Here is a 71,777-nt window from a genome sequence, read left to right as displayed (position 1 = left end):
CTCTTCTGCTCGAGCTGCAAATACTGTTGATTCCCTTTGGAAAGAATCCGGGCGTCCCGTGCCTCCAGCTCCCCTAAGCCAAGCCCCAGATCTTTTGCAAGGTTGGCCACAAAAGAGCCGCTTTCCCTCTCTTCTAGAACCGAATATTTAATGGTCATACCGTCCACCTCCCACAGAATTAATAGTATTAATACAATAATAATGGCGGTCACTTGCCTTTTCTGTGGCGCTTTGGGTAGCGGTGTTTCCATCGTTCCTTAGGGTCCAAAAGATGCAGTTATTTAATCACAAAATAATTGCTGTGCAGCCAACTCCGCTATCTCGGTTCAATAATCTTGAGTTAGTTCTTAACACTGATTGATATGGCGATAGCTGCCTCTCAGAAACCTACTATCCCCCTAATGGTGTAAAACATTTCCTTTTTGAGCAGCTAGAAACTGCTCAGCTATTATGGTGCCTGAAGAGATAGTTTTTTACTTTCTTAGCCTGCAGCGCCACCAAGCGTCTTGCCTTACAACTTCAGGGTTTTTTGTTTGTTTTTTTCCTTTTTAAAGCATCATGCAACAGTTAAAACAAATAGAAAGCCTTTTGGGTTATAAACTCTCTTCCACCCAATTGCAGGTAACAGGTAACTAACAATATTTGTGAGAGCAAAAGTAATACCTATATATATATGTCTATACTCATCTTCGTTAAAGGTACAAGGTACAAGTTCAGTAACACAAAACTCTGCTCAAGACAAATTCACTTACCCATTTAACCAGTATTTCTCCATGCAGGCATTTTTCCAGCTTCTGGAGATTAAGTGGTAAAATAAACACAAAAGTTCTTCCTCATGGGTGCTTACATTCAATTACAAAAATACTAATTTGTTGTATTGTTGGAAGAAGTTACAAATTTTAAAATTTACTTTCCACTCCCAAAGTGAAATGTGCCTGTAACCCCTGAAAAAAATTAAAATGTGATTTCGTGTCAGTCTCCTGGACTACATAGCCTTTGGAATTTTTTTTTTCCTTCATAAAATCACTCCATGCAATGCCCAATAAGACTAAGAGGAAATGGCTGTTTGATTTGTTAGAAATCAATATAAGTTCAGGATTCAGGCAGTGTCTTTTCTACAAAGATGAAAAAGGAAAAAAAAGTCATTGGAGTTAAAGATACACTTTCTGGGGAAGTGTTTTAACCTGTCAACATTGGACAGGGGTCCATCCCAGTGTATATCCCCTGGGACTATGGAAATGAGTATACCGAAAAATACCACAGCACCAACGAAAGCCAAGTGGTTGCAGTGACCTAGCAGGAAAAGTAGTTTCCCCCAAAGAAGAATGCTATTCCGAGGAGCATGGGATAAATATCTAAGAATGCAAAACAGTAAGTGTTCCCTACACTCATTGAACCACCTAGTAATAATCCATGACAGTTCACTTATTTGGACACAAATCACAGCCAAATATAATTTAGTTAAGGCTAGTTCCATTTTAATTAAGTATAAAAATAAAATATTCACTCAGCTGTCACTTTAGTATAAATTGCCTGACTTTGATGGGAAGATGAAATGAGAAATTTTTCTTAAAATACTACAAATAAAACCAGCACAAGACAAATACCGGCTAAACTGTGAAAGTAAATGATTTTATGGTTAATAAAGATAAATGACAGGGTGGCTGGCTGGCTCAGCTGGTTGAGCAACTGACTTGATCTCAGCTCAGGTTTTAATCACAGGGTTGTGAGTTCAGAACCTGCACTGGGCTCCACACTGAGCGTGGAGCCTACTTAAAAAACAAAGATAAATGATACTTACACAGCACTAGAACAGAAAATCTGACATTACCTAATAACCTGACACTAACAGCTTACTTAGGTCTTGGCAGGTATCACATATAAAAAAGCTTTAGAAGCTAGGAGGAAGGTATTTTTCAATATAATTTGGATTTTACTAAATAATACATTTGAACTTTCAGATTGTTAGACAAAGACAAGGAGATGAAATATACTCTGAACATTTTATATTCTGTAATAGAGTTTAGGGTGCATGGAGGGTGTTTTCTGTTTAGAAAGAAAATAAAACAATGATGTGTAGTTTCACTTACTGACAAAGGTACTTCATTAGCATTTTTCTGTATTCCTTGAAAATTAATTTTTAAAATTCACTATTGGAATGTTAATAACTTTCAACAAATATTTATTATGCACTTATAATTGGGTTGGTATTATTAAAAAAGACTATCATAGGCTTACATGAAGCTCACAAATTGGAGTTTAATGTACTGATACTTTTGTAAAGTTTATATGCATAGAAAAATGTATTGATTATTATGGTATGTTGAATTACCCATAAATATGAATGGCTATCCTCGCATTTAGCCATCTTTAGTATTTATCTTTAGTTATTCACACTGTGGCAGTCACCCCAAAATGAAACTTAAACAAGCAGATTAAATATCAAACATTCACATTTTCTTCTTCTTTTTTTTTTAAGTAGGCTCTATAACCAACATGGGACTTGAACTCACCACCCAGGTCAAGAGTCGAATGCTCTACCAACTGAGTCAGCCAAATGCCCCAAACACTCACATTTAAAAAATTTCCTTACATAGCTATAGTGATGACCATTGTCACTAATAGATATACAATCCTACTTAAGGACTTTGCATTACAATTTTTGTAAAATGAATAGATGATTGAGTTTCAAAAATTTTAAAGTATTCAAATAAAAATTTACTTTTTATTCAGACTGTCAAATATAGTTGAGAGTAACAAAAATCTACTAACCATAGCATAGGGAAAATACTATGTATACTCAGTATCTGATTTTTTCTCAATCTAAGGACGTGTCGTAAATAATTAAAATCGGACCATCAGTAACATGTAACTTTGAGTTAAAAGAGATTTTCAAAAGAGCTGAATAGAATACTTAACTGAATAAGAAACTATCCAGAACCGTGGGGCTTTCCTCCATTTCCTTTCCAATGCCCTGGGGAGGGAAGTTCGGGATAATCGGCCTCAAGAACTTGAACTCACTAGTCCCCGAGCCTCCCCGAAGACACACCTCATACTGGTAGCTCTGGGACAGCGTCCCCGCGCCGCTGACGTCCACCAGGTGGCCCGGAAAGTGGCCCTCAGGCCCCGAGCAGCGACCCGCAGACGCCGCCCGGCTCCGCCTGCACAGCCGCACCGCCACGAACACCAGCACCGAGAACATGAAGAGCGACGACACGGATGCCAAGGCGACGACCAAGTAGACGGTGAGCGGGTCTGCCCGCGCCTCGGCCGCCGCCACCTCCGGGAGCGGCAGGTAGGGCTGCGAGAAGCCGTCCACCAGCAGCACGTGCAGCGTGACGCTGGCCGAGCGCGGCGGCTCGCCATTGTCCCTGACCAGCACCACCAGCCTGTGCTTGACGGCGTCGCGCTCGCTCAGCAGCCGGGCCGTGCGCACCTCGCCGTTGTGCGCCCACACGCCGAACAGCCCGGGCTCCGTGGCCTTGAGCAGCTGGTACGACAGCCAGGCGTTCTGGCCCGAGTCGCCGTCCACCGCCACCACCTTGGTCACCAGGTAGCCCGCCTCGGCCGCCCTGGGCACCAGCTCGGTGCAGGGCGCAGAGCCGTTCTGCGGCGGGTACAGCACGAAGGGCGCGTTGTCGTTGTCGTCCAGCACCAGCACGCGCACCCGCGCCTGGCTGCTGAGCGCGGGCGAGCCGCGGTCGGCCGCGCGCACGCCGAACTCGAACGCCTGCAGCGCCTCGTAATCCAGGGACCTGAGCGCGAACAGCTGCCCGTTGTCCGCGTTGATGGACACCAGGGAGGCCAGGGGCAGCTGCGGGTCCGCGGGCGGCAGCAGCGAGTAGGTGACCTGGGCGTTGGCGCCCGAGTCCCTGTCCGTGGCGCTCACGCTGCCGATGTGCAGGGCGGGGCTGTTGTTCTCGCGGACGCGCAGGGTGTAGGTGGTTTGGCTGAAGGCGGGGGCGTTGTCGTTGACGTCGGAGACCGTCACGGTTATGTTGTGCTGCGTTTTCAGCCTGGGGGTCCCCAAGTCGGTGACGGTGATGGTGATGTTGTACTCGGCCTGGCTCTCTCTATCCAGCGCTCCTTCAGTTACCAATGTGTAGAAATTCTCCACTGATGGTTTTAGAAGAAAGGGGAGATTGTCATCTATAGAGCAAACAATCTGTTGATTTTGTCCAGAATCTGCATCTGATACACTGAAAACTGCCACTATGATGTCTGGCAGGTTTTCGGGAATGGGACTGGTGAGTGAGGACATGGTCAATTCAGGAGTGTTGTCATTTACGTCCAGAACCTTGATGACCAAAGAGCATTTTCCTGATAGTCCCCCACCATCTGTAGCCTCAATATCCACATGGTAAGATTGAAATTCCTCAAAATCCAAAGTCTTTCTCAGTCGAATTTCGCCTGTAATTGCGTTTATTTCGAAGGGCTGATTAATGTCATCTACCTGAAATAGGGCGTAAGATACTTCCCCAAAAGATCCAGCATCTAAATCCCTCGCTGAGACGGTGATAATCAGAGAGCCCAGGGAATTGTTTTCAGGGATTTGCGCCTCATATTGCTCCTGAGCAAACTCGGGGGCGTTGTCATTGATGTCCAAGACCACTATCTGAATCTCCGTGGTTCCAGAACGCGGCGGAGACCCACCATCCAGTGCTGTGAGGGTAAGCCTAAGCTCGGGCTGCTCCTCCCGGTCCAAGGCTTTGTCTAGCACCAGCTCCGGGAACTTCCTGCCGTCTCTGCGATTGCGAGTGAGAACGTGGAAATGAGGATTGGAGCTGATTATGTAGCTCTGAAGACCGTTGCTACCAGCGTCTAAATCCTGTGCCATTTTCAAAGGAAATAGCTTTCCTGGTGTAGTAATTTCTGATATTTTTAGTAGCATTTCTCTGGTTGGGAACTCTGGGGCGTGGTCATTTATGTCTCTGACTCGTAAAGCAGCCTGAAAAAACTGCAAGGGATTTTCCAGTAATACTTGGAAAGGTAGCACACAGGGCTCAGTGGAACCGCACAGCTCTTCCCGGTCCAGTTTCTCATTTAGCAGCAAATCATAAGTCTGTGAGTCAAGCTGCAAATGCTGTCTGTTCCCCTTGAAAACGACCTGAGCACCCCGCTCAGCCAGCTCTCCTCTCTTGAGTCCCAGATCCTTTGTCAAATTGGCCACAAACGTGCCACTTTCTGTCTCCTCCAGGACAGAATATTGAATCGATTCTGAACCCACTTCCCACAAAATCATCCATATAATGAGGATAGTCACTTGCCTTTTCTTGCGATGTACTTTTGTTTGCGCCATTTCTATTAGGTCTGATTCCAGAGGAAAAAATCCTTTTCCAGCCCCAATCACCACGTCCATCATCTACCCTCCGTAATCTCTTTGCTGTTGAATTTCGAATTTGTCTTATAACTTCTCTGGTGACGACTGCCTTCCTGAATACTTCTAACTTTGCTCTAGCTGTAAATGTGTCCTGTATTTGAGGGGAGAGAGGGTCTCTGAATAAAATGGAGTCCACCGAATCTGCAGAGCTTTATTCACTCTCTTAGCCTGCACTGCCACCACGCGTTCAAATTGATAACTTCAATATAACATACAGGCAATACTATTCCCCAAATCTGAGCGTTATAAAGACTTTGAGGTGGAGTCAGTGTTTCTCAAACCATAGTGTGTGAACCATATGCATAAATAATTACTTGGGAGTCTTGGGTTGCTTTTTTTTCAAAGTCAACTCCTGGTCTTCCCTCTAGATCTTGAATCAAATTCTCTGGGGGTGCTAACTGAAATCTGCACTTCAATCTTTGTCTTTAAGTGATTCTCATGCATACTAACGTTTAAAAATCACTACCCCAAGTAATGTAAATTTACTATAATCATCTTGTATTCTTTGGCAATGAAATTTATCTCTGACGAATAGTGTGATTTGTGAATTCAAAATGTACATTATTTGTCCCAACAAATCAATAAACTACAAAATGTAAATGTTGGTTAGCAACACCAATTATAAAATAAAAAAACTATTTCTCTAAGTTATATGGCTCATAAAATGACATAAACAACAGACCTACTTTATTTTGTGCTTATACCTGCAAAATAAAGGAAAGAATTAGGCTATTAGAAGGAAAACTGAGGCCAAGAAATACTTTAGAAGTATCTAATCAATTCAATTATTTAAAAGAGGAACTAGCAACAATCAATAGTCTGTCATGAGTACACATCTTGGGATTTTACTTCATTTTGTACAGGTAGGATTGGTCATGATTTTTATTAGGATTGTTTATATTATTGTAATTTTTAAATCAAATTTAACTCCTATAGTAATTAATCGAGGCCCAAATATATTATCCTGTTGTAAGGACATAATGCAATGCAGAAAATAAACATTCACCTCTGCCACCCTCCCACAACAAAGATGACATGAGTTTCTATAAATAAATATCAAATAAGGTAATGTGAAAGGTGAATTACACTTGAGTGGATTCCACAGAATTCAATGATGGTTCATCATGGCTTTATCCATTTCTATCTCCTCAGTTTCTGTTCAGATTAATAGGAAAACATGTCTTTAAACATCCTGAAAATACATGAACTGGGTCAGTGCACATATAACAACACAAAATACGCCAAGTATAATTTCATTTCAGATTGGTTTCATACATATTGAGAGATTAAATCAACTGAGTTCAACCAAACTTCACTTCAGGTAAGAGCCAAAATGATGAAAGATTAAAACTGAGGATCTTTTTCAAAATGTTTCAACTCTAGGTAAAATAAGTAAAGCTAAATAACATCTAAACTCTGGCCATATGAAATAATTTTGTACTTAAAAAGCACTCTATCTATCCAGAAGGATAAAAAAATAAGATTATGGTGACCAGTCTCTATGGTTCACTTGATAAATGTTACTGAGAATAGATTTCCTTGAGGGTATGAATAACAAAATAAACTGATGAAGTAAAACCAACAACCATAAACACATTAGATGGGTGTAGTTTCTTCTTTGAAACAGAGCTATTTCTAGCCCAACCCTAAAGATTTCCTTCCTTCAGTGGATATTCTGATTCCAGCTTAATGGCATCCCTGACATCTGTGCAGTCCTTTATTTACTCTCTTGACCTGCAGCACCACCACACATCTTCACAGATAGCTTACTGAATAATTTTTCATTTTAAAGCAAATTTTACTAGCAGTACAGCATTTGTAGAACTCAGTTTAGATCACTGAAATATCTTGGAGAACATTGCTTTTTATTATAGAAAGAAGAACAGAATACCTTAATGTATCCTCCAAGGGTGTCAGTTGGTATGTGAAGAAACTGCCTCTTTATGGAAATGGATTACTTTAGATTCTTTCAGGAGAATGCATCTCTGTTTTACTCTCTTTTGTTTTGCTTTACTAGAGTAGAATTGAATTGACATTTGTCAACTTGTCTCACAAGTAATAACTCATTAGCACTTATTGTGAAACAAGTTCAGTACATACAAGGCAAACAGCATAACTTCCATGTACACATCACCCAGCTTCAAAACATCTTGTCTTGCTTCATCTATACCTTTCCCTCCACCCTCCGCCTCCCAGTCAATGTTTATTTTTGTATAGTTGTTTTAAGGTAACATTTACACAAATTGAAATGCACCAATCTTAACTGTGCCATTTTAACAATGGATCCATCCATGTAACCCACAACTCTTTCAAGATATAGAACGTTTCCTTCATTCATTGGGAACCTTCTTACTCATATTCCAGCTTAATTTTAATAATTAGGTGGCAAAACCTTTGTTTCCTCTAGACACAACATGTAAAGGGAAACAATGTAAAAAAACACCATTTCCAATATTCATACCAATACTTATTATGTTCGTGTATGCTTATGTGAAGTGACAGATCATTAAGATTAACTGATTATTATCAAAGAGCTGAAATACTTTGATGAAACATTATAAAGTATATTAAACTTAATTTTATTTAGTTAGCTTATAATTATTGCATAGCTGATCAAGCTGATTTCCATTTTTATGCTACAAATGTTTGTTTTCCTTTCATTCCATTATACATTTTAAAAATTCTTCAAGTTTACTAAAAATGAAAGATAAAGACTAACCCTCATGGTTCATCTTAGAACTCTTTAATTTTGTTATAAATCTCTTAAAATCTCATTTAACTATATGCAAGAAAAAACAATGACTCAGGGCAAAGATGGAGATATGTAAGCAATCACTTAAAGAACCCTCTCAATTGATGGGAGAAAGAAATGATGCATAAAAGCCTGAAAGTATAAAGGAATTGATGCTAAACACATTTGAAATCTCAAATGTTTGGGGAAGAAGACTTCCTTGTTAGATATCTGTCAGTTTTATTTTTTCAAAGAATCAACTTTTTACTTCATTGATTTTCTCTATTATTTTTATTTGGAATTTAATTGATTTCTTCTATTATTTATACTATTTCCTTCCTCCTGCTTCTCCTGCTTGCTTTGGGTTATTTTTCTCTTATTTTTCTAGATTCTGGAGGTGGGAGATTAGATGATTGGGACTTTTCCTCTTTTCTTTAAAAAAATTTTTTAAGTTTGAGAGACAGAGAGAAACATCACATGTGCACAGAGGCAGGGCAGAAAGAGAAGGAGAGAAAAAGGATCCCAGACAGGCTCCACACCATCAGTGATGAGTCCCACGCAGGGCTGGAACTCAATAAACGAACTGTGAGATCATGATCTAAGCTGAAATCAAGAGTCAAGACGCTTAACCGAGTGAGCCACCCAGGAGCCCCTTCCTCTTTTCTAATATGCATTTAGTGCTATAAATGTCCCTCTGCACTGCTTTAGCTGTGTCTTATAAATTTTAATTTGTTGTCTTTTCATTTTTAGTTCAGCTTGATGTATTTTTTATATTCCTTGAGACTTTGCCTTTGATCCATGGATTAATTAGAAATGTTTCGTTTTCAAGCATTTGAAGATTTTCCTGTTACTTTATGTTTGATTTTTTAGTTTGATTCTATTGTGAATGGAGAACCCACACTGTATGATTTCAGTTCTTTTAAATTGATTGAAATTTGTGTATGGCCTTGTTTACACAGTCTATCTTGCATATTTTTGGGAAGCATTTGAAAAGAATGTGTATTCTGGTATTTTTGGCTAGGTGTTCTGTAAATATGGATTAGATCCATCCTGTTGAGGGTGTTGTTCGGTTCTGTGTTCTTGCTGATTTTCTGTATTGAAGTATCCAACTTTTATTGTAGATCTATTTCTCCTTTCAGTTTTGTCAGTTTTTGCTTCACGTATTTTGTACCTTTGTTGTTTGTAAATATGTATACTTATTTAGGAATGCTGTGTCCTCTTTTATCATTACCTAATGTCCTACTCTGTCTCTGGTCATTTTCTTTCCTCTGATGTCACTTTATCTGATATTAGTATGGCCACTCCTAATACATTTTTATCAACATTTGCATAATATGTTTTCCATCTTTTTACATTCAACCTGCCTATATCATATTTGAAGTGAAGTTTCTTGTAGACAGCATACAGTTGGTCATTTTTAAACACATTATATCAATCTCTTTGTATTGATTGGTGTGTTCAGACCATTTACATTAAATGTAATTACTGATATAGTAGAGCCTAAGCCTGACATTTTATTTTTTCTTTTATATTTGTTCTGATTTTTGTTTCTGTTTTCTTTTTCCTGCCTTTCTTGTAGTTTATTAGAACACTTTTTTAGAATTCCACTTTGATTTATCTATAGCGTTTTTTGGTGTATCACACTGTATAGCTTTTATAGTAGTTGCTCCATACTTAACTTATTACAGTTTACTGGTATGTCATTTTACCAGTTCAAGAGAAGGATAGAAAACTTACCTCCCTTTAACCTCCCCCATTTAAAGCTGTCTTAAGTATTTCCTCAATATATACTTAGAACTAATCAGACATAATCATATATAATTTGGGATTCAACCATCAAACATAATTTAGAAAACTCAAGAGGAGAAGGAATGTCTATGGCATTTAACCATATTTTTATTTACTGTGTTCTTCTTTCCTGATGTTCCAAGATTCTTTTTTTAATTGATTCCTTTCTGTTTGGATAACTTCCGTCAGCCAGTCTTTTAGGGTAGGTCTACTGGCAACAAATTCTCTTCCTGAAAGATATTTTCACTGGATATATGATTCTTTTAACATTTCTTTTCTTTCAGCACTTGAAAAATATGTGTCACTTGTTTCTGACTCCCATGGTTTTTGGTGAGAAATCTACTGTCACTGCCATCAAGATTTTTTCCTTTTCTTTAGTTTTCAGAAATTTGGTGTGGATTTCTAGATTTGACGTCATGAGGTTTTTCCCCTGTTTTCAGCATGTCACTCTTCTGCTGTGAAGTTGCCAGGATATCCCTGCATCCTGTAGCAACAAATATCAACACTTCTCCTAGGGGAAGAAACAGAAATGCTCAAAATAAAGTGAGGGACTCACTTTAAAAGAGGATGGAGAGGAAAAACCAAAGATGTAAAATAAAGGAGAAATAAAAGAAACTAGAGATATTACTGAGAATGTTCAATATCTGACAAAACACAAGGCTCAGAAAAAAATAAAGTTAGGAATACAGTTATTAAGGAAATAATAGTAGAGATGAAATGATCCCAGATATGAAAAGGCAGGAATTTTTAGAATTTTTCGGACATTAAATGACATATATACTATATAGCACATCAATGAAGTGTAAAAGAAAACTAAATGCATTCTCAGACATGCAGAGACAGAGTTTATTTTTCATGTGCCCTCTCTTAGGAATCCACTTGAGGATATACTGTAGCACAGCGAGGGCTTTAAAAATAGGAGATAAGTAATCTATCAAACAATGGGCTTAACTAGGAGAGGTATAAAAACAAAATGATAGTTTTGTACACATTTAGAGATCATTTAGTCCAGACAGAAGCAGAAAGAGAGTTTCAGGTAAGAGTTATAGGAACCTGAATTATTTAGAAATATTTGAAGATATGGTAAAGCCAACTGATGGAGTCGAAAATGGTGAATCTGTAGCACCTGGGTGGCTCAGTTGGCTAAATCTGACTCTTGATTTCTGTTCAGGTCATGATCCCAGGGTTGTGGGATCGAGCCCCACATCAGGCTCTGTGCTAAGCATGGAGCCTGCTTGGGATCCCCCCCTCTCTCTCCCTGTGCCTCTGTCCCCCACTTGTGTGCTCTCTCTCTAAAAAAGAAAAAGTAACCTAAAGTAAAGTAAAATAAAATAAAATGGTGAATTTATTTTATCTTGATTCTAGGAACACTGTATTTTCAATGGCACAGGAAACACAACAGTAGATTAAAGGAGCAGAAAATACAGTCCTTAAGTAATATGGCTCTGCAATGAGCAATGTATTTTACTGCGGTTAAAAAATGTAACACAAAATTTACCATCATAACCATTTTTAGGTATACAGTTCCATAGTGTTAAGTACATTCACATTGTTGGGAAGCAGATCTCCAGAACGTTTCCATTTCGCAGATCTGAACTCTATACCCACCAAACAAAAACTCTCCTTTTCCTCCTCCCCCAGTCCCTGGAAGGCACCATTCTACTTTCTGTTTGTATGAATTTAACAACCTTGGATACATCATATAAGTGGAATCATACTGTATTTGCCTTTTTGTGACTATCTTCTTTCACTTAGAAGAATGCCCTCAAAGTTCATCCATGTTGTAGCATGTGATAGGCTTCCCTTCCTTTTTTAAGATTCCATACATGGGTATTTGGGTTGGTTCCACCTCTGGCCAGTTGTGAATACTGCTGCTATGAACATGGGTGCACAAGTATCTTTGAGACCCTGCTTTCAATTCCTTTAGGTATATACCCAGATATGGGATTGCCAGATCATATAGAAGTTCTCTTTTACACTTTTTTGAGAAGACTTCATACTGTTTTTATAGCAGTTGCACCATTCTACAATCTCACCAACAGTGCACGGAGGGAATAGTTTCTCCACATCCTTTTGAACACTTGCTATTTTCTGTTTGTTTGTTTGTTTGTTTGTTTGTTTGTTTGTTTTGATAGCAGTCATTCTAATGTGTGTAGGGTGACACTACATTGTGGTTTGGATTTCCATTTCTCTGATGATTAGTGATGTTGAACATTTTTTCGTATGTTTGTTGGCCATCTGCATATCATCTCTGGAGAAATATCTAAGTCCTTTGCTCATTTTTTAATCAGGTTATTTGATTTTTTTGTTTTTGTTGGGTTGTAGGAGTTCTTAAATATTATGGACATTAACCCCATATCAGATATAGTATTTGCAAATATTTTCTCCCATTCCATAGGTTGCCTTTTCACTGTTGATGGTGTTCTTTGGTGCACAAAATTTTTTAAGTTTGATGTAGTCTCATTGGTCTATTTTCGCTTTGTTCCATGTGCTTTTGGTGTGAAAGCCAAGAAATCACCACCAAATTCAATGCCATGAAGCTTTTCTCCTATGCTTTCTTCTAGGAATTTTATAGTGCAATGAATATTTTGAGAAAATCAGTCTCTTATACATAGGAATTGGCGTGGCACTCACAAATAGGCCATGATCTCCTGTTGAATATAAACAACTTCACAGAACATCATTAAAGAGGGATTGTGATCAGATGGAACAAAACTGCAATGAGATGACATCATGATCATGCTTGAGCACAGTCAAAAACAAGAACATTGTATAAACCAAAACAATGCCCAGAGTACTCTGTCCTGGCTGATTATGATTGAATGCTGGTTTTTAAAAAAACAATTACATTTTAACCTCCCTTTGTTCTTCTCATTTCCTGAATACAATTCAATAAGATACCCTATAATAGAATTACTCCCATTCACTGGAAGCATCCAGTCCAGGGCTACTTCCTTGAGCGCTATGCAAAACTACCAAACACAAGCCTTATACTTTTTTAAGGAGCTATTACTAAGGTGACCAAAGCTTTCCCAGAATGTGCAGTCTCCCTTGTTACAACAAGTCAATAAACCCAGCTTTGTTCTGATCCAGTGTGTCCTTGTGATCTTTGGTTACAGGGCATTCATAATATAATGGTCATTAAAAGTGAATTTTTAATAGTGATTTCAGATTCTACAACAGATATACAGACAAAAGGGGGAATTCTATTCTTAGCTATGGTTATAGAGTAAAAATGTCATCAATCTGGACTATATAAAAGTGTAAGTCAATTTGATAGAGGTTGTAAAGTGTAAGGGAGAAAGAAGTAAGAGAAAAAAATAAGAATTGTATTTTTTCTGTCAGACAAGTAAATGAAAGGAACTGTTGTTATGAACAATAAATGGAGGGTTTCAGCTTGTTCAGGGAAGTACTGGAAAATAGTGACAGAGCTCTATGTAAAGGATGAATGAGAGAAGTTTTAAGTGTGCTAGGTACTAGACAACAGTAGCAGGAAATTAAGGAAATTGTTTAGACTTTATGAAAAGGTTACAAACATATTCTTTAGTAATAAAAAAAGAATATAAAAAGGACTAGAGATAAAAGGTTTAAAGGTACTTTCCAATGGGATAAAATGAAAGTGTTGGCAAAAATATGGAGGAACTGGTACATCCAGACAGTACTGAGAGCAGTGTAAACTGGTACAACCACTTTGGAAACTATTTGGAAGAATCTACAAAAAGGGAACATGTACTTACTAAATGAGCAGCAATTTCACCCCTAAGTATATACCAACAGAAATGCATATACATGTTTGCCAAAGGACGTGTATGAGAATGTTCAAAGTAGTACTATTCAAACAAGCAAACTGTGCACCAACCCAAATATCTGTCTATAGTGGGATGGGTCATAAATTGTAAAATATTCATGGGGCGCCTGGGTGGCGCAGTCGGTTAAGCATCCGACTTCAGCCAGGTCACGATCTCGCGGTCCGTGAGTTCGAGCCCCGCGTCAGGCTCTGGGCTGATGGCTCAGAGCCTGGAGCCTGTTTCCGATTCTGTGTCTCCCTCTCTCTCTGCCCCTCCCCCGTTCATGCTCTGTCTCTCTCTGTCCCAAAAATAAATAAACGTTGAAAAAAAAATTAAAAAAAAAAATTGTAAAATATTCATACAGTGGAATACTATACAGCAATGAGAATGAAAAACTAAAATTAAAAGCATTGTCATGGACAAATATCATAAACATAATGTTGAGTGAAATCAGCCAGACACAAAGCAGTTCATACTCTACTCTTCCAATTATATAAATTCAAAACAGGCAAAAGTAAATCATAGTATTGGAAGTCAGGATATTGTTATACTTGGGCTGGTAGTGACTTTAAGGGGTAATTTGTGTGGCACCTGAAATGTTAGTAACATTTCATTACTAACCACCAAGATGCTGGTACCAAGTATGTTAACTTTCTGAAAACACATTGAAATTATGATTCGTTCCCTTTTCTGTATGTATAATTCAATAAAAATTGTTTAAAAAATGTTTGCCAGTATGGATGAAAGCTAGGAAAGAAGAGTAGTTAGAACATTGTTGCTTTTTGTCAAGTTTTCTCACATATTACATTCATTATCATTTGCATGTATTCCTTTGAAAACAAAATAAAATTATGTAAAACCTTTTTATTTTTGCTATTTAGCATCAAAAACAGTGTGATGAAACAGAATGGACAGAATACAGAGAAAAACAGTATTTGATTTCATTAAGACAGCTTATCCTGACAAATACCATCAAAAGCAAACATTTTAGGAAAGTCAACAGCATGCATAGATCTGGGATGGCACTGCGTATGCATAGATGCAGTGACAGAGAATTCAGTTTTCCCAAAATTGGGCAAGATAAAGTTGAAAAGGATAAATTCAGGGAAATCATACCTGAAGGTGGGATTTTTCTCCATGACGCTCTCAAACTCGGTATTTGGGTTAATTAGAGATAAATGACAAAACTCACAGCATTGTGATCAGATCCCTAATTAAATCCAAAGCTATTCCGGAAGTTGGCGTTTTCCTCCATTTCCTTTCCAATGCCCTGGGAAGGGAAGTTCGGGATAATCGGCTTCAAGAACTTGAACTCACTAGTCCCCGAGCCTCCCGTCAGACACACCTCATACTGGTAGCTCTGGGACAGCGTCCCCGTGCCGCTGACGTCCACCAGGTGGCCCGGAAAGTGGCCCTCAGGCCCCGAGCAGCGACCCGCAGACGCCGCCCGGCTCCGCCTGCACAGCCGCACCGCCACGAACACCAGCACCGAGAACAGGAAGAGCGACGACACGGACGCCAAGGCGACGACCAAGTAGACGGTGAGCGGGTCTGCCCGCGCCTCGGCCGCCGCCACCTCCGGGAGCGGCAGGTAGGGCTGCGAGAAGCCGTCCACCAGCAGCACGTGCAGCGTGACGCTGGCCGAGCGCGGCGGCTCGCCATTGTCCCTGACCAGCACCACCAGCCTGTGCTTGACGGCGTCGCGCTCGCTCAGCAGCCGGGCCGTGCGCACCTCGCCGTTGTGCGCCCACACGCCGAACAGCCCGGGCTCCGTGGCCTTGAGCAGCTGGTACGACAGCCAGGCGTTCTGGCCCGAGTCGCCGTCCACCGCCACCACCTTGGTCACCAGGTAGCCCGCCTCGGCCGCCCTGGGCACCAGCTCGGTGCAGGGCGCAGAGCCGTTCTGCGGCGGGTACAGCACGAAGGGCGCGTTGTCGTTGTCGTCCAGCACCAGCACGCGCACCCGCGCCTGGCTGCTGAGCGCGGGCGAGCCGCGGTCGGCCGCGCGCACGCCGAACTCGAACGCCTGCAGCGCCTCGTAATCCAGGGACCTGAGCGCGAACAGCTGCCCGTTGTCCGCGTTGACGGACACCAGGGAGGCCAGGGGCAGCTGCGGGTCCGCGGGCGGCAGCAGCGAGTAGGTGACCTGGGCGTTGGCGCCCGAGTCCCTGTCCGTGGCGCTCACGCTGCCGATGTGCAGGGCGGGGCTGTTGTTCTCGCGGACGCGCAGGGTGTAGGTGGTTTGGCTGAAGGCGGGGGCGTTGTCGTTGACGTCGGAGACCGTCACGGTGATGTTGTGCTGCGTTTTCAGCCTGGGGGTCCCCAAGTCGGTGACGGTGATGGTGATGTTGTACTCAGCTTGGCTTTCTCTGTCCAGTGGCTTTTCTGTAACTAGGGTGTAAAAGTTCTTGAATGTGGGTTTCAAGAGAAAGGGAAGATCGTTCTGGATGGAGCAAACCATCCTACCGTTGTCCCCGGAGTCTGGATCAGAAACACTGAAAACAGCAACTACAGTCTCTGGGGAGTTTTCTGGGGTTGTGCTTGTGAGCGTTGACATGGTCAGTTCGGGGGCGTTGTCATTCACATCCACAACTTCTATAGCTACAGTGCATTTTCCTGAAAGGCCCCCACCGTCTGTGCCTGCAATTTCCACGTTATAGTATCGAGTTGCCTCGAAATCCAATGCCTTTTTCAGATGAATTTCTCCTGTTATTTCGTCTACTACAAATGGTTGAATAACATGATTGCCTTGGAATAGAGTGTAGCGTACATTCCCATATGTTCCTGCATCTAAATCTTGGGCAGAGACAACGACAACTAAGGAGTTTGGGGGGCTGTTCTCCGGGACCTGTACCTCATAGAGCGACTGTAAAAACGCAGGGGCATTATCATTGATGTCCACGACTTCAATACGGACTGCAGTGGTCCCGGACCTAGGTGGATCCCCACCATCCAGCGCCGTAAGGGTTAAACTGAGTTCAGACTGCTCCTCCCGGTCCAGCGATTTGTCCAGCATGAGCTCTGGGTATTTTCTGCCATCTCCGCGATTATGAGTGACAACATGAAAATGGGAGTTAGGGCTGATTGTGTAGTTCTGAACAGTGTTGCTACCTATGTCAAAGTCCTGAGCTATTTTCAAAGGAAATACAGTCCCAGGCTGAACGCTTTCTGGGATTTTGAGGAGCATTTCCTTGTCTAGGAACTCTGGGGAATGGTCATTTATATCTGTGAGCTGCAGATCAGCCTGAAAAAACTGCACCGGGTTTTCCAGTAATAACTGGAAGTACAGTATACAGGGATCTGTCACTCCGCACAGCACCTCCCGGTCTAGTTTTTCATATAGCAGCAAATTCCCGGTTTCTACATCCAGTTCCAAGAGCTGTTTGTTTCCTTTGTAATGGATTCGCGCGCCTCGAGTAGCTAGTTCCCCCACCCTGAGCCCCAGGTCCTTTGCCAGGTTGGCCACAAAGGAGCCACTTTCTGTTTCTTCTGGAATGGAATACCTAATTGAGTCACAGCCAGCCTCCCACAAAAGCATCAATATAGCAAGAAAGAGAACTTGCCTTTTCTGTGGCGTTTTTGCTAGCGCTGTCTCCATTGTTCAGACCAAATTCACGTGGTGCAGTTTCTTCACCTCTGTATACGGTCGACCCAGATGATTTGGTTAAATAACCTTGAATTAGATCTGACTGACTCGCCCTAGAATGATGTCCTCTCTGAAGACATCTGCCCCTAGATCTTACCTAAAATACTTCCGTCTTTCAGGAAGCATTCATTATTCTGAGTCCCAGCTTAATGGCGTCCGGCATGGTCACAGAGCTTTTCATTCATACTCCTAGCCTGCAGCGCCACCAGGCGTCCTTATTTACTATTGCATATAGTATTTGCCATTTCATTCCAAATTATAACTGTTGTCATACCAATGTCCTTTTAAGTCACAGAAGTGCGCCCGATCGTTTCTCCAGTTTTTAAGTAGTGGAAGCTCTAAAGAAATATCTGTTGGGTTAGCTTTCAGTAAAAGAACACTTTTCAGAACAAACTGAAATGATATATTAGTGTTCCTCATAAAATACATTTTGAGAAGAAACTTTCTCTTGTGGGTTTGATTATATTTAAGAAAGAAGTGATAACTGATGTTTACAAAAGTTTACAATTTTTAAAAAGTCACTATTTTGAAATATATATCAGAAAAGGGTACACATTCTAAGTGTACAACTCAATACATTTTCATGAAGTGAGCACACTTGTATAAGTAGAACCTAAATTAAAACTGTTACCAAAACGCTTGAAGCCCCCTTCTGTTTTTGTGTGCTCATTACCCTCCCTGCTAAATGTAAGCATGCTTCTGACTTCTATTATCATAGATTCGTTTCTTTTTTTTAACTTTTTTTTAACGTTTATTTTTGAGACAGAGACAGAGCATGAACGGGGGAGGGTCAGAGAGAGAGGCAGACACAGAATCTGAAACAGGCTCCAGACTCTGAGCAGTCAGCACAGAGCCCGACGCAGGGCTCGAACTCATGGACCGTGAGATCATGACCTGAGCCGAAGTCATACGCTTAACCGACTGAGCCACCCAGGCACCCCTCTTTTTTTTTTTTTTTTTAACTTTTATACAAATGGACCTATGGAGTATTTCTCTTTTATGTTTGGCTTCTTTTACTCAACATTATGTTTGTAAAATTCATCTGTTACACACTATCCTAATTAATTTTATTCTCAGTGCTTTATATTATTCTATTGTATGACTGTACTACTATTTGTTTATTCTCCAATTGATTGGGTGCTCCAGTTTGAGGGTATTTTGGATAGTGCTGCTATGAACATTCTTGAACATGTCTTTTAGTGTCTATGGGAGCATTTATGTTGAATATATTCCTACGAGTTAGACTTATGTGTTATAAGACATGAATATATATTTAACTTTAACAGATATTGCAAAAGTTTACAAATGTGGTTCCACGAAAACCAGCAAAGAATGACAGTTCCAGTTGTTCCATGTCCTTGTCAACACTTGATATTGTCTTTTAATTTTAACCACTCTGATGAGTGTGTAGTGATATCATATTGTAACTTTAGCAATTCCTTGATTAATTAAACTGAGCACTTTTTCCACAAGTTTAATGGCTATTAGGACACATTCTTGTGAAATGCTTGTCTTTGGTCTATCTATTTAGGGCATTTGCCTTTTTTTTCTTATCAATCTTTAGAAGTTCCTTATTATATTCTGAGTATAAGCACTTTTTCAGAAGTAAGTATGGCAAATATCTTCTCCTACTCTATGGCTTGCATTTTAGTTCTCTTGTGCTATCTTTGATGAACAAAACTTTTTTTTTTTTTCTTTAATTTTTTTTTTTTTCAACGTTTATTTATTTTTGGGACAGAGAGAGACAGAGCATGAACGGGGGAGGGGCAGAGAGAGAGGGAGACACAGAATCGGAAACAGGCTCCAGGCTCTGAGCCATCAGCCCAGAGCCTGACGCGGGGCTGGAACTCACGGACCGCGAGATCGTGACCTGGCTGAAGTCGGACGCTTAACCGACTGCGCCACCCAGGCGCCCCAAAACATCTTATTTTTAGTCTAATTTATCAATATTTTTAAATTTATGGTTTTAAGACATTTTTTGTTCTTGGGGTGGCTCAATCAGTTCAGTATCCCACTCTTGTTTTTGGTTCAGGTCATGATCTCATGGTCTGTTGGAATGAGCCCCTAGTCCGGCTCCATGATGGGCATGGAGTCTGCTTGGAATTCTCTCTTCTCTCTCTTCACCCCCCACCCCGCTCCTGCACTCACTCTCTCTCTCAAAATAAATAAACATTAAAAAAACACTTTTTTGTGTTCTCTTGAAACCTTTGCACATCTCAAGGTCATGGAAATATTCTTGTATGGCGTTTTTGAAAAATCAATTGCTTTACCTTTCACATTTAGAGCTATAGTATTCCAGAATTTTTTTCATATGAAGTTAGGGTTACATCATTTTTCATAAAAATATCCAGATTTTGCACTATCCTTTGAGAAGTTTCATTCCCCTTTGTTTTTGGAGTGTCATTTTTGTTATAAATCAGGTGACCATAGGTGTATTCAAGACTCTTCTTTCCATTTTTCCCTTAATTTATCCTGCAATACCATATTTTCTTAATTACTATAGCTTTATAATAGTCATTATTACTGGGGCATCTGGCTGGGTCTGTCAGAAAAGCTTGTGACTCTTGATCTCAGGGTTGTGAGTTCAGGCCCCATGTCAGGTATAGAAATTACTTAATAAATAAGTCCTCCACTTTCATTCTTTTTCTTCAAGATTGTTTTGGTTCTTCTTGTCCCTTTGCATTTATACATAATCTCTAGATTTGGCCTGTCAATTTTTACAAAGAAATCTGCTGAAATTTTGTTTAGAATTTTATTCCATCTATAGACTGGGGATAATTGACATATACCCAACATTGAGTCTTCCAAGTATTGAAAATTATATATCCTCTATTTAGATCTTTAACCTTTCTCAATATTTTATAGTTTTTCAGTATATAAGTCTTACACATATTCTGTTAGTTTCTAGATAATTGATATTTTTTAAACTATTGTAAATTATACTTAAAATTTTTAATTTTAGGATTTTTGTTGCTATCAGAAATACAATTTATATTTTATGCTACCTTATAACCAGTGGAATTGCTAACTAGTTTATTTATTAAGCCTAATCATCAAGAGATTCTTTACGACTTTTTATATGTACAATCATGTCATTTTTTAAAGTTTATTTAGAGAGAGAGAAAGAGAGAGCACAAGCGGGGGAGGGTCAGGGAAAGGGAGAGACAGAATCCCAAGCAGGCTCTGCACTGTCAGCACACAGCCTGACATGTCGCTCAAACTCATAAACATTGAGATCATGACTGGAGTGGAAATCAGGAGTCAGATGCTTAACCAACTAACTGTCACCCAGGCGCCCCATAGTCTGAAAACTTTTGGTCGTTTAATTGATTATTTAATCTAACCATGATTGATGTAATATTTGATAATTCTCTATTTATATTTACCATCTATTTTTTCTATTTGTCCCTAAAGTTTTGTTATTTTTAGACTATTCAGATATTTGTTATTTTTCATTTTCCTTCAGTTAGTCTTTTAGTTAATTTTGTAGTAATTATCCTACAGATTAAAGCATGTATCTTTGATCTACAAGAGTCTGATACAAACTTTTTAATTTTACTACTTCCATGATCATTCTTAGAACCTTAGAACCCATTGACTGTATCTATATCATCTTCCCCTTTACATTATTGTTGTCATGAATTTAAATCTTGTATATATTTTAAATCTTTTAAGAAACTGTTTTTGCCTCGTATAATCAATATTAATTTATATTTATTCTTCCTGTTGCTCTTTGTTTCTTCCTGCAAGTCTGATTCCTTTAGGACTGTTCTCCCTCTACCCAGTGAATTCTACTAAAAACATTTGTTTTGGTGCAAATGTGACTATGATTAATTCTCTTGGTTTTTATCTGTTTGAAAACTTTATTTTTGAAGGATATTTTCTGACGATAGAAGAGTGCTAATCTGGTTTCTTTTTCCCACGACCTTAAAGACCTCATTTCTTTGTCTTTTGGTTTCATGATTTATGTTGAAAAGCCAGCTCTCCATTTTATTGTTGCTCCTTTAAGAGTAATGTGTCATTTTTATGTGGTTGCTTTTAAGATCTTCTCCTTGACGCTGGTCTTCAGCAGTTTTCCTATGATATTTCCTAGTTGTATTTTGTATTTTATTTCTCTCTTTTTTAAAATTTTTTAATGTTTATTTTTGAGAGAGAGAGAGAGACAGACAGACAGACAGACATGGGAGCATGGGAGGGGCAGAGAGAGGAGACACAGAATCTGAAGCAGGCTCCAGGCTCTGACCTGTCAGCACAGAGCCCAACACGGAGCTGGAACTCATGAACCGAACCATAAGATCATGACCTGAGCCAAAGTCAGAGGCTTAACCAACTGAGCCACCCAGGTGCCCCTGTATTTTATTTCTATTGACTGGGTTTCCCTGAGCATTTTGAGTGATGAAGGATTTGTACAAATTCTTCGTCATTATCTCTTCAAACATTGCTTACTCTCCATTCCTAGTATCTCTTCTTTTAGGATTACAGTCTTATGTATATTAGAGTTTTTCATTATGTCTCACTTGTCAATTATGTTCTTTTCTGTATCTTTCTTTCTTTCTTTTTTTTTTTTTTTAAATCTTTTTTTTTTTTTTTCAACGTTTATTTATTTTTGGGACAGAGAGAGACAGAGCATGAACGGGGGAGGGGCAGAGAGAGAGGGAGACACAGAATTGGAAACAGGCTCCAGGCTCTGAGCCATCAGCCCAGAACCTGACGCGGGGCTGGAACTCACGGACCGCGAGATCGTGACCTTGCTGAAGTCGGACGCTTAACCGACTGCGCCACCCAGGCGCCCCTCTTTCTTTCTTTTTTATATGAAATTTATTGTCAAATTGGTTTCCATACAAAACCCAGTGATCATCCCAACAGGTGCCCTCCTCATTGTCCATCATCCACTTTCCCCTACCTCCCACCCCCCAACAACCCTCAGTTTATTCTCAGTTTTTAAGAGTCTCTTATGGTTTGCCTCCTTCCCTCTCTGTATTTTTTCCCCCTTCCACTCCCCCATGGTCTTCTGTTAAGTTTCTCAGTATCCACATAAGAGTGAAAACATATGGTATCTTTCTCTGTGTGACTTATTTCACTTAGCATAACACTCCAGTTCCATCCACGTTGCAACAAAAGGCCATATATGTTTCTGTATTTTTCAATATTTTTTCCTATGCTGCTTTTTGGATAGTTTACATTGGCCTGTCTTTCATTCATTAATCCTGTATTCCTTTATATCTACTAAGTCATAAACTACCTTAATAGCTTTCAATTTCAGATATTATATTTTTCTATTCTGTAATGAATTTCTATTTTAAATATCAATTCTCTGGTGAAATTCTCTTTTGTTTTCTCTATTCTTTTTTTAAAAAATTTTTAAAATGTTTTTATTTATTTTTGAGACAGAGAGAGACACAGCATAAGCAGAGGAGGGGAAGAGAGAGAGGGAGACTCAGAAGCTGAAGCAGGCTCCAGGCTCCGAGCTGTCAGCACAGAGCCTGACGCGGGGCTCGAACTCACAGAGTGTGAGATCATGACCTGAGCTGAAGTCGGACACTTAACCGACTGAGACACCCAGGTGCCCCTATTTTCTCTATTCTTTACAATCTATTAGTCATACTTATTTTAACATCATTGTCAGTAAATTCTAGTATCTGTTTGTATTGTCTGTTTTTTCTCTAGGTTTTTTTCATGTCAACCAGTTTTTTGTATGTCTTCCTAGTAGTTTTTTTATTGAATTCTCAATATTTATGTAAAAAGCTGTCCAGGATCCAGACGATATTATCTTTTTCCAAAAAGAGTTCACCTTTTCCCATTAACTTGAATCATGTGAAATCCAATTTCCTTAATCCAAACAGGCACTGTAATTAGTCAAGCTGCTTTGCAGTCCTAATAACACCTAACCCTCCAGCATTACCAGTTCAGAACTTAGTGTATTGTCCACAGTCCCTTCCCATGGCAGTTTCTAAACCCTAATCTTGATGCATCAGGACTATCAAAAGTGCACTCTGCTATTCAGAGATTTTTTTTTTACTTAGGTTTTTAGTCTTCTAAAAGACTAAATGGAATGTCCCTGAGTTTGACAAGTATCCTGAGGGGAAAACTGGCCTTGAGCTTGAATCTTCCAGTCTGCGGAAGGCTAATGAATGTGCTCTACCCCTAGCAAGAGCCTTTTGTCTGTTCTAAGACAAATTTCCTCAGGGCAAATCGATTGTAGAAGTCAGTTCACAACTAGAGGATTCTCCTTTTCAGAAATCTTAGCCCTTTCTGTTCTTATTATAACACCTGCTGTCTGTTGCTTCAAACAGATAATTTCTGAATTTTAACGAGTTTTTGTGGTTGTTTCTGCTGTTAGATAATACATCCAGTCTACCTGTAAGCAGAATTCCACCAAATAAGTGTATAACTTTTAACCTCAGGCTTTTTAAAATCTGTATTTTGTAACTTTGGTAGTAAAGGAAGAGGGGTCCTTAAAGTGGTTGTAAAGTCCTATACAATGCCTTCAGTAAAATTTCTGCCCCCAAAACAGCATATGTTACACTGACTATATGCTGTGCCTAAAAACAGTAAAGTAACTGTAAAAGATGTATGTATAAGATAGAAGTTAGCTGAACCTGTTGTGGTAATCATTTCACAATATGTGTAATTCAAAGCATCATGCTGTACACCTTAAATTTACAGTGCTGTAAATTATTTATCAATGAAAATTATTATTATTAATAATGAAATTATTTCTCAATTATTTATCAATAACACTGGGAAAAGGATGCACTTATAACAGAAACGTGAGAAACATAGAATTGAAATGAACAATGTTATCAAGATATTTGGCCTCCATTCTTTATTTTTGTTTTGCAACAATAGAACTGGCCAATTTTTCATAATGTAGGCATTTGTGCAAGTTATTTGGATCATATTTACTACTAAATTGTAATGACTGATTTTCAAAGTCTGGTGTAAGGAATGACCTATGCTTTATGGTAAAGAATGACCTGTGCTTTATGAATACATACAGAAATCCATAAAATAATATACAAAGTAATTCACAAATTTACCTACAAATTCATAAAGGTGGGTTCTGGGTGTTTATTTAGCCAGTCTCATTTGGGCAATTATACAATTGGGAATTTCGTGACATAAACAAAAAGAGAGAGAGAGAGAGAGAGAGAGAGAGAGAAAGTCAACTTGGATTTTCATAATGGTGAAATACACTGGTGAAAGCTTCAGTCAGATTTCTTGTCACCATACATAAAGCTATTCATATAATAGCTAATCAGTAGTTGTTAAAGTTGACTACCAAATTTATGTCCATATATACTTGTGCTTAATTTTGTTCTCATTTTTATTGCTTTCTCATTTCAATTTTTAGACTGGAAGAAGGCTAAAAGTTATGTTTCAAGAATAACTTAACCAGTAATTCCCCTTTTTATGTCACTTTACCCTTAGAGAAAAAAGTAATTCAAGGTTAATAAGTACAAGTAATTAAATTCCAGTAGAATGACCCATGAGATTTAAAAATATTTAGACTATGAAACAGACTCTTTAATTGCTCACATTGTACCAAAAGTTCAACTAAGAGGTCTTATACTTATATCCATATAAATTTAGTTGGAAACCACATGATCAGCTTACTAGGCTTACTGAACACAACATAAAACAATGACACTTAAAATAAGTTCATTCATATTTAATTTCTATTTCTGTTCTTATTGTCCAAAATGGCAAAATAATGCTTATTTCTTACAATGAAAGTTTAACATAAAACTGATAAATTGAAATAAAATACCTCAAAGCTACATTGAAGAGAAGATAACTTGGACATCAAAGGTAAATAATTATTTGGTTGATAACGGATGTTCATGTCTGCAAAGTAATTTAAAGTGAAAATCTTGTACCAGCCAATAATCAAACCTGAATAGGATAAGAGAAACTCAGAAGAAATTCTTTCTTTTGAAAGGTGAGGAGAAGCTGCAGGAAAACCAAAAGAAATATACATTATACTTGAACTTTTATTTACAGAGGAAAAGGAAGGACAAGGAAGTAATGATGCCTTTCCTGTTTTGCATCCTTTGAAAGGATCTAAGGTGTATTTAAGGTTCTGAAATGGTTATAAAGGATTTTACCAAGTAGTGACTTAGTTTTGTTTAGTGAACCTGATACCAAATTATAGAAGATTTTCTCTTCAATTATTTATGAGAATAATTTTTAAAATTTATTATTAGTATTTATGGAATACATACAGTGTACCATGTAAGTATCGATCAAATACATTTTTTAAATTCTAGCATACATGGTGTGCACAACAGAAAGTCACAACTTTAGTGTATTAATATTTTAATGGAAGTGCATGTTTATGTACAATCTGAGAGAAACAAATAAGTTATATGCTTATGGTTATTCAGGGAGGAGCCTGGAGAGCAATGAACAAAGCCTAGGTATTTCAAACACTCTACAGATAAAGTTAACGGTAAAGACAAACACCACAAATATAGAGAAATGCATAATTACATAAAAGCTTTAAGACATTAAGAAGTCGATTTAAATAAAATTTCTTCTTATGCCACTTGAGTAATTTATAGTTATGGAAAGATTAATCACTAAGAGAAGGTCAAATATGGAGAATATACATACTTAATCAGTTAACTAAAAATGCCAAGTCCAATGAATATTAATAAAAGGAGAAAAATTTGGCACAATCAGGGACACGCATAGGTTGGAATAGAGGTGTACATATTTAGACAACAAATTTTTTTAAAAGAAAGGTGTTGCAATGGGAGTTAGGTTGACCAAAATTAAGGAGAGGCTGACTTGACCAAATACAATCCTTAACTGAATACAAAGCTATTCCTGCAGTTGGGGTTTTCTTTTATTTCTCTCTCAGTGTCTTCAACCAAGAGGTTGGGAAATATCGGCTTCAGGAATTTGAACTCACCAGTCCTAGGGTCTCCCGTCAGACACACCTCGTACTGGTAGCTCTGGGACAGCGTCCCCGCGCCGCTGACGTCCACCAGGTGGCCCGGAAAGTGGCCCTCAGGCCCCGAGCAGCGACCCGCAGACGCCGCCCGGCTCCGCCTGCACAGCCGCACCGCCACGAACACCAGCACCGAGAACAGGAAGAGCGACGACACGGACGCCAAGGCGACGACCAAGTAGACGGTGAGCGGGTCTGCCCGCGCCTCGGCCGCCGCCACCTCCGGGAGCGGCAGGTAGGGCTGCGAGAAGCCGTCCACCAGCAGCACGTGCAGCGTGACGCTGGCCGAGCGCGGCGGCTCGCCATTGTCCCTGACCAGCACCACCAGCCTGTGCTTGACGGCGTCGCGCTCGCTCAGCAGCCGGGCCGTGCGCACCTCGCCGTTGTGCGCCCACACGCCGAACAGCCCGGGCTCCGTGGCCTTGAGCAGCTGGTACGACAGCCAGGCGTTCTGGCCCGAGTCGCCGTCCACCGCCACCACCTTGGTCACCAGGTAGCCCGCCTCGGCCGCCCTGGGCACCAGCTCGGTGCAGGGCGCAGAGCCGTTCTGCGGCGGGTACAGCACGAAGGGCGCGTTGTCGTTGTCGTCCAGCACCAGCACGCGCACCCGCGCCTGGCTGCTGAGCGCGGGCGAGCCGCGGTCGGCCGCGCGCACGCCGAACTCGAACGCCTGCAGCGCCTCGTAATCCAGGGACCTGAGCGCGAACAGCTGCCCGTTGTCCGCGTTGACGGACACCAGGGAGGCCAGGGGCAGCTGCGGGTCCGCGGGCGGCAGCAGCGAGTAGGTGACCTGGGCGTTGGCGCCCGAGTCCCTGTCCGTGGCGCTCACGCTGCCGATGTGCAGGGCGGGGCTGTTGTTCTCGCGGACGCGCAGGGTGTAGGTGGTTTGGCTGAAGGCGGGGGCGTTGTCGTTGACGTCGGAGACCGTCACGGTGATGTTGTGCTGCGTTTTCAGCCTGGGGGTCCCCAAGTCAGTGACGGTGATAGTGATGTTGTATTCGGCTCTGCTCTCTCTGTCGAGGGGACTCTCCGTTACCAGCGTGTAGAAATTCTTGAAAGTCGGTTTCAGAAGGAACGGCAGATTATCTGGAATAGAGCAAATCATCTTTCCATTGTCTCCAGAGTCTCTATCTCGAATTCTGAAGATAGACACTACAGTCTCAGGAGCATTTTCTGGGATGGAGTTGGTGAGTGAAGATATGGTAAGCTCAGGGGCATTGTCGTTCACATCCACCACATGTATGACTACAGTGCCTTTTCCAGAAAGGCCTCCGCCATCTATGGCCTCAATTTCTACGTGGTAAGATTTAATATGTTCAAAATCCAATGTCTTTGTCAGTCGGATTTCTCCTGTGACTTCATTAATTGAGAAAGTTTGTTTAATTTCATCTGATGCTTGGAAAAAGCCGTAGGAAACACTCCCGAAGTTTCCAGAATCTATATCTTTAGCTGAGACACTAAGTACTGGGGAATCTAGGGAGCTGTTTTCCAAGACCTGTACTTCATATGGGGTGTGCACAAACTCTGGAGCATTGTCATTGACGTCTGTGATCAGTATTCGCACTGTGATGGTGCCAGACTTAGGTGGAGATCCACCATCCAGTGCTATGAGGGTTAAGCTGAACGCAGGCTGCTCCTCTCGATCCAGCGCTTTGTCCTGCACCAAATCTGGGTATTTCTTGGCCTCACTATGATTTCGAGTTAGAACATGAAAATAAGAATTGGGGCTGATAGTGTACTTTTGAAGGCCATTGCTACCCACATCCAAATCCTGAGCTAATTTCAACGGAAACAGAGTCCCTGGCTGGCTGTTCTCCGGTATTTTCAAGAGCATTTCCCCAGTCGGGAATACTGGGGAGTGGTCATTTATGTCCTGGATTGATAATTCTCCTTCAAAAAATTGCACCGGCGTTTCCAGCAACACTTGGAAATGCAGTACACACGGTTCAACAGAGCCACATAGTTCTTCCCGGTCTATTTTCTCCCTCAAAAGCAAATCTCCAGTCTGACGATCCAGTTGCAAGCGCTGCTTGTCATCGTCAGACACTACCCGGGCTGACCTAGCGGTCAGTTCCCCAATTCCCAGGCCCAGATCTTTGGCCAGATGGGCTATAAAGGAGCCACTCTCTGTTTCTTCTATTACAGAATAACGAATAGGCTCAGGGCAAGCCTGGGACAAGAACACCATCAAAATAAAGGCCACCACTTGCCTGTTTGGTTGAATTCTCTCTGGCGTCTTCATGTTGGAGTCCGGGCGCTTACATCCAAACCTTCCTAGCAACCACAAAAAAACTGGAGATACTAAATTCTGGTTTCTTGTTTGATAGAATCCTCATAAAGTTGCCTTTAATCTTAAATTCGTTTATCGCAGCCCAAACTCGCTGGTAACCCAGTATGGCTGGCAAAGCTTCTTCCGTGTATTTGATTCCTTTTTTGCAACAAAGGAATACGGAGCTTTTTACAGCTCTGTATTCACAGTCTTAGCCTGCAGCGCCACCCTGCGTCTTCATTGGGAAATTAATATTTTCAAGTCAAAGCATATTTTTTTAAGGGTCCAAATGTAAACTATTTTTTAAGGTGTATATAACTTTTACAAACGTTGTTATTCCATCCAATTGCATAATATATAAGGTTACTTCATTATATTGCATGAGCTAGAGTAATTGTGAGCACAAAGCAGGAGGATACCCTGATCTCCCCACATTCTAATCAGTGTAACTTCAAAGAATTCCATTTTCCCTTTGCATAATCTAACCAGGGGAGATAAATTCTCATAAAATTATAATTCATAATAGTTACATTTGTTTATTTCCAAGTATGTGAGGAATTAATGATGATGCAAAAGCTTGTTAAGGTGTTCTGTATCACAAGGTCTCAGGGAGACTATTTTTCAAAGGAAAGTTTCTATGTCGCTACACTGGTACAAATAGTAATATAGTTGAATGAAGAGGCATCTTGATTTGTTATGAATCCTTTTACAGTGTGAACCCACATTAAATTCAGAAGGAATAAAAAAGTATTAGAATTTGATTCTATTCTCTCCAAGTAATAGACTTGGAGAGTAAATGAAAGGGGTTTTACCGATAAAGAAACTGAAGGGTATAGGATTTGATTACTCTACTTGACTATTAGCAGGATAATATAAAGACAAAATCAAGTGAATAAAAATCATAATATTTTGTTAAGATAAAGGGTTTACGTTTAAGCTTACTTTGTTAGATAGATATCTATATTTTATGTTTGCTTCTTAGCACATTCATCCTTTGTATCCCAGATACTATATTCTTCAACCAACTCACTGCGGGGTGGGGGGTGGATAGGAAATCTTGATTTAAAACATTTTAATATGTGAACAAAGGGTGCCTCAGGCCTTGTCTATTCATATATCATAAAGAGAAGAAACATATTTATAAAATGGGTTCCAGCACAGTGTGCAGCTATTGTAATTGCCCTGATACACAGTAAGTTAACTGAGATACAGTTAACCAGTTTGTTGGTTACAATTAGTATATTAAGTGGAGTGCCATTTATCTTGGCACATATGGGATTTCCCCTCCTTAAATACCCTGTCATTTTATTTAATTACTTAATTAACTTAATAAATTATAATTCATGTAGAATGAGTTATTTTAAAAGCATGATAATCTTAGATTCTGTTAGTGACAGAAAGTATTATAAAAATATTTTTGGGGGCACCTTGGTTAAGTGTCTGACACTTGATTTTGGCTCAGGTGGTGATTCGATTTGGGAGCTCAAGCCCCGCATTGGGCTCTGCACTGTGAGTGCAGAGCCTGCTTGGGATTCTCTCTCTCTGTCTCCGCTTCTCCCTTGTTCATGCTCTCTCTCTCTCTCTCTCTCTCAAAAATAAATAAACCTAAAAAATATTTTTGAAAGAAGCCTGGATTATGGTGATCATTAAAAAATATCAGTTGAATAATTAAATTAATCCACTCTAATAATCATGTTTCTATATATGTAAGATTATTGCCAGATCATATATGCAGCCATGAACATGTCTGAAAATAAATATAGAATTCTCAGAGATGAGAGTATAGTACATGCTAAGTACTATTCAATTAAATTTACTTTGAGTCTAGTTCTATTAATGAATTCCTATAAGAGACACAGCATTGGCAATAATAACATTAATACACTTTAGAATTCTTTTACATTTAAGGCAAATCAGAGGAGATACAATATATATATGAACATTAAGTGAAATAAATACTAAAAAGAATAAAAAGCAAGAATATTATTTTAGATATAAATGGAAAACAAATATCCTGGGCAAAACAAAGAGCAAATTGTATACAATATAATAATGAAGTTCTAGTTAGATTCAAATTAAAGTGTTCAGAACAAATCTCAAACTATATTTCATTTGCTTATTCCTATTTGTTGACATTCAAACAGTGTTGCAAACCAGCTCTTTTCAGTTCCTTTTGTCAATCCAAAGCAAATGAAATCTAGATAATATTAACACAAATGTGTCTCTATATGCCATTCTATGTAATACTCTAAGCAATTACATATATTAATTCATTTTATCTCCCAACAACCTTATGAGGTGGACACTCTTATCATCTGCATTTTATAGATGAAGAAATTTAGGTTTAAATAACCTACCAATAATCACACATCATATGAAATGGCAGAGCTGGGATTCAAACTATTGTTTGTGTGTGGCTCCAGAATCTATTCCCTTATCTACATAAGTGGAATTGGAGAAGTGGGCAACTTTTTCGATAATGTAGATCCAAATTTAAGTCTTGGGTACATAGACATCATAGGTGAGATATATTTATGTTCAAGTTTGTAGTTAACCTAAGATGACCATCTTCAAGATGGTCTGTCTTCCTTTAGAGTTAGAAACCAGCAAAAAGAGGTGCTTACAAAACTTAGGAATTGGAGGGGAAACTAATAGTGCTTTGTTGTGACCATTAATTAGGTAAAAAATAAAAATTAAGAATGACATATTTAATGAATTCCCTATAGCCTTAATTATTGGAGAAAAAGATATCTATGTATGCTCTTTTGAAAGTTATTAGTATGTGAAGTTAAAATCAAGAAAGATGGCCTAAAAGGACAGTCTAACATATTACATCATAGATTATTCCCCCCAAATAAACTGCTAAATTTAAAAACAGCCTATTATATTTTCCCTGCATGGAGGAGGAGTTAATGATATAAATAATGATCACCCAAAAAACCATTCTATGCCAGTCAGGAAAGTTGCATTATCCATTCTGAAGGATTCATACAACAATTTACACAACTTTTGCAGGACCTGAAATATGACATTTAAAGTATTTTTTCCATTTTGAGTATACAAAGAGAGAATAGTTTTAATATCTCCCTGGTAAAATATAGGCAAGAACTTTAAATTTCATTGAAGAAAAGGTAAAAATCATTTTAAAGGTATTTGAATACAAGTAGATGGAAAATTCAAAATGCAAAATCCATACTCTGAAGTTTTGAATACTCTCACTTGTTTTAAAAAAAAGTAAGAATTTTTTCAAACTTCATGATGACTTGAGGGCTGTTTTTAAGGGGCAAAGTAGAAGGAGTTTGAACATTAATTGTTGAGAGAAAGAGAAATTAATTGGTGAAATAGGTATTAGATTTTAATTAGTATTTTTAGTTCCTTAAATTGCACTTTAATATTATTTCAAAATATTAAACTAACATTAATAATTGGTTAATATTGATGGTTTGTGGATTTTGTAAGAAAGTCTTATAAATTTTTGAGATTTGTTTCTACTAGATAGATAAATTAGATACCTCAGGCTTGCCATTTGAGTGAAATAACTATAAAGCAAACAATACAGCTCACTGGTGAAAGCAAACTAAAATTATTATTAATATCAGCTAAAATTCCAAACTAAATCTTTAAGATATTTTTATCACATGTATTGAAATGCAAATTTAGAAAGGAGATATTTGAATAATGAGAATTTGGCTTGAGAAGTTTATGATGTAATCTAAGACAATTTCTAATAATTCCTTGTAGGACATACTAAATAAAGAGATTATATGTTTAATGTATCAAAAATTTCAAACATCTAATGTCTGCCTCACAATACATCTTTAAACTCAGGAAGTATGAGTCTTCCAAATCTGTTGTTCTTTTTCAAAGACTTTTTGGCTATTCTGGGTCCCCTATATTTCCATATGAATTTTAAGGTCAATTTGCCAATTTCCAAAAAAAAAAAAAAAAAAAAACAAAAACAAAACAAAAAAAAAAAAAACCAAATCTGGCTGGGATATTGATAGGGATTGCATTGAACCTGTAGACCAATTTGGCAATTTGGGAGGTATCATCATTTCAACAATGTCGAGTCTTCCAGTCCATGAACACTTTCCATTTATTTAAGTCAGCTTTAATTTCTTTCAGTGATGCTTTGTTGTGTACAAGTCTTGCACTTATTTTGTTAAATTTGTTCCTAAGCATTTTATTCGTTTTGATGCTATCATAAATGGAATTGCTTTCTTCATTTCCTTTTTGGATTGTCCAATGCTAGTGTATAGAAATACAATTGATTTTTGTACGTTGATCTTGTATCCTCCAACCTTTCTGAACTCATTTATTAATTTTAGTAACTTTTGTGGATTCCTGAGGATTTTCTTTAGGCAAGATCATGTCATCCACAAATATGCTTTTACTTCTTTTCAATCCGAATGATTTTCTTTTTCTCATCTAATTGCCCTGGCTAGATTTCCAGTACAATATTAAATAGAAGCATGGAGAAGGGGCATTCTTGTTCATTTCTCATCTTTCACCATTAAATATGAAGTTGGCTGTGGGTTTTTATAATTGCCCATTATCAGATTGAGGACATTTCCTATTCTTACTAATTTGTTAAGTGTTTTTATCATGAAAAGGTGTTAGACTTTGTAAAGTGCTTTTTCTGTGTAAATTGAGGTGATTGTATGGCTTTTCCCTTTTTGTTAATATGGTATATATTTTTTTTATAAATTTTTTTTTCAACGTTTATTTATTTTTGGGACAGAGAGAGACAGAGCATGAACGGGGGAGGGGCAGAGAGAGAGGGAGACACAGAATTGGAAACAGGCTCCAGGCTCTGAGCCATCAGCCCAGAGCCCGACGCGGGGCTGGAACTCACGGACCGTGAGATCGTGACCTGGCTGAAGTCGGACGCTTAACCGACTGCGCCACCCAGGCGCCCCAATATGGTATATTTTATTGATTGATTTTCATATGTTAAACCAGCTTTTGATTTCTGGGATAAATTCCACTTGGCTGTGGTGTTTAATGCCTTTCATATGTTGCTGGAGTCAGGTTGCTAATATTTGGGCGAGAATTTTTGCATCTATATTCGTAAGGGATAATGGCATAGAGTTTTCTTTTCTTGTGTTATCTTTGCCTGCATTTAACATCAGAATAATATGGGCCTCACAGAATGAATTGGGAAGTGGTCCCTGCTCCTCTTTTTAAAATCAGGTTTGTGAAGGACTGGTGTTAATTTTTTAAACATTCAATAGAATTCTAGTCCTGGGACTTTCTTTGTGTAAATTTTTTTTAAAAATAGTATTATTATTTTTTTAAGTTTATTTATTTATTTTGAGAGAGACAGAGAGAGTGCAGGGGAGGGACAGAGAGACAGGGAGAGAGAGAGTCCCAAGTAGGCTCCATGCTGTCAGTTCAGAGCCTGACACCGGGCTCAAACTCAGAAACCATGAGATCATGACCTGAGCCAAAATCAAGAGATGGATGCTTAACCAACTGAGCCACCCAGGAGCCCCTGGAAAGTTTTTTGATTACTTATTAAACCTTCTTGAATAGGAAAACATTCAAGATGAAAAAATTCACTTCCCCAGAGATAAATTTAGGCAAAACAAATCTGAAAATGACAATAGAGAACACAATTTTAATTTTTGATAAACCCCAAATTGTTCTAGAAGTTGAGTTTCTCATCAAAGCTCTTCCTCATAGACAGCCCATATTATCTGGAGCCAAATGACTTTAAAATCTGAACCCATTTGTCTCTGCTATTCTGGTCAGAAACCTCTCACATTAATAGTTCTGCAACTAAGTCCCAATGATGTTGATATCCCCCAAATACTCAAAAAAATGGCCTTATGAGAAGTAGTCCACTGAAGGTTCCCTGTTAGTCCTCCACAACAGGAGCAGAAAACCGAGAGTGGAAGATGGCTGAGTCAACTCAGTGATCAAGAGGATAGAGAACCTGTCAGCTGAGTAGACTTATGTGGAGGTTCAGGGAGTGACAGGTCAGGCTGGGATAGGTCCTAGACCATGTCAAATGGAGGTGGCTTATAGTCCTTAATAACAGCAACAGCTTGTGCCTGGCTGTGCCTGTCACTTAGGAGCCTAGTAGTTATGCTTCAGTGCTCCATACTTCGACATGTAAACATCAAGTACTCTGAAGCTTTGAATCATTGATAAAATAGTCCTGAGTTTTAACTCAAGTTACATCCAGGTTACCACCTGGTTTTATGTGGCACCAGCTCAATGCATAATATAAGATACTTTTGCAGCAAGTTTTTCTGGCCATCCAGCAAGTATGTGTGTCATCCAGGACTACCATGTGCAGCAGTGTCATATATATTAATAAAGACTATGATTTTTTTCCTGTAGGTAAACCCTATGTATCAATTACTTCAGCTACAACTCGATTTTCCTCAAAATCAGTTTGTTTACTCTGAAGATTGAAAAGTAAAAAATGTCTCCATTAGCTCCCAAGTCTACAGCTGTAACAGATACCAAGATAAACCAGAGGCAGAGGGTGACACTCTCTGCGATTTTGCCTCATGGAGCAAATGCAGAGTAGGACCACCTACTCTGTAGTAGGGAGAGTGGGACCAAATCAAACACATCATTAGGTGTTGGTCTCAAATTTCTGTGTCTGACAAAGTTGAGCTAAGCTTCTTAATTAAGGCTTGGGTTTGTAGAACCTGGGACTGGAACCACCGTGAGACTCCTCTTTCCTCCCTTCGATAAGGCTACCAAAACCAGTACTGGTGTGAGTGAAACCTCCAGTAGGAGAGGAGTGATCAGTAAAGTATCACCAAGCATATGAGGAAGACTAACAGTGTGAAAAATGCACTCAACAGATAAAAGAATGTATACATAACAAACACAGATTCAGAATATGGAAAGAACTTACGAGTAAAAGACATTTAATGTCCTCAAACAAAAAATAAGTTGTAAATAAAGAACAAGCTGTTATGAAAACTTATCAAAGGGAAATTTTGAAAAGAAAAAAAAAACTATAGGTATTCATATTGGGTGAATCTCAGGCTGAGACCGAGAAAGTACCAGAACATCGGGATAAAGGTAAAAAATCTAAAACAGAGTAAAGAAGGGGCTCTTGGCTGGCTCAGTTGGTAGAGCATGTGACTTTGATCTTGGGGTATGAGCTTAAGCCCCATAGTGGGAATAGAGATTACTTAAAAAAAATAAAATAAAGAAGTTTACAGATAAAAAATGGCAACTATACTGAGTTCATACTTTTAATCAACAGTGTTGAATACCAAAGAACAGAAGGAAAATGAGTTTAGATTTAAATATCTATGTTCAACCAAACTATTGGCTAAGAAGAGAACTATTAGACATAAAAGTATAGATTTCTAGCTTTAAAATATACAGCAAGCTACCCTAAGAAGAAGTATAAATAGAGAATAAAAGTAGTGACATGTACAGAAAAACTTGCATTTAAAAAAAAAAAAGTCCTCATTTACAAGGAAGCCATATTTAAGGATTAAGAAAGAGTTCTAAAAAGTATGGTAACTTACTTCATTAGTTTTAATGAGTGATACTTGAATATAGTTTAGTTTTTTAACAAACCTACATAAAAGTTTTAAATTCATTGTCATTTCTTTGCTTTTAAGTGTTAAAAACTAGATTGTGAATGTCAAGGAAATATTTAAGTTATTTATGAATTTGTTTTCAGAGAGGTAAAAGAATGTACACTATCTAGAATTACATTTTGAAAATACATTAATGATTGGCTACTTTAAAGTTTATTCAAAGACTTTCAGATCTTGCAAATTTCACTTAATTTTTATACCACGAGGACTAACCAGAGTTCAAGAGAATACTCGATTAGAGGCTAGTGAATTTAAATACAGATTTCAGGAAGTTAATTTGGTAAACAGAAGGTCTGGGAAGTTGACAGTGCTTTTATAAATTACTTTTATTTCATTTCTTCTTTATTGCTGAAATCAAAGATGTGAGCAAGTGCATCTGGAACCCAACTGGAGATCAGTACATTGTTTTACAATTCTCTGAGTTTCCAGAAATCTCCACACAAGTGAAGGAAAACAACTAAATAATATATTGGTTCTATGGAAATTGGCATTAATCAATCCCCAGCCCTTTCTGAATGTAGCTAGTTCTTTTGAAATTCAGTGTACAGATAAGTACCAAGTAAATGAGCTCTTGAAAAATTCATTGATTTCTCAAATATTTTTTAAAAATTACTCATTTAGCAAAAGTTATTCAAGCATCTACTATGTGTGAGGCATAATGCCATGTGTTGGAGATACAAGTCTGAATAAAACAGAAACAGATTCTACTGTCAAGTTCCTTAAAGTCTAGTAAGGTTATTTAGTATATTTGGGCAGAGGAGCCATTTTAATTTCTCTTACTTTTTGAAAATTAGAATATTAGAGATCAATTTGGAAATAATTCACAGTAATGAACTTACTAGTCCTCACAGAAGACTACTAAAAATTATCATTAACATAGAAGGTCATCGCTTTTACCTTGTACCAGACTTTCAGTATGGGAATTTCAAAAAGTGGCCACAATACATAGTACTATACATATGGTACCTTCTCTGTCCCGTACTTAATATCCGGATAAAGAAGTTTTTGAAAATTGTCTTTAAATAAAAGGGAAAAACTTTCCAACAGCATAGAAATAAAAATCAACTTTGAAACAAGAGTAAGGTGTAATTGTTTCTAATCTTCAAATTTAGTCTAGAAGATCTTTTCTGGCTTTACTAAATTCTGTTCACTCAACAATAGGTGAATTCAATGGATCTACCAAGTTACTAACAGCATCTGTTCTTCTGTCTTCTGGGTCTAAATGAGTGCTCAGCATATAGCTCCTCCAACTTTAGTCCCAGATCATATACCATATTGGCCAAAAAAAGAACTGCTTTCTATACTTTCCACAATGGAATAGTAGCTCTGATACTACCTAGGACTAAGTCAGCCAAACAGAGAAGACTTGGTCACAATTCTTTGATCTTTTCCTCTCTTAATGAAAATTCAGCCAATTTATGAAAAGAAGAAAAAAAAAAAGACCTAAACAGAAGAGCCAGATTAGAATATCTCTATAAAGTGCTTCATCAATGAAAGGAAATACTCTTTCCCCTGATTATTAAGGATTCATGCATTTGATCTCAGTTATGTAAAATGACACCATTTATAGCTGCACTTTAAAATATGACTGAAGGCATGTCAATCTTAAATTCTTCTTCTCTCTTGGGGATTTTCAAATTTGTTGAGAAACTTCAGTTTTCTCTCTTCTAGTCATAAGCATTCAATTCTTGGAAAGTTCTGTCCTTCTGGATGAGAAAATGCCTTCAAGAAGAAAACCAATTTTTTCCTAATCAACTTATTTAACTGGGGACTAAATATTTTATCACTTAAAAATAAGTTTTTCTCTTTCACTCAAAATAGCCATAAAATGTGACTTTGGTCGCTTCCAGATTTTATTCATAGTTATAGCTAATTTAGACTTTCACAATGATACTGCTCTTTTAGAAAATTTTCAATGTTTATTCACTTCTGAGAGAGAGAGAAAGAGAAAATGAATGAGTGGGGGAGGGGCAGAGAGAGAGGGAGACACAGAATCTGAAGCAGGTTGGAGGTTCTGACCTATCAGCACAGGCCCTGATGCAAGGCTCAAACTCACAAACTGTGAGATGCATGACCTGAGTCCAATCAGTCATTCAACCAACTGGAGCCACCCAGGAGCCCCTTGCTCTGTCTTCTTTAGAACTACCTATTCTTGTATATCTTTTCATTACATTGTAGGTGGTAGAATGCTAGTGTGGATGGACAGTCCTCAGAAGGACCATCTATAATCCTGGGTCATGTCAGGTTGAAATCAGGAGAAGAGAACCAAGACAAAAAACAAAAATTACATATATATGTATGTATATATATATATAAAATAAAATTATATAATTTTATAAGATATAATAAAATTATATAATATACATATATGTATATATTATAATTTTTGTTATAGATTTCCCTCATATATCACCATCTAAATGCCAAGTAGATATTAATTTTAAAAGTAGGATTGGATGGGACACTACTTTTACATAAAGCATTTAGAGATCATACATGTACGTGCTTTCTTGAAATTATTAAAAAACGACTCTTAGGTTGATAACTTCTCTCAGAATTTACACACTAAATTGTCATAGCATCAGATGCCCCACTAAACAACATTTTCATGCAAAATGTAAAAGCACAATCTGTTTTTCAAAATGCTGTAGGTTTATATTTTTTCTTCAGTCTTCATGAGAATATTCTAGGCAAATCCAAGAGTAATTTGCCTTATAGCCTGTATTTTGTGTGCATTTATGACAACGTAAATGTAAAAATATTGAAATATTAATTGCAAATGTCAAAACAAAATGAACTAAATGTATTGTCCCTAAAAACATGGTGTACCTTGAAGAAGGTACAGCTTAGAGAAAACACATTTTAATCTATCCACAAACTTCATTAACTACAAAGCTGCTTTAAGTATATTATAAAGAACATTATCTGACTGTATTCAACAGGGTAAATTACAAGATTACTGTTTTGGAACTCTATCTACATTGCTTTGGATACAGAATTTGAGATAGTTCCTTAAACTTGTTTGAAATCACCATTAAAAGATAATGAATCTATTTTTGCTCACCTATTAGAAAAAGAAAAGAGGCATTAAGACTGCATTACTCGGGGCGCCTGGGTGGCTCAGTCGATTAAGCGTCCGACTTCGGCTCAGGTCATGATCTCACCGTCCGTGAGTTCGAGCCCCACGTCGGGCTCTGTGCTGACAGCTCAGAGCCTGGAGCCTGCTTCTGATTCTGTGTCTCCCTCTCTCTCTGACCCTCCCCCATTCATGCCGTGTCTCTCTCTGTCTCAAAAATAAATAAACATTTAAAAAAATAAAAAAAAAAGACTGCATTACTAAGACAGGAAGCAGATAAAAGAGAATACACGAGGATTAACAAAAACCACAAAGTAAAATCAATATTTAAAGACAATATTACATCAACTAAAGATTCTTCATTATAAAAGAAAACAATCATAGCCAAACAATTACTTTTTGACCTAAACTATCATTAAAATTGGAGCTTTGCTTTAGTCTCACTCAGTGTCTTGAACCAGACCATTGGTAATAATCGGTTTGAGGAACTTGAACTCACTGGTCCCAGATCCTCCCGTCAGACACACCTCGTACTGGTAGCTCTGGGACAGCGTCCCGGTGCCGCTGACGTCCACCAGGTGGCCCGGAAAGTGGCCCTCAGGCCCCGAGCAGCGACCCGCAGACGCCGCCCGGCTCCGCCTGCACAGCCGCACCGCCACGAACACCAGCACCGAGAACAGGAAGAGCGACGACACGGACGCCAAGGCGACGACCAAGTAGACGGTGAGCGGGTCAGCCCGCGCCTCGGCCGCCGCCACCTCCGGGAGCGGCAGGTAGGGCTGCGAGAAGCCGTCCACCAGCAGCACGTGCAGCGTGACGCTGGCCGAGCGCGGCGGCTCGCCATTGTCCCTGACCAGCACCACCAGCCTGTGCTTGACGGCGTCGCGCTCGCTCAGCAGCCGGGCCGTGCGCACCTCGCCGTTGTGCGCCCACACGCCGAACAGCCCGGGCTCCGTGGCCTTGAGCAGCTGGTACGACAGCCAGGCGTTCTGGCCCGAGTCGCCGTCCACCGCCACCACCTTGGTCACCAGGTAGCCCGCCTCGGCCGCCCTGGGCACCAGCTCGGTGCAGGGCGCAGAGCCGTTCTGCGGCGGGTACAGCACGAAGGGCGCGTTGTCGTTGTCGTCCAGCACCAGCACGCGCACCCGCGCCTGGCTGCTGAGCGCGGGCGAGCCGCGGTCGGCCGCGCGCACGCCGAACTCGAACGCCTGCAGCGCCTCGTAATCCAGGGACCTGAGCGCGAACAGCTGCCCGTTGTCCGCGTTGACGGACACCAGGGAGGCCAGGAGCAGCTGCGGGTCCGCGGGCGGCAGCAGCGAGTAGGTGACCTGGGCGTTGGCGCCCGAGTCCCTGTCCGTGGCGCTCACGCTGCCGATGTGCAGGGCGGGGCTGTTGTTCTCGCGGACGCGCAGGGTGTAGGTGGTTTGGCTGAAGGCGGGGGCGTTGTCGTTGACGTCGGAGACCGTCACGGTGATGTTGTGCTGCGTTTTCAGCCTGGGGGTCCCCAAGTCGGTGACGGTGATGGTGATGTTGTACTCGGATTTGGTCTCTCGGTCCAGAGGTGTGTTTGTCAGTAGGGTGTAAAAATTCTCAACAGAGGGTTTAAGGATGAAGGGAAGACTGTCCTCGATGGAACACATAATTCTTCCATTTTCTCCAGAGTCTAGATCAGAAACACTGAAAACAGCCACCACAGTCTCTGGAGAGTTCTCAGGGATAGGGCTGGTAATTGAGGACAATGTCAGTTCTGGTGGGTTGTCGTTCACATCAACCACCTGAACTATCACTGTTGTTTTTCCTGAAAGGCCTCCGCCATCTTTGGCTTCTATGTCCAGTTCATAAGTATTCATCTCCTCAAAATTCAAATATTTGACTAGCTGGATATCACCAGTAATTGGATTTAGCTGAAAAGTTTTACGAATTTCTTCAGAAGCATGAAAAAATGCATATGATACTGTCCCAAAATTTCCTGTATCTAAATCAGTAGCTGAGACAGTGACAACAACAGAGTTAAGGGGGCTGTTCTCTAGAATCTGAACCTCGTAGAGTGTCTGTGTAAATTCTGGGGCATTGTCGTTTATGTCTAAGACCAGGATGTGGATCTTGGCGATCCCAGACCGGTGTGGAGAGCCGCCATCCAGCGCGGTAAGAGTCAAAATGAACTCTGGCTGCTCCTCACGGTCCAGAGATTTGTCCAGCACTAGTTGTGGGTACTTTCTTCCATCCCTACGACTGCGTGTGAGAACGTGGAAATGGGAATTAGGAGAGATCGTATAGTTTTGGAGACTGTTTCTTCCCACATCCAAGTCCTCAGCATTTCCCAAAGGAATCATGGTTCCTGGTGGCGTGTTTTCCAAGAGTTTCAGCTGCATTTCATTTTCAAAGAATACCGGAGAATGGTCATTTACATCTATGACGTGAAGCTCATTTGTAATAAACTGCAAAGGGTTTTGCAGTAATATCTGAAAATGTAGTATACATGGCTCCGTGGGGCCGCATAGCTCTTCCCGGTCCAATTTCTCACGCAGGTGCAAATCGCCAGTTTGATGGTTAAGCCGAAAATGCTGTTTGTTTCCTTTAGACACAACTTGTGCACCTCTCACAGCCAGTTCCCCTTCCCCAAGCCCTAGATCATTTGCTATGTTGGCTATTAAAAAGCCCCTCTCTGTTTCCTCAACCACAGAGTAGCGTCTTGACTCAGACCCAGCCAGAGACCCACCCAGAAAAACAAACAGAAACAGGACTTGCCTTTGTCTAAGAAAGCGCTCCCCTCTGGCCTCCATTGTGCTTTCGGCCATGTTCTTCCTGGAAATATTGCCAAGCTAAGCCTCTGGCAGTGCTAGGAAACGCAATCTTTTGCCTTCCAATCTTTGAAGAAGGCCTAGCGAATAATTCTTTCCAGGGCTCAGTTTTGGTTGCTTAAAAATCTGCCCAGGCTCACAACCCCTAGTTTACGGCACTGATCTGTGCCTTACGCAGTGCGCACAGTTCCTGTGGTTTAATTCGCCTTCTTAGACAACAGTGCCACCATGCGTTCGCTGGCAGTTTAAAAATCTCCGGAGAAGGTGTTTTGTTCGGGCGAGAGGGGGGTGGGTGTTGTTTCGATATTTTAATCGCTTATTCCCCTTATCAAACCCATATGACGCTGTTGGAGGAGGTTCCTGTGTTATATCAGTGAAACTAACACAACCGAGGTAAATGAAATGTGCTGTTATCTAAAAAAAAATCCCACTGTCTCTGGTGGAGTCCTCATTTACATGATTTTGATTATTTATATGATTTCGCTGCTAGGGCTACTCCGCCTGCCCTTCTGTAATTATTACACGTAAACCTTAAAAGATTGTTTTTTAAATTATGACATGCTTCATATCCTATTTGCGTTTTTCTCTTATTTTCCAGAGTTTGTATAATGCGCATCAGTTGCATTTATACTCAGAAAAAAATACTATGAAAAGATTATCTCATGCAAGGTGACAAAAAATGATAATAGATCATGTCAGGGGATATTATCCAGAGACCACAAATGCCTAATTTCTATCAAATTTTCACAATCACTCAAGGAACACAGATTTCTCCTTTTTATAATTACTGGTTTCATCTATATTAACTATTAACTGTACAACTGTATTTCTTTTTTTTTTAATTTTTTTCAACGTTTATTTATTTTTGGGACAGAGAGAGACAGAGTATGAATGGGGGAGGGGCAGAGAGAGAGAGGGAGACACAGAATCGGAAACAGGCTCCAGGCTCTGAGCCATCAGCCCAGAGCCTGACGCGGGGCTCGAACTCACGGACCGCGAGATCGTGACCTGGCTGAAGTCGGACGCTTAACCGACTGCGCCACTCAGGCGCCCCTGTACAACTGTATTTCATCTGTGGAAATAGCTATTTGTTGAGTTTGTAGAAGTTAAGCATCTAGTGGTAACAGGACAGACTGTGTCTATATATCTTATATGGTTTTCAATCTAAGGGGGTAAACAGACTTTAAATATATGTTCAAACAAACAAATATAACAGTTTGTGCTATATAGGAAAGGTACTGAGTGCATGAAAGTATGCAATAGGGGACCTGACCTAATGAGTTGGGGGGTGAAAAAGTTTTGTCAAAGTTGTGCCATTTAGTCTGGAACATGAAGAATGTTTTCTAGGCTTGGGATGCCTGGGTGGCTCAGTGGGTTAAGCATCTGACTCGATTTCTGCTCGGGTCATGATCTCATCATGGTTAGTGGGACTGAATTGGGCTCTGTACCTACAGTGGAGGGCCTGCTTGGAATTCTCTCTCTCTCTCTGCCCTTCTCCCACTCATGCTTTCTCTCCCTCTTTCTCAATAAATAAATAAATAAATAAACATTCAAAAAAAGATGTTTGCCAGGCTAAAACTGTAAAATGGGAAGAACCCATAAATGAAAAGCTGATATGTAAAGGCCATGCAATAGTATAGCTATTCTAGATAATAAAAGGACAGTGCACCTAAAACTTAGTGTCTCAAGAGTAAGTGGGAAGAGAAGGATGGAGAAATAAACTGAGGGCAAATAATGGGTGACTGGATTTTATTCTAAGAATAAAATGAAGATATTGCAAGGTTTTAAGCAGAGAAATGAAACAATGCAAATATCACGTGTTCAATCTAGCATCTTCACAATAATTAGGAATGCTACATGAAGGATCCTCTATTAGGTTTACTCTTAATATTAGTAATGCTAAAAATAACAGCGATTGCACTTCTATATCTTTGTATTACCTTAGTCATGATTTCAAGTTATAGAAATAGCTGTTATCCTTTTGACAGGACAGAAATTATGTGACTTGTCCAAGATTCTACAGGTAACAAGTTGGGTGATCAGAGAATTTTGAAAGTAAGATAGTGCTCTACATTGCTAATCTCAATAGGACACCTTTAAAATTCCTATTATAATTTTAATAGTATAGCTCATTCAAATAAACATAATATACAATAATTTAAAGACACATTGAAGAACATTAAGAATTAAAAATGTGTTTTAATGTATGGATCAGAAATTGAACTACAACAAATAAATAAAGTTGGATGAATTAGGGAATTATACACTGAAATTTAAATTATAAAATAAAAAAAAAGCAGTTTCCCCATATGTATTCCTTAAGTTAGAAGGCAGGAGAGGAGACTCCAATTAAGCAGAAAGGGAAAAGCAAAAATATGTTGAAGGAGAGAGACAGGGGACTGAAACTGCATATTGTTTGAACAACAGTGATCATCGGTTCAATTAGTAAACAAAAATTATATATGTAATTCCTTAAACATCAGAGAGCATTTAATGCCAGAAAAATTTTGTCCTATGAGTATCTTAGTGTCTTTAAATATCAAAATATCACAGGTGAAGAAAAGACACTTTTTCCTTTCAATCATTTAAAAATTTTGTTAAGAACCTATAATCTTCCAGTTACTACACTAGTCATGTAATAAAAGGGCAGCTAGTGAGACACATATTCAAGCACATAAAAAGAAAAAAGCTTTGGGGCACCTGGGTGGCTCAGTTGGTTAAGCTTCCAACTCTTGATTTCATCTCAGGTTGTCATCTCATGGTTAGTGGGTTCAAGCCCCAGAACCGGCTTTTATCTGATAGCCTGCTTGGAATTCTCTCTCCTCTCTTTCTGCCCCTCCCCCCATCACACATGCATTCTCTCTCTCTCTCTCTCAAAATAAATAAACTTAAAAAAAGAAAAGACCTTTGAAAACCCTAGGAAACTGAACAGGGAAAAATAGTGGTGCAAAAAAAAAAAAAAAAAAAAAAAAAAAAGAAGAAGAACACAAAATAATGGCCAGACCAAGATAAATCTTTTCCTCACAGGCTTATTCCCAAAGGAATTATAAACAATCCAAAATTTTTGAAACATGCAATGCCAAACTACATTTGAAGTTTCTAAAATTTGGTGAAGGACAAAGACATGTTTATTTCCTCATATCTTTTGGATTTTAAGGACTTGCTCAAAGTTAATAGATGTTTGTAATTGCTAAAACTAATATTTTAAAGGGGGAATTGATGTGAAAAGTTTAAAGAAAAAAATTTTAATAGAAAGCATTAAGAATTACATGGCTTTGAAAACGACTGGACATATGCTACTTATTTAACTACATTTGAGAATATTAGTGGTTGATTTATTGAGCATTTTAATATGAATGGTTTGTAGAATCCAACAGTCAAGGTTGTCACAATCTCAAAGGAATCATAACTTCCATTTAAGGATACTTTAAGGAAATACATATTTAGAAAAATGTGAGACATTGCTTTAGTGTTCATGAACATACATATGTTAAAAGTTTTAGCCAATGTGAGTGAAGAGAATTAAAGTTATACTAGTTTAAGAGAATATGCAAAACACAAATATTCTGGAAAAAGAATAAGCTTATGTAGTGATTGCAAACATTTAAAAAATATTTTAAATTTTAAGTTCTGCAAAGTAACCTAGGAACTGTGGAAGGTGAATTTGGAAAAAGATGCTCTAACTTAAAAATTAAAGACTTCAGAAAATACAAAGTTTACTTTCACACTTTAAGTTGAATTAAGTTACAGTGAGACTAATCAACAAAAAGAAAAAGAAATCTGCATTCCTTACACCACAAACGAAGGCATTTAGAAACACCAGTAACATGCACTGAATTGGAATAGGATAGCTACATACCAAATAAAAAGAACCCAAGTGGGCAAGGCAGTACAAAAAGACTTTACACAAATTAACGGAGACTAGGCTCAGTAGACCCTTATTAATTAATACTTAACTGAATTTAAAGCTATTCCTGAAACTGGGGTTTGCTTCATGAACCCTCTCCTCACCGAGACCAAGGAAATTGGGGAGAATCGGCTTGAGGAACTTAAATTCGTTGGTCCCAGATCCTTCCGTCAGACACACCTCGTACTGGTAGCTCTGGGACAGCGTCCCGGTGCCGCTGACGTCCACCAGGTGGCCCGGAAAGTGGCCCTCGGGCCCCGAGCAGCGACCCGCAGACGCCGCCCGGCTCCGCCTGCACAGCCGCACCGCCACGAACACCAGCACCGAGAACAGGAAGAGCGACGACACGGACGCCAAGGCGACGACCAAGTAGACGGTGAGCGGGTCTGCCCGCGCCTCGGCCGCCGCCACCTCCGGGAGCGGCAGGTAGGGCTGCGAGAAGCCGTCCACCAGCAGCACGTGCAGCGTGACGCTGGCCGAGCGCGGCGGCTCGCCATTGTCCCTGACCAGCACCACCAGCCTGTGCTTGACGGCGTCGCGCTCGCTCAGCAGCCGGGCCGTGCGCACCTCGCCGTTGTGCGCCCACACGCCGAACAGCCCGGGCTCCGTGGCCTTGAGCAGCTGGTACGACAGCCAGGCGTTCTGGCCCGAGTCGCCGTCCACCGCCACCACCTTGGTCACCAGGTAGCCCGCCTCGGCCGCCCTGGGCACCAGCTCGGTGCAGGGCGCAGAGCCGTTCTGCGGCGGGTACAGCACGAAGGGCGCGTTGTCGTTGTCGTCCAGCACCAGCACGCGCACCCGCGCCTGGCTGCTGAGCGCGGGCGAGCCGCGGTCGGCCGCGCGCACGCCGAACTCGAACGCCTGCAGCGCCTCGTAATCCAGGGACCTGAGCGCGAACAGCTGCCCGTTGTCCGCGTTGACGGACACCAGGGAGGCCAGGGGCAGCTGCGGGTCCGCGGGCGGCAGCAGCGAGTAGGTGACCTGGGCGTTGGCGCCCGAGTCCCTGTCCGTGGCGCTCACGCTGCCGATGTGCAGGGCGGGGCTGTTGTTCTCGCGGACGCGCAGGGTGTAGGTGGTTTGGCTGAAGGCGGGGGCGTTGTCGTTGACGTCGGAGACCGTCACGGTGATGTTGTGCTGCGTTTTCAGCCTGGGGGTCCCCAAGTCGGTGACGGTGATGGTGATGTTGTACTCGGATTTGGTCTCTCGGTCCAGAGGTGTGTTTGTCAGTAGGGTGTAAAAATTCTCAACAGAAGGTTTAAGGAAGAAAGGAAGATCGTCTTCAATGGAGCAAACCATTCTTCCATTGTCTCCCGAGTCAGGATCTGAAACACTGAGTACAGCAATTATGGTCTCCTGCAAGTTTTCTGGGATGTGATCGATAAGTGTTGACATAGTCAGTTCCGGAGGGTTGTCATTCAAATCCATCACTTGGACAAACACCATGCAACTTCCAGATAGGCCTCCACCATCTGTCGCCTGAATATTTAATGTATAACTCTGAATGGATTCGAAATCCAGTTTCTGTGTTAAAATGAGTTCTCCTGACTTTGCATTTATTTGAAAAGTTTTGCGAATATCTTCAGAGGCTTGGGAAAATACATAAGATATTTCTCCATAGGTTCCAATGTCCAAATCTCTAGCAGAGACTACGGCAACCTGGAATCCAATGGGACTGTTTTCCAGAACTTTCACCTCATAGAGCAGCTTTGCAAACTCGGGCGCGTTATCATTGATGTCTAAAACTTCAATGCGGACCAGGGCAGTGCCAGACCTGGGTGGAGTCCCGCCGTCCAGCGCAGTGAGAGTTAACCTGATCTCAGCCTGTTCCTCTCGATCCAGCGCTTTGTCCAGCACCAGCTGTGGTAATATGCCGTCGGAACTGTCTTGTAATTTAAGATGGAAGTGGGAATTTGGACTGACCGTGTAACTTTGGAGACTGTTGCTTCCCACATCTAAGTCCTGGGCACGTTCTATTAGGAAAGTAGTTCCGGGAGTGATACTTTCTGAAATTTTCAAAAGTATTTCTTTGTCTAGGAAAACCGGGGAATGATCATTTATATCTCTAATCCATAGCTCGGCCTGAAAAAACTGCAAGGGATTTTCCAATAGTACCTGGAAAGGTAGCACACAGGGCTCGGCAAGGCCGCACAGCTCCTCCCGGTCCAGTTTCTCGTTTAACAACAAATTCCCTGTCTGCCTATCAAACTGCAAACGCGTTTTTTTCCCTTTGGAAACGACCCGAGCCCCCCGCGCAGCTAGGTCATTTACCTCCAGCCCCAGGTCTTTTAACAAATTGGCCACAAAGGAGCCACTCTCCATTTCCTCAGCCACTGAGTACTGCTTAGGCTTGGAAGCAACCTGAGCTATGCCCAGCAAAACAAAGAATATCAAGACTTGCCTTTGTTTTAGAAAGCGTTCTTTTCCCTCTCCGGCCTCCATCGCCTTCCGGTCTCCCAGCAAACTTGACCCAGCTTCGCCTCGAGTTGTCGCTCTTATCTCCCAGTATCTCGTAGATGGTGGGAGAAATGGAGACGCCTAGGGCCCTGATTTCCCGGAGCAACCACCTTAGAATGCCTCCCCTTCCTGCTTGTTTCTTCAGCGGAGCATTTGGCTCAAGGAGCGCCGGCTGGTAGCTCTCTTCGTTCTACTTATAATGCTGCAGCGCCACCCAGCGTCCTTCCCGAGTGTTTAGTTTATCCAAAACAGGAAGAAAATCCTAATCCTTTCTTTCAAGACAGATGGCCATCTAAAGGGAGTATTTTCAAGTAATATCTCAAAGTCTTATCTGCGTCTCCAAAGGCTTTTTCATTGCATCCATAACAACCACGGCAAGCATTGACAAATTTCCGTTCCAGTTTTCTCACAGATCGAAGGGGCTCTTTTTAAATGAGAAAAAAAAAAATCGACTTCGGAAACTGGAAGGGAATAACTTCAGTCCCAGGAGGAAACAAGGCTTTGAGTAGGCAGTTCCCAGTTTTATTTAGAAGTTGGGTATGTATGCATCTCGGTGGTGTTTAGGTTACCATCCTCACACCCTAAAGAAACCAAAAACTATAGAAACCCAGGACAAGCACAGTATTCAAATGAGAACATTCTCTTAGGACGATGAAATATTCCTCTTACTCCTCTTTCTCTGGGGACCACTTTCAATTCACATTTCCCTGAAATTTGATGCATTTGGGCCACATGAAAATCTCCAAAAGTAGTCGGAAAATGTCTTCATGTTAATGTATTAATATTTTTATTTTCTTTTTTTAATGTTTTTTTTGTTTTTTTGTTTTTGTTTTTTGTTTGTTTGTTTGTTTTGAGAGAGAGAGAGAGCACTCGAGCAGGGGAGGGGCAGAGAGAGGGAGACACGAATCCAAAGCAGGCTTCAGGCTCTGAGCTGTCAGCACAGAGCCCCATGCAGGGCTTGAACCCACAGACTGCAAGATCATGACCTGAGCCAGAGTCGGAGGCTTAACCGACTGACCCACCCAGATGTAGCAGGAGCATTTTTTACATAACCTCAAATCAGCTGTCACATCTAGCAATGCCAGTAATTTCTTATCAAATAGTAGGTAGTGAATTTTTCTCAATTATCTTGTAAAATGTCTTTTTAGAGATAATTTGTTAAATCAGGTGCCAATCAAGATATATATGTTGCAATTTGTTAGGTGTTTAAAGATTGTCTCTTTGTATTTAAAAAATGTTTATAAAAAGAAGTGTTATCAACCCAAAAAAGACATGTAGGAAATGTAAATGCATATTGCTGAGTGAAAGAAACTAGTCTGAAAAGGCACATACTCTATTTCTGCAACTACATGACATTCTGGAAAAGACAAAAGTAAAGATACATTAAGATTAGTGGTTGCCAGAGGGAAGGAGAAGGAGGGGAATTAGGAGGTAAAACACGTGAGATCTGGGAGGCATTGAAACTTTTCTTTATGATACTGTAATGGTGAATACATGACATTAGGCATTTGTCAAAACCCATAAAACTACACAGAGTGAACCCGGATTTAAATTACAGACTTTAGTTAATAATAATGGGTCAATATTGATTCATCAATTATAATAAACCACACTAATGCAAGATATTAATAGAGAACACTGTGAGGGAGAGAAAGTGGGTATATGGGAACCTTTTGTATTATCTGCTCAATGTGCTGTAAAACCTAAAACTTCTCTAGAATATTGAGTCTACTAATTAAATATTTGTATTGAGAAATGTTTCAAATACATAGAAAAGTTAAGAGAATTATACAAACATAATTCTAACCTCCATCCAAATTTAAAACTTATTTTTACCATATTTATTCTGTCTACATATTTTTTATCTTTATATATTTTTATTCTACACACAAATACCCCCTTTTTTGCTTACCCATTTGAAAGTAATTTGAAGACATAATACTTCACCTCTATATATTTCAGCAGGCATCTCCTAAGTATAAAGTCATTATCCTACATAATTATAATCCTATTAGCACATTTAACAAAATTAATAATTCCATAACATTATCTAAAATCCAATCCCTATTGAATCTCATTATTTTTCAATTATCTTTCCTCAATGTCTTTAACTTTAGTAAGAATTCATATGCACTCTTGATTTCCTTTTACAAATGCACTTACTTTCTTGACCACTTGTTATAAAGAATGTCTTAGAAGATTTGTTTTTTAGCAGTTTCATGATTGTATTGGTGTTAAATCTATTTATTGTAAAACAGTCCCCTGTCTTTTATGATACTGAGTTTTTTTTCAGTATCCAGACTCATTGTCTTGTAGGTTGTTCTACATTCTGAATTTGTCTGATTGTTTCCTTGTGGTATCATCTGACCTGTTCCTCTATCCCCTGTATTTCCAGAAAACTGGAATGGATGATTTATTAAATGTAATCATGACATAACTTTTTAAAGTTCTCATTTATTTTCTGTAATTATGTAAAAAAAAAATTGGGCAATCACAGGTTCCTTAACATTTAGAAAATAAATGCCTACTTTATTCTGTTGATATTAGTTTTTCTTTTCATAATTATGTTTATATTAATATTATAACAAAAAATTTAAATTCATTTGATAGCAAGTGTTCTGGCACTTATCCTAATGTTGAAATTGTGGGCCTGTGGTAATACTCAAACAATTTGCTTTTGAATTACTAAGGATACGAACAACTAAGTTTTTCCACAATCCATTAAGATATATATTTTACAAATCTCAAGCAAGCAGGATTTCAAAATAAAGGTGATTCGAGTGGGGGATATGAAGATGCTGTTTTTTTGCTTCCCCCAGAATGAATGTGCAACTAATGGTTGGGAAAGGGACACTTGCATAAGAACCTTGGCATTTTTTGCTTTAGGAGAATTATCATAGTCTATTAGTACAAAGTGTTCCCTTGAAAGAAAGTCTTGACCAGGCATTGCCATGGGTTCTGGCTAGTATTGTGTATATACTGGACTACGTCTCTTTCTCTCTCTCTCCTAGGGATATGTATATATGTGTACATATGTATATATATGTTTTATATGTTTTCATATACTCTATATGATTTTTTCCCAAGAATCTCAGATATCTTCTCTCCCATTATTAAAATATGCTAAAATTTGTATCAGGTTTTGGCAGTCTGATAGATGATTGCATTTTTACTAAGAGCACAATTAAAATTTCATTTTATTTTATTTCATTTTAATTCCAGCATAGTTAACATACGATGTTATATTAGTTTCAGGTGTACAATATAGTGATTCATCAATTCCATACATTACCCAGTGCTCATCAGGACAAATGCATTCCTTAATCCCCATCACCTATTTCACCCATCACCCGTCCACCTCCCCTCTGGAAACCATCAGTTTGTCCTCAATAGTTAAGAGTCTGTTTCTTGGTTTCTCTCTCTCTCTCTCTTTAAAATTAATTGAAGTATAATTGATATATGCTATTATATTAGTTTCAGGTATACAACATAGTGACTCAATATTTATATGCATTACAAAATGCTCACACGATAAGTGTAGTTACCATCTGTCACCATACAAAGTTATTACAGTATTACTGACTATATTCCCTATGCTGTACTTTTACATCCCCATGACTCATTTATATTGTAACTGGAAGTCTGTACTTCTTGATTCCCTTCATCCATTTTGCTCATCCCCTCACCCTGAAATTTCATTTTATTTTTTTTTTTAATTTTTTTTAACGTTTATTTATTTTTGAGACAGAGAGAGACAGAGCATGAACGGGGGAGGGTCACAGAGAGAGGGAGACACAGAATCTGAAACAGGCTCCAGGCTCTGAGCTGTCAGCACAGAGCCCAACGCGGGGCTCGAACCCACGGACCGTGAGATCATGACCTGAGCTGAAGTCGGACGCTTAACCGACCGAGCCACCCAGGCACCCCAGAAATTTCATTTTAGAAAGAAAATATGCCTAAGTGTTTTTTAACTACCAAATACAATACAGAAAAGTAATAAATAATGAAGTCTAAAGATGTAAGGGAAGGCAAAGAATATGTCAACGGGAAGGAAACCTGAGAATCTGACTACAAAATACAAAGCATAAATTACAAACTTAAATGTGATAAATATATATAAGGAAATAATATTTGAAAATGAGAAAATGCAATTATGAGTATGTACTGTCACATTAGGGTACTTATTTGAACACACACCATGAAAAGGAATAGGCAGATAAGATAGCTGAAGAATACTGAGACCACAATAACGACCAAGTAGATGCTAAGTGAGGAGTCTAAAACTTTTCCTGGCACCTGTTAAAATATGGTCAGTAGAGCTGAAAAAGACAACTGACCAGCAACAGGTCATAGTCTGAACATGGAGTAAGGTGGCATCTCAGTGTCCTTGACTATAACCTTAAGTCAGATCATGGCTAGGTTGCTATTACTCAGAAACTTGGTAGTATATACTTCCCTGTCTTGGGATTTCACGTTAAACAGACTGAGATTCAAGCCTATAAATAGTTGATAACACACGAAGGCCTTCCAGACCTAATCTATGTTCACTGCTGCCACCTTCAACATCTTTCTGCATCAGGTAAAATATGAAGGGTAAGTTGCCATTGTCATCAAACACTATCACTCACACTGACACCATGCTGCTCAATTTGAGACAGCTGCTCTTTCCCTTATGCAGAACTTGATACTTAGGGCCTTACAATTCAGAGATGTCAGAGCAAACAGGTTCTTTGTGTTCATTTTGAGGGAGGGGCAGCAGGAGGGAGTAGTTACTTGGGCAGTTTTGTAAGTATCTACAGCAGCTACATGTGCTACTAGAGCACATGCTCTCAGAAGCTGTGTTCTCTTGCTTGTTAAGTAGAGGCCATTTGGTGAAAATAAAGATATGGTTATATTACGTTTCATTTTCAGCTTGAGAAACTCCTGATTTCTGGCAGTGATAATAGAATTGTACTTGTATTTTTAATGTCCATCTCAACCAAAGGTTTTAGGGTGTAGGGAAGGTATTATGAAGACAAAACATCTCTATTGTTTATCTGGTTTGGATCTGAAACAGAAAACAGCAACTAAGGTCCCAAACTAGTGCCCTGGGATGTAGTTCATAATTATTGACATGATTAACAGGAGCGGAGTCCTCTTTACATCAGGACAATATACTTTCCAGAAAGTCCTTCATAATTGATGATCTCAGAATACACACTGTACTTTAGTATTGCCTTGGAATCTATGGATTTTATTAATGGGTTTTTAAAAACCATTATCTATGTTTATTTAAAGTTTATTTATTTTGAGTGTGTGTGTGTGTGTGTGTGTGTGTGTGTGTGTGTGTTTATGAGTGGGAGAGGCAGAGGCAGAAAGAGAGAAAGAGAGAATCCCAAATTCGCTCTGCACTATCAGTGTAGAGCCCCACGGGGGGCTCAATTCCACAAACCATGAGATCATGACCTGAGCCAAAATCGAGTCAGTTGCTTAACACCCCCCTCCAATATCTATGTTTTATCAGAAGTTTTCCTTAAGTCTTTAGGAGCCCAGAAATACCTTAAAAATATTTCTCTATTATATCTTATATTCCAATCTCTGACAAAAATGGTGATAGCCAAGGAGAGAAAGCTTTCTTCTGGGATTAACAATTTATAATACAGCTGAGCAAAATAACTGACAACCAATAACTTTTCCAATGAAGACCAGTGCAGATCTGGGTCTGGCCAACAATACTGATCATCCAATATTGTTATGGTTAAGTTAAACCCAACCCATTTCTTTCCACTGAGAAATCTGCCATTCCAGCTCTGGATATTTCTTGCCACCACTGTCCTGGCAGTTGTCAAAAGTAGACATGAGAATTGGGATTCAAGGTATACTTATGAATACTATTGTTTATATCCAAGTCCTGCCACCTTTATGGACTTTGGTTAATATAGCAATGCTCTAATGGATTTTTTGCAGCATTCTCAAGTCCAAGAAGACACTGGTGAATGATTGTATCCATGAATCTCATCTTGGAAAAATGCAAAAGATTTTATTTTAGCAACTGAAAATTCAGCGCCCGTGTCTCGCTTGGTCTGTACACCAACTCTGGATCCAATTTCTATTTAGCAGCAAATCCTGAGTCTGTTGGTTTGAAAATGCTGTCTTTTATCTTCAGAAATATTAATTACCCTCTCATCCCCACCCCCCTCAACCACCACGCATAGCTTCCCCACTCTCAGGCCCAAAATATCTGCTAAATTAGCAATGAAGGAAGTGCTCTCTAGTGCCTCTGGAACAGAATTCTGTAGGAGTTCAGTTTCCTCAATGTTATATGCTAAGTAAAATAGAAACAATCAAAGTTTGTCTTAGATTGGGCTTTAAGTATTCCATTATTCCTTCTTCTAACACTTTCTTAGCAAATACAGCTTTGAATAATCAGTTTTATCACACTGATCTTTGTGTTCTTTATACCACCAGAGTCTCAGGCTTCCAATACACTCTCAAAGTCAGGGTAGTTTAATATGGAGCATACAGTGTATATTTGCAGTCAGGTTGCTCTACCATCTGAGCCTGCAGTGTAATCACCAGGCATCTCTTAGTTTTTCAAACTCTCCAGAAAGAAGAAAAGTATTTTAGGGAGACAAACATAAATATCAAATATTTCATATTTATGTAATAGGCTTATTATCTAATGTATTGAATAATGTGTATTTTTAGTTTCTCAGCAACTATTACAAATACATTAAAAACCTGCAATTAGATCTCATTTGAGGCATATCATGCTTTTGCATCTGCTATCTTTGATTATTCTAAACCATACCAGAGACTATTAAACATTGATGTAAAGAGAGGAAAGATGAGGTTATTTCACCACTCCATATTAAATGGCATTCTGTTTCAGTGTATTGGAGATGCTGGGATATTAATTGTTAAAGAATGAATTATTTTTTATCTTAATAAGAAAACTCAGTAAAAATTAACACATACATATTTAGCATATCAATAAATAAGCTTCACAGCAACTCAGTGGATTACACCGTAAATAACGAAGGAGACATTTATTTCTATCAATTAGTTTTCTCCCGAGGTTTGATATTTGCATTTGATTTTGTCTCATCGATGTCATCAAAATAAAGTGACTTTATTTCAATAAAAAGTAAAAACTACATAATAGTAATCAAATAGTTATTTGAATTTAGCAGATGGACAGGAGTCTAGTTGAAAAGTAAACTATCACAATTTATGGGCCATCATCTATGAAATATCAAGAAAATAAAAGATGACTTTAAACGAAATAGCCCAGCCTTCCCTGGGAATACTTCCCTCTTGAAGATTATCATTTTATGGATAGACTGGGATGAGTTTCCTGGTCACGCACTGGGATACCTCCTAGGATAGTGTACATAAAATTTTAGGGGTAACTTACCTTTATGAAAGATCAAAGGAAATTAGGTCTGCACAGAAAACAATGCATTCTTTTTCAGTACTTAATACAGAAGTTACTGGCTTCTAAACCAAGACCATTATGAGGTAAATAAAAAGATAAAAATAGGGGCGCCTGGGTGGCGCAGTCGGTTAAGCGTCCGACTTCAGCCAGGTCACGATCTCGCGGTGGTCCGTGGGTTCGAGCCCCGCGTCGGGCTCTGTGCTGGCAGCTCAGAGCCTGGAGCCTGCTTCCGATTCTGTGTCTCCCTCTCTCTGACCCTCCCCCGTTCATGCTCTATCTCTCTCTGTCCCAAAAATAAATAAACGTTGAAAAAAAAATTAAAAAAAAAAGATAAAAATAGCTAAGTTATCAGTACTTGTTGACTATAAATTAACCTTAGCTATGCCTCCAAAGAAAACACTACTAAAGGTAGAGCCGTAAAACAACTATGATGCTATTCAGAAAAGGGATGTTTTCCTCTGCTTTTTATCCAGAGCCCCAAAGCAACAATACCAAGGATGATAGCTGTATCTACCTATTGTCTTGTTTTCAGCTTCAAAGAACTTAGTTTCACTGAAGATAAAGTGATGTTGCTTGCATGAATCTCTTTTCTCTCTGTCCTGCATTAGGCTGGCAGAGTATGGAATATTTTGAACATTTAATGAAAAAAAATTCTGGAAGGAAGGATCAAGGCATTTTCTTTTTAGTCCAGAGTGCTTAGATTATGATCCTTGAACAGGTGAAGTCTGTTTCTGGAAGTTTTCCAGGATGAGCAGATTAAGTGTCAACATGACCAATTCTGTGGAACTGTGATCCATTGAGATTGTCATCCAACATCCTTCACAGGGAGAAAGATTTCTGAAACTATTTCTGCTGTAAATTTTCTAAGTATTTAGCACATAGCCCTGAAACTGCCTGGTAATTTCCTTGCAGTGCATATTTACAATGCACAGATATCAGCAGTAATCAAAATGTTCCCGAGTAGTTTCCAGACATTGGAGGATTTAGTGAGCTCAGATTATTCAGCGAGCCGTTTCTTAATTATTAAGACTAAATCTTCAGCAGAAACTTCTGACAACCAGGTTGCCTAGGGGAATGCATCAAAAGGGTTGTCGCTGGTTGTCATTATTTGGACCTAGGAGGTCCCAACTAGTGCTGATAACTACCATTCCTCTCTGTGACAGTCAGACTTACCTTGGGTTGTTCTTCATCCAGAGATTTCTTTTGCCACGAATGAGTAAATTACTTACCCCACTATTGCATCGCACTTTATTGTGAGAATGGATATTGAACTGATGGTGTAGTTTCCAGTTACGGAAAATTCACCCAAATCTCACGCATGTCCCCGGTGCACATTCTGCAACGTTCAGAAGAATTTTTCAAAGAAGGAACATCTTAGACTCATAGGTTTTTCTCAGAAAACCAAAAAGAAGTTTACAGGTAATACTTGGAAACGCTGAACTCCTACAGGTCTGGTTTCCTGTTCGGGAGAAAAGACTCTTCTGTGGGTGGAGCTAAACTATTCTTGGATTTGTTTGGAAACCACCCTGCTCTTGTCTGTCCTCCCGCAGGTACACGGACGCTCCCCTTCCCGCAGCCGACGCCAAATCTCCAGAAACTCCGGCCATTAATAGGCACCTTCCTTTCCCAGGGCCGCCTGCAATACGCTCAGGAAGAAAAGGAAAACTCACCACTTGCCTTTTCTGCCAGATTTTCTCTCCCACAATTTCCTGCACATCCTCTGAAGGCGCTGTCTGTAACAAACGAAGCCTTCGGGAGTCCTGTAAGAGGAATAACGTCAATTTATGTCTAGTTCTCATTCATTTTAAGAAAGGTCTGCAATCCGAGCTTGCAGCCGATACTTTCCAAGCCGCGTCCATCCCCAGCACCTTTCAGGTTTTGTCTTTTCTAAAATGGAGTCTGCGGCAAATGTCAGGCTCCTCCTCCTACTTTTTAGCCTGTAGCACCACCAGGCGTCCGAACTGAAAACCTGATGTATATACCAAGCTTTCCGTCAGAAACTGTCAAAATCTGTTCTTCGTCATGTCCGTCGTCTGGTGGCACAGTTCTTAAATTATTTCTTCGGGCTACTCCTCGGGTTTTTGGTTTAACCAATGTGAACAAAAACAATTATTAATTGGTGCACGGTTTTATTAGATTTCTAATTATCAATTATTTTGTTATACTATCATAGCTGTACAATTTCTTTTGAGAGTAACTTGAACTGGATTTCTTCCATTTCAGAGAGGCCACCCATTTGGCCATGCATTAGTTGAATTTATTAATTCATCGGCAGGTGTTTGGGATTATATTCAGGCCGTGTGAAAGATATTGAGGGTAGAAAATGGAATAAAGCCTGGTGCCTACACCCCAGGAGGTTACAGCCTAGAAGGGGGACCCAGAGACAATGACCTTAGTGGGAGCTAAGGGCTAAGATAAGAGATTTGCACAGGCACTATGACTACTCAAAGGGATACTAAGTAAGAACAGAAATGGGCTATGAGGAAGATTCCAGAGGAGGTGAGGTTTGAACTAAGTTGAATTTTATGGTACCAACTTAAACACAAACCCAGTGAAATTATTTTCTACTCCTGATGAAGTATTTCTGATTTTGTGAGAAATGAGATTTTCTCAAAAGATGGGAACACCAGGGCTTATGTGAAATTCAATGCAGTCTTTCAGTGAGTGAACAGCACAGAGACTTTATGAAGTATTGTGGGTTGACAACTAAAAGACTAGGGATGGGCCCTTTTTTCTGATTTGAATTTGGTACAGATGTCTAATACTCAATTTAAAGGAGAGTCCTGCAACTTGAGTTGTATGCACATGTGAGTAATTTGTTGTGTTAACAATATCAGCTTTTTTAAATGTTTATTTACAGAAAGAGAGAGAGAGAAAGAGAGAAAACACATTCAGGGGAGTGGCAGAGAGGGAGAAAGAATGCCAAGCAGGCTCCACTCTGTCAGCAAAGAGCCTGATTCACATGCTGGATCCCACAAATCATGAGATCATGACCTGAGCTTAAACCAATGAGCCGCCCAGGCGCCCCTCCCTTTTAATCCTTTTGATATCTCCAAGGTCTGTGGTAATGATCTGTTTCATTCCTGGGATTATTACTTTGTGTTTTCTCTTTTTCTTTGAACTTCTCTAAGAACAAGCTCTCTGCTTCACTAATTGTTTCTATTATTTTTCTGTTTTGAATTTCATTGATTTCTGCTTTTATTATTATATACTTCCATCTCCTTGCTTTGGATTTGTTTTGTTCTTCTTTGTCTAGGTTCTTGAGGGTAGGCTTAGACTATTGATTTGAGGCTTTTCCTCTGTCTTTTTTTTTTTTTAACGTTTATTTATTTTTGAGACAGAGACACAGCATGAACGGGGGAGGGGCAGAGAGAGAGGGAGACACAGAATCGGAAGCAGGCTCCAGGCTCTGAGCCATTAGCCCAGAGCCCGACGTGGGGCTCGAACTCGCGGACCGCGAGATCGTGACCTGAGCTGAAGTCGGACGCTTAACCGACTGAGCCACCCAGGCGCCAATTTTCCTCTGTTTTAATGTTTACATTTAGTACTATACATTTCCCTCCTAACACTATTTTAGCCGTGCCCCACAAATTCTGATATGTTGTATTTTCATTTTCATTCAGTTCAATGCACTTTAAAATTGCCCTTGGCACTTCCTCCTTAATATGTGCATTATTTATATGTGTATCATTTAGGTTTGAAGTGTTTTGGATAGTTTTATCTTATCCTTCTATTAGTGATTTCTAGTTTACTTTTATTGTGGTTGCTGAGTGCCTTCTCTATCATAATAATTACTTTAAATTTGTTAAGATTTATTTAATGGTCCAGGATATAATCTACTATTTTGGTACATGTTCTGTGAGCACTTAGAAAGAGTATAATTCTGTTCTTCTTGGGTAGAGTGTCCTATATATGTCTATTAGATCCTGTTAGTTGGTTGTCGAGTTCTTGCTGAGTTTGTCTACTTCTGTCAATGGCCGAGAGAAATGCTGAGGTCTCCAAACTACAGTTGTGAATTTGTCTGTCTCTCCTTTCTGTTCTATCAATTTTGCTTCACATATTTTGCAGCTCTGTTGTTCCACACGTGAGCATTTAGGATCACTATGGCTTCTTAGTGAACTTTCTTACCACTATATCATGTACCTTTCTGCCTCTGATAATTTTCTTTCTCTGAAATTTCTGATATTAATATGGCCACACCTGCTTTCTTTTATTAACATATTTATGATATATATTTTCCCATACTTTAACTTTCAACTAACCTGTATTGTTATATCTGAAGTGAATTTATTATAGACAGTATATATTGAAGTCATGTATTTTAATCCATTCTGCCAACTTCTGTCTTTAACTGGTGTGTTTGGATCATTTACATTAAAAAAAAATCTTTTAATGTTTATTTTTGAGAGAGTGACAGAGTGCGAGCAGGGGAGGGACAGAGAGAGAGGGAGACAAAGAATCTGAAACAGGCTCCAGGCTCCGAGCTGTCAGCACAGAGCCCGCTGCAGGGCTCGAACCCATGAACGGTGAGATCATGACCTGAACCGAATTCGGACGCTTAACCCACTGAGCCACCCAGGTACCGCTGCATCACTTACATTTAATGTAATTATTCATATGCTAGGGGCTTAAGTCTGCCATTTTAATTTTTGGTTTCTGTTTGTTTGTTTGTTTCTGTTTTCTTTTTCTCTTTCTGTAGGTTACTTGACCATTTTTAAACATTTGATTTAGATTTATCTAGAGTGTTTCTGAGTATATTGCTTTATAAGACTTTTTAGTGGCAGCTTTAGGTATTACATTATATATAGATAACTTTTCACAGTCTACTTATATCATTTCATCTGTTTGAATGAAATATAGTTAGTTATTCCCTCTATATACATTCAGAACCACATCAGGCAGTGTTGCCATTTTTGTTTCAACATAATTTAGGAAATTCAAGAGGAGAAGAAAGCCTATTGTATTCACCCATTTTTTACTCACTGTGTTCTTTATTGTTTACTGATGTTCCAAGTTTCCTTTTTAAAAATTTTTTTAAATGTTTATTTATTTTTTGAGAGAGAGCAAGAGTGAGAAAGGGCAAGTGCGAGCAGGAGAGGGGCAGAGAGAGACAGAGACACAGAATCTAAAAGCAGGCTCCAGGCTCTGAGCTGTCAGCACAGAGCCCAATGTGGGGCTCAAACACATGGACTCCTAGATCATGACCTGAGCCAAAGTTGGACGCTTAACCAACTGAGCCACCCAGGCACTTCCCACGGTTCCCTTTTAAATTATTTCCTTTCTGTTTAGAGAACTTCTCTTAGCCATTCTTTTAGGGTCAGTCTGCTAATGACAAAGCTCTCAGTTTTCCTTCACCTGAGAATGTCTTGATGTCCTCTTTATTCCTGAAGGATCTTTTAACTGGGTATGGGATATTGGGTTGACAGTTCTTTTCTTTCAGTCACTAGAAACATTGTGCTACTTGCTTCTGGCCTCCATCATTTCTGATGAGAAACCCCCTATCATTCAAATTGGTTTTCCCCTATAGGTAATTTTTTAGTGTCCTTTTTCCAGCTGCTTTAAAGACTTTTTGTCTTAGTTTTCAGAAGTTTGACTATAACATGTCTTGGTGTGGATTTCTTAGTTTTTTTACTGTTTGGAGTCTCAATTTTTTTTAAGTAGGCTTCATGACCAGCGCAGAGCCCAACATGAAGCCTAATGCAGGGCTTGAACTCATGACCTTGAGATCAAGACCTGTGTTGAGATCAAGAGTCAAAGGCTTAACTGACTGAGCCACCCAGTTGCCCCTTGCTCAGCTTTTTAAATATCCAAGCATATGTCTTTAGCCAAATATGGATAGTTGTCAGTCTATCCCTTTGCATACTTTTTTAGTCCTACCTTCCTTCTCCTTTCCTTCTATACCTCCAATGACACAAATATTAGATCTTTTGTTATTTTCCCACACATCTCTGAAATTCTGTTCATTTACTTTAAAGTATATTTTCTTTCTTGTTCAGACTGGGTAATTTCTATTGTTCTGTATGCCAATTAACTGATTCTTTTGCCTATTTCCTCCATTCTACTATTCAGCCTATCCACTAAGCTTTTTATTTTAGTTATTGTATATTTCAGTTCTAAAATTTCCATTTAGTTCTTCTTTGTATTTTTTATTTCTTTACTGAGACTTTCTTTTTTAAATTTTTATTAAGTTATTAATCTTAATTCCAGTATAGTTAACATACAGTGCTATATTAGTCTCAGGTATACAATATAATGATTCAACAATTCTATACATTACTGAGTGCTCATCATGATAAGTGTACTATTTAATTCCCGTCTCCTATTTCACCCATTCCCCCACTGACCTCCCCTCTGGTAACCATCAGTTTGTTCTCTATAGTTAAGAGTCTGTTTCTTGGTTTGTGTCTCTCTTTTTCTTCCTTCGTTCACTGGTTTCTTAAATTCCATATACGAATGAAACCATATTTGTCTTTCTCTGACTGACATATTTTGGTTAGCATTATACTCTCTAGCTCCATCCATGTTGTTGCAAATGTCAAAATTTCATTCTTTATATGGCTGAATAAATTCAAGTGTGTGTGTGAGTGTGTGTGTGTGTTTCACCTCTTTATCCATTCATCTATCGACAGACACTTGGACTGCTTCTAATTATTGTAAATAATGCTGCCATAAACATAGGGATGCATATATCCTTTTGAATTGGTGTTTTTGTGTTCTTTGGGTAAATTCCCAGTAGTGTGATTACTGGATCATGGAGTAGTTCTATTTTTAATTTTTTGAGGAACTTCCATGCTGTTTTCCACAGTGGCTGCACCAGTTTGCATTCCCACTAAGAGTGCATGAGGATTCCTTTTTCTCCACATCCTTGCCAACACTTGTTTCCTATGTTTTTGATTTTAACCATTCTGACAGGTATGAAGTGATATCTCATTGTAGTTTTGACTTGTGTTTCCTTGATGATGAGTAATGCTGAGCATCTTTTTATGAGTCTTTTGGACATCTGGATGTCTTCTTTGGAGAAATATCTGTTCATGTCTTCTGCTTATTTTTTAATTGGATTATTTGTTTTTGGGGTGTTGAGTTGTGTAAATTCTTTATATATTTTGGATACTAACCCTTTATTGGATACATCATTTGCAAATGTCTTTCTTTCATTCAGTTGGTTTTCCATTAGTTTCGTTGTTTCCTCTGCTGTGCAGAAGCTTTTTAGTTTGATCTAATCCCAATAATTTATTTTTGCTTTAACTTCTTTTGCCACGGGAGATATATCTAGAAAAATGTTGCTATGGCCAATATCAGAGAAATTACTGCATGTGCTCTCTTCTTGGATTTTTATGATTTCAGGTCTTACATTTAGGTCTTTAATCCATTTTGAGTTTATTTTTCTTTATGGTGTAAGAGAGTAATCCAGTTTCATTCTTTTGCATGTAGCCATCCAGTTTTCCAAACATCATTTGTTGGACTGTCATTTTCCTATTGTGTATTCTTGTCTCTTTTGTTTAACTGACCATATAATCATGGGTTTGTTTCTGGGCTTCCCATCCTGTTCTATTCATGTATGTGTCTATTTCTGTGCCAATATCATACTGTTTTGATTATTATAGCTTTGTAGTATAACTTGAAATCTGGAATTTTGATAATTTCAGCTTTGTTTTGTATTTTCAAGATCGTTTAGGCTACCTGGGGTCCTTTGTGGTTTCACACAAATTTTAGGATCACTTGTTCTAGTTTTGTGAAAAATGCTGTTGGTATTTTGATAGGGATTGCATTAAATCTATAGATTGCTTTGGGTAGTATGAACCTTTTAACAATATTTTTTCTTCCAATCCATGAGAGTGGAATATCTTTCCATTTGTGTGTGTCATAACTTCAGAAATTTTTGGCAGTGGTTTTTCAACCTTTTTTTCAAGAGCAAGATAGACCCATTTTAGCTTCTGGCTCTAAGCAGCGACCCCAGCTTTTATTTTCCATCTTGCATGGAGAACATTTTTCTCCCAATAGCCCATCAGAGCCAAACTTATGACAACTAATGCCAGCTTCCCATCCTGTAGCTCAGAAATATAAGGGCTTCATCCTTGTTCACTATTTTATGTTTGTTCCATTTTGTTTTACACATTTTCTAATTTTTAATTTTTATCTATTTTTTTGTGTGTTCATGCGAGCAGGGCATGGTGCACAGAAGTATAAGCTTGCTTCACCAGCTTAAGAGAAAACTGTGTCATTTTTACTTTTTAATATTTTATTTCAGTGTTATATAAACACAACCAATACTTTAGTAATATTTTTTAAGTGTTACAGAAATTGTAAATGAAGTCAAATTTTTGGTTGAAGAGTGTCTGATTAGTTGCATACTTTTATGATATTCAACTGTACAGAAAATAGGCCTTTATATAGGAGACTTACATGGATGAGTTCTGCTTCCACAAAGGAGACAAATTCATCTTTAAATAGAAACCAACACGGGCACTTGGGTGCCTCACTGGTTGAGTGTCTGACTTCGGCTCAGGTCATGATCTCGCGGTTTCTGAGTTCGAGCTCCACATAGGGCTCATTGCTGTCAGAGCAGAGCCCACTTCAGATCCTCTGTCTCCCTCTCTCTCTCTGCCCCTCCCCTTCTCATGCTCTCTGTCTCAAAAATAAATTTAAAAAACATTAAAAAAAAGAAACCAACAACAGCAAAATACAGAGACATTGCAGAGAAAGCAATATATTTACTTATTTTTAGGAGAATTAAATAGAACCAGACAGACCAATTCCATTTCTTGTATATCTGTATGTCTAATTTCAGCATATAAATCTATGTCTTAACTGACAACTCTATTAAACATAGCTTATAAATATATAAACATGCCCACATAATAAAATTTAAAGTTTTCATAGTTTACTGTTTATTTAGTAGTTTTATAACTGTAATGGAAATTTTAAATCAAATTAATGTAATTTTTATTTGAAGTTAAAACATCATTATGAAGAAACTTTAACAAGATTTAAGAAACTTATACTTGTTTAAGATCATACAGAATATAGAGTTACAAAGAAATACTTATTTTGGCCAAATGTGTTCTATGTGAATAATTCCAGTCTTATAAATATGCTTTTCATCCCAGATAAAAAGACTTCCTGAACAACAAAATAAATAATAATAACATTGAATTATAACCCAAATAAAAAGGTAAATATCCATGAGACTATACATAAAGAAATGACTACATAATAAGTAAATAGAGGAGAAATGACAAGATTTCCTTATAGGAGAATTTCAATTAATTAGTGTAAAAGGAATCAGGGAAATAGAAAATTACCATCCAAATGCCACAGTGTTAATTGCCATAGGAAATATCCAGCAATGGATACAAAAATTAATGGGCAAAAGTTTAAGCAGAAACATGATATTTGCATAGTTTCAAAGCGTCTCTCTCCAAGTATTTATTAATTACAAAGAGAGAAATAGTAACTTTACACTGGAGAAACTTGACAGATATTATATTAAGCAAGTGTTGGAGATTAATATCACCTTAACACTACTGAACTGTACACTTAAAAATCTTTAACATGGTACATTTTGTGTTATTTTTAACCACAATTGTTTTAAAAGATTAATGTCACCAGTCAATAGGACACATTGACATCATGTACCCCCTGATAATGATGTACTGAGAAGGATACAATATCATTTCTGCAGTATTCTTCCCAATAATGCATAGCATCAATAATCTATGGGGTGCCTGGGTGGCTTAGTTGGTTGAGTGTCCGACTTTGGCTCAGGTCATGATTTCATGATCTCATGGTTCATGGGTTCAAGCCCTGCATCGGCCTCTGCGCTGACAGCTCAGAGTCTGGAGCCTGCTTCGGATTCTGTGTCTCCTTCTCTGTCTGCCCCTCCCCCACTCACACTCTGTCTCTCTCTCTCAAAAATAAATAATAAACATTAAAAAAATTAAAAGGAAAATAATCTACAGAAGACAAAGACAATCTCAAATTGAGGCACATGTTTGTTAACTAAAATTATTATGGTAATCATTTCACAATACATGTAAATCAAGTCATTATCCTGTATGCCTTTAACATATACAGTACTATATGTCAATTATATCTCAATAAAACTGAAAAAAGTTGAGGAACATTTTTACAAATAACTGACTAGTACTCTTCAAAAGTCTTGAGGTCATGAAAGACAAGGAAAGGTTAAGAAACTATCATGGATGGTAGAAACTAAGGAGACATAATTAAATGTGTTGTAGGATTTTGGATTGGATCCTTGAAAAGAAAAAGGACACTAGGGAAAAAAGTGGCGAAACCTAAGTAAAGTCTGTAGTTTAGTTAATAGAATTGTACCAAGGTTAATTTCTTAATTTTGATAACTGGCAATGGTTATGTAAGATGTTAACATTTAAGGGAAGCTAGGTGAAGGGAACTTTATACTACTCATGTGGTTTTGTAAGTCTAAAATTATCTCATAACAAAAAGTTTCTAAAGGGCTTAAATTCCTTATAACTTAAAACTTCCAGTATAAATGTAAGTCTATATATATTTCAAAGTTAAATAGGTTATTGAAGCAATTTGCCCAAATTAGATATTTTTAATTGAATATTTATCATGGCCTTTTTATACAAGAGCACTTTAAAGCACTTGAATTAGGTCTTTGACTAAATACATAGTTATAACGTCACTTGACATTTGAGGGAAGGTAACTGTCCTAATTATTTGCATTCTTTATTTTAATTTGCGGATGGAAATCTGACTTAATCTCAGCTGGTATATAGAGTGCTCTCCAAATTCAAATGGCTCACATCACATTCAGCAAATTGATACAGAGATGTTTTTAGTTTTTAATCATCAAGTACAATTGGAATTTTCTTAGAAACTTGAAGTCTGAATAAAAATGACAGATCATCAATTAACACAGTGGTTGTCAATCTGAAGTCAATGGCAAAAGTTTCACTGGTCTAAGGCAAAAATGAGCCCAATAATGGCATAATACATTTTTCATAAAATGACATTTTTAGTTTAGAGGACAGTTTCCTTTATTGGATCACTGTATTATCATTTTTACATTAAAATGCCATTTCCTTTGTGAAATAATGTTACAAATTAATAGTGTTTGTTTCGTTTTAATTATTTTTCCATACATGGAAAAAGAAAAAGTTGACAAATCTACATTTTCCATCCATTTTGTGTATTTGTGTATGTGAACTTTACTATTTGAAATTCAAAGTCTTAGGGGCACCTGGGTGGCTCAGTCAGTTAAGCGTGGACTCTGGATTTCAGCTCAGGTCATGATCTCACAGTTCATGAGTTCGAGCCCCATGTTAGGCATTGTGCTAATGGTGGGGAGCCTACTTGAGATTCTCTCTCTCTCCCTTTCTCTCTGTCCGCTCTCTCAAAATAAATAAATAAACTTAAAAAAAATGAAATTCAAAGTCTTAAAATCACCATTCTATACAATTTTCTTTCCTTATTCTTACCATCAAGCCAGAGTCTTGCCATTGATTATGGTCATATCATGAAATGTAATCAAATACAGTTAATCCATGACAATTATTTAATCAAATGCAGTTAACCCAGAGGCTTTTAGTTAATAATGTTTTAACTAATTACTATTTACCCAAAAAAGAATTCTATCTTCTTTCTCACTTAAGGCCTCTGATTTCAGCATACCTTAACAATCCTAACCTAAATATACTGAAACACTATTCCATGTTTTGTTCAAGAAAGACCTTTACTCCAAATGAGCAGATTATAACATGATTTATGGAAAACAGTTAATATTAATAAAAAAGACAATTCATTGGTATTCCACATTTGATTTATCCATTCTCAAAATAGTAAGGAAAATACTGAAGGCAGACATAGGTTATACCAGTTCTGCCCTAAGCATTTCTAACATTTTAAAAATAACTTATTACTAAATTTTAGTATATCTTGGTCACCAGGTAGACAGCCAGATAGTACCATTCGGAGTCAGTCATAATTCTATGAATGAAGCTTATATCAATGAATATGATTTAAGAAGTATTTTAAGAGATACTTCTGTACCCTAAGAAATCCAGGTACAAATATTGTGCTCTCCTGTACAGGACATATCCTCATGGGTCTGAATTTACACACATTTAAATAAAATAAGGCACATGATTAAAGTGTCATTAAAGCAAACTTAAAAAAAAAACTTTTAAGGCAAGTTAGTAGTATGGTTAGCATCATTGAAATATGTTAACATTTTAATATTGGTTTTTTTAATTTTAGAATGAGAGAAATTAAAATAGCTTATGAAGGCAAAACCATGATAATCAAAAAAAAGCCTAACTTCTTTCATGATTCCATTTCATTTTATGAATGATTTGCTAGGAAGTACCTTTTTTCTGTTTCCATGACATCACTTCAGAATCCTCAGAAGGGAAAATGGCCTAAAATCCAATCTGGTAATATCTGAAAATGTATCTTTTCTTAAGGCCACTTAATTGGTATTATCACTTTTTCCTTTAATATCTTTTATTTTGATAGCATTTGTTAACGACAATAAGCCTTACTGATTTTTTTCCCCTCATCTACCTTTTATTCTCCACATTCAAATAACTGTTCTCTGATAAGTAAGGGATAGACACCTGTATACAAAGAGAGGTTTCCGCTTGCCTAAGGCCTAAACGACCATTAAGAAATCCCATCTAACTTAATTTTGGAGAACATTCCTGAACTGAATCTCTTTAGTCTTTCTACCCTTACTCACATTCTCAAATAAGTCAATTCTTTTTTTTTCCTTACCTTTCCTTTTACCTGATTATCTATGAGGACCATTCACCAGGCATTTGTGTCCTTATGATTCAAAGATGATCTCCACTTACTAAGGAATAAAAATCTAGAAATTTCTGAGTAATGATAAGCTATATATCTGTTTCTCAAACCTAACTGCTTCCTGATGTATCAAAACTAGAAGCTAGTTTTCTTCCCCATGCATACGTAACTGTCTACTAGAAAACAATTTAAAGGCAAAATAACAGGATATCTCTGTGGAACTAAGCATTTCCAGGTCCAGAACTAATGAACTTCCAGAGGACACATGAATAATGATTACTTATAGCTCATGAGCAAGAACTACATATAGTCATCAGGTACTTGGCCATGGCCCTCCGACCCCCGAGACCTATTCCTACCAGAATCTGGGGGTAAACTGGAGCCAGCCTCTGTTTTTGCTTCTCCAGTGCCATGTGGGAAGGGGAAGTTGGGCATAAAGCGCTTAAGGAACCGAAACTCACTATTGCCAGTGCCAGTGGCCGAGCACATTTCATAGGGACATGGCTGAGATAAAGATCCATTGGCTCCTTCTTGTACCAAGTTGTTAGGGAAATTAGAGTCATCATAGAAATGCTCTTGAACTGTGAACTTTTCTCTATATTTAACCTTCTGGTAGATGTGTATAACAAAGATCACTGTGACAGAGAGGAGAAAGAGAAAGGAAAGCACAGCCAGAGAAATGACCAAATATTTAGTGGATGGATTTACCCTTGTAGGATGCTTGGATGGATCCTGAAACTGTAGATAGGGCTCAGAAAACCCATCTACCAGCAAAATGTTGAGTGAGGCAGTAGTGGAAAGAGCTGGTTGGCCATGATCCTGAACAAGAATTGTAAGTTTCTGAACCACAGGGTCTCTTTCAGCTATCTGCCGCAGTGTACGGATTTCCCCATTTTGTTGTTGAACAGAGAATAACCCAGTGTCAGTGGCCTTAAGGAGATGATATGAAAGCCAAGAATTCTGACCTGAGTCACCGTCCACAGCCACTACCTTGGTCACCAGGTAGCCTGCCTCTGCAGACCTGGGCACTAGGTCATTGCAGGGCAAGGTGCCATTCTGCAGTGGGTACAAGATCATTGGGCGGTTGTCATTGTCATCCAGAACAACCACTCTGACAGTAACCTGGCTACTCAGTGACAGGAAGCCCCCATCAGTTGCCTTTACCACAAACTGAAATTTTTGAATGGCCTCATAATCCATGGTTCTCAGTGCATAGAGCTTCCCATTGTCTGAATTTATGGAGATGTAAGCAAAGACTGATAAATCTCCACTTTCTGGAGGAAGCAGAGTATATGTTACTTGGGCATTCTCACCCAAATCTAGATCCTCAGCATGAACTTTGCCAATAAAAATTGCAGGGCTGTTGTTTTCTCGAACAGTCAAAATGTATGAGTCTTCCTGAAATATTGGGGGATTGTCATTAATGTCAGATATTAGCACCTCAATCACAGTTTCTGTGAACAGACTGGGTGGCCCAGTATCCATGGCAACAACGGTGATATTGTAGCCTGAGACCTCTTCCCGATCCAAGACTCTGTCAGTAACCAGAGAGTAAGAATTCCGGAAAGTAGGTTTGACTGCAAAGGGAAGGTCTTCTCTGAGGAAGCAGATGATTTTTCCTCCCACTCGAATGTCCCGGTCTCGGATAGAGAAAAGGGCCACTACAGTCTCTAATGGGGAGTCCTCAGGGAGAGGGCTGGACACAGAGGAGATTGACACTTCAGGAGGATTGTCATTAACATCCACCACTTCCACCAGGACTTTGCTGTGGGCAGAGAGGCCCCCTCCATCGGTGGCTTGAATGTCAATATCATATGTTTCAATTGCTTCAAAATCTAGGGGCCCTCTTAGTCGAACATCCCCAGTCTGCGAGTCAATCTGAAACGTCTGGAGAATTGCTTCTGGGTTTTGAGCTAAGGAATAAGTTATATCCTTGTTGGAGCCCTCATCCAGGTCTGTGGCACTCACAGTGACCACCAAAGAACCATTGGCACTATTTTCTAGTACCTGAGCGCGGTACACCAATCTGGAGAACTGAGGCACGTGGTCATTGACGTCCAGAACGACTACACGGATGTGAGCGATGCCAGATTTGGGAGGGGACCCGCCATCCACCGCTGTAATTGTCAAGTTGACTTCAGGCTGCTCCTCTCTGTCCAGGGGCTTATCCAGCACCAGCTCAGCGTATTTGGGCCCATGGCTGCGAAAGCGGGTATGAAGGTGAAAATACGTGTTGGGGCTTAAGGTGTAGTTTTGGAGACCATTGAGGCCCACATCCAGATCCTGGGCACTCTGCAGAGGAAAACGTGAACCCAAGGGAGTACTCTCCGGAATCTTTAAAAGCGGCTCCTTGTTTAGGAAAATCGGGGCATTGTCATTAATATCAAATACCCTGACCTCGACACGAAAGGACTGCAGCGGCTCCACCAAGACTATTTCAAAATGCAGAACACACGGGTCAGCTTTGCCACAGAGTGACTCCCTATCCAGTTTCTCCTTCACGAACAGATCCCCTGTCTTGCGGTGGAGCCGGAAGTGCACTTTGTTGCCGTCGGAAACCAGCCGCGCCCCGCGCGCAGCCAGCTTCCCTACCTCCAGCCCCAGGTCCTTAGCCACATTAGCCACAAACGAACCGCTCTCCATCTCTTCTGCCACGGAGTAGCGGATGGTTGCTGCACTTCCCATAGATATGCACACAAAAAAGAGAAGAGACCCTACTTGCCTGTTCTGCATGAGCTTTCTGTGCGCAACCGCCATCCGGTCTCGCAAGCTCACTCTCTGCAGCAGCCGCCACCTGTTGCGGGTATACTTCACTTTTCTGCCCACAGATTCTTGGAACTGCTGCTCTCGGCTTTGCTCCTCTGTAACCGCAGCACCGGGCTAGCAAAGCCCGGTAAGCTGTTTTGCACTTGGAAGAAAATTTGCATTGAGCAACTCAACTCCCCAGTCTATCCAGTGTATTAATAGATATGTTCTCATTCTGGAGAGTTAGGCAGAGGATGAAAGTTGTTGCCAAAGCAACGCAGAGTCTTTAATTCCCTTTCAGAAAAAAAGTCCTTGGGAATTAAGAAGCCAATGAGGATAGTCACTTAAGCTGAAGTCACCAATCTGGGAGCCGGCTGGGGCTGCTGCAGCAACCGGCAAACAGCGAGGAGTAAGCAAGCTACCTTGCTTGTTCAGAGATCAAGGGAGAGT

At 39.2% G+C, this 71,777-nt stretch overlaps 6 protein-coding genes and 1 long non-coding RNA gene across 7 annotated transcripts in view; 1 reads left to right on the top strand and 6 right to left on the bottom strand.

The window, feature by feature from the left end:
• Window positions 1–6,780, bottom strand: part of LOC123604977 (protocadherin beta-17-like) — a 9,597-nt gene extending 2,817 nt beyond the window's left edge. Inside the window, exon 1 of the mRNA XM_045491167.1 lies at window positions 4,937–6,780. Coding sequence (XP_045347123.1) covers window positions 4,937–5,362 — 426 coding nt within the window. The 5' untranslated portion in view covers window positions 5,363–6,780. The remainder of the gene's footprint in view (window positions 1–4,936) is intronic.
• Window positions 6,781–14,536: 7,756 nt separating this feature from the next.
• PCDHB5 (protocadherin beta 5) lies at window positions 14,537–18,044 on the bottom strand. Its single transcript, XM_045491281.1, has one exon. The coding sequence runs from the start codon at window positions 17,283–17,285 to the stop codon at window positions 14,898–14,900; it is 2,388 nt and encodes a 795-aa protein (XP_045347237.1). The 5' UTR covers window positions 17,286–18,044; the 3' UTR covers window positions 14,537–14,897.
• A 6,340-nt stretch (window positions 18,045–24,384) lies between these two features.
• PCDHB4 (protocadherin beta 4) lies at window positions 24,385–29,994 on the bottom strand. The gene has a single exon (XM_045491257.1). It carries the CDS (start codon window positions 28,529–28,531, stop codon window positions 26,144–26,146), a length of 2,388 nt encoding a protein of 795 aa, XP_045347213.1. The 5' UTR covers window positions 28,532–29,994; the 3' UTR covers window positions 24,385–26,143.
• A 5,556-nt stretch (window positions 29,995–35,550) lies between these two features.
• LOC123604966 lies at window positions 35,551–36,682 on the top strand. Its single transcript, XR_006715536.1, has 2 exons — window positions 35,551–35,605; window positions 36,499–36,682. It is a non-coding gene; the product is annotated as an uncharacterized LOC123604966 (long non-coding RNA).
• A 2,876-nt stretch (window positions 36,683–39,558) lies between these two features.
• On the bottom strand, window positions 39,559–42,797 carry LOC123604961 (protocadherin beta-3). Its single transcript, XM_045491131.1, has one exon. It carries the CDS (start codon window positions 42,010–42,012, stop codon window positions 39,655–39,657), a length of 2,358 nt encoding a protein of 785 aa, XP_045347087.1. The 5' UTR covers window positions 42,013–42,797; the 3' UTR covers window positions 39,559–39,654.
• A 3,129-nt stretch (window positions 42,798–45,926) lies between these two features.
• Window positions 45,927–49,108, bottom strand: LOC123604956 (protocadherin beta-2). Its single transcript, XM_045491118.1, has one exon. The coding sequence runs from the start codon at window positions 48,359–48,361 to the stop codon at window positions 45,968–45,970; it is 2,394 nt and encodes a 797-aa protein (XP_045347074.1). The 5' UTR covers window positions 48,362–49,108; the 3' UTR covers window positions 45,927–45,967.
• Window positions 49,109–68,300: 19,192 nt separating this feature from the next.
• Window positions 68,301–71,551, bottom strand: PCDHB1 (protocadherin beta 1). Its single transcript, XM_045484605.1, has one exon. The coding sequence runs from the start codon at window positions 71,337–71,339 to the stop codon at window positions 68,883–68,885; it is 2,457 nt and encodes an 818-aa protein (XP_045340561.1). The 5' UTR covers window positions 71,340–71,551; the 3' UTR covers window positions 68,301–68,882.
• Between the last annotated feature and the right edge of the window lie 226 nt (window positions 71,552–71,777).

This window comes from Leopardus geoffroyi, chromosome A1 (assembly GCF_018350155.1).
Source record: "Leopardus geoffroyi isolate Oge1 chromosome A1, O.geoffroyi_Oge1_pat1.0, whole genome shotgun sequence".
In the NCBI taxonomy this organism is placed as follows: Eukaryota; Metazoa; Chordata; class Mammalia; order Carnivora; family Felidae; genus Leopardus; species Leopardus geoffroyi.
Note: the sequence above shows the minus strand (reverse complement) of the source record. Positions and strands in the feature narration are given on the sequence as shown.

What these genes read in the sequence shown, in the direction of transcription:
- PCDHB5 (XM_045491281.1), bottom strand. Translation starts at nt 17,285, where the DNA reads ATGGAGACAGCGCTAGCAAAAACGCCACAGAAAAGGCAAGTTCTCTTT.
- PCDHB4 (XM_045491257.1), bottom strand. Translation starts at nt 28,531, where the DNA reads ATGAAGACGCCAGAGAGAATTCAACCAAACAGGCAAGTGGTGGCCTTT.
- LOC123604961 (XM_045491131.1), bottom strand. Translation starts at nt 42,012, where the DNA reads ATGGCCGAAAGCACAATGGAGGCCAGAGGGGAGCGCTTTCTTAGACAA.
- LOC123604956 (XM_045491118.1), bottom strand. Translation starts at nt 48,361, where the DNA reads ATGGAGGCCGGAGAGGGAAAAGAACGCTTTCTAAAACAAAGGCAAGTC.
- PCDHB1 (XM_045484605.1), bottom strand. Translation starts at nt 71,339, where the DNA reads ATGGCGGTTGCGCACAGAAAGCTCATGCAGAACAGGCAAGTAGGGTCT.